The sequence below is a fragment of the Triticum urartu genome, chromosome 3, assembly GCF_003073215.2.
Source record: "Triticum urartu cultivar G1812 chromosome 3, Tu2.1, whole genome shotgun sequence".
In the NCBI taxonomy this organism is placed as follows: domain Eukaryota; kingdom Viridiplantae; phylum Streptophyta; class Magnoliopsida; order Poales; family Poaceae; genus Triticum; species Triticum urartu.
The window spans coordinates 281,215,327-281,287,415 of NC_053024.1; positions in this window are offsets into that span (position 1 = coordinate 281,215,327).

Consider the following 72,089-nt stretch of genomic DNA (forward strand, 5'->3'; position numbering starts at 1 on the left):
GAGTTTGACAATCATCAACAACATGGGCGTCATCATCCCCGACCCCAACACAATCAAGAGCAATGCTACGGCAAGCTAAAGTTCACCATGCCCAAGTTCAATGGAAGCAACTATCCCGAAGAGCATCTTTCATGGCCATCGAAGCTCGACAAAATCTTCCGTTTGCACAACTATGAAGAAGAGAAGAAGATCGCGATGGCATCCCTTGAGTTCCAAGACTATGTCGTCATTTGGTGGGAACAAGTCATCGAGCGCCGCGAGGCAAGAGGTGAACCACCCATCACTACTTGGTCGCAAATGAAGGATGTCATTAGAGCATGCTTTGTGCTTACCTACTACAACCGCGACCTCTTCAAGAAACTCCAACTACTTGAGCAAGGAACCAAGAGCGTTGAAGAGTACTACAAGGAGATGGAGATTGCCATGATGAGAGCCAACTTCGCGGAAGATGATGAGCAAACATTGGCACATTTCTTGAATGGACTCAACCATCCTATCAAGAAGATCGCCAACTTCCAACCATACTCGAACCTAATCGAGCTAGTGCATCAAGCTACCTAAGCGGAACGTCAAGTGCAAGACAATTACAAGTATGCCAAGTTCTCATCCAAGACATAGAGTTTCTCCAACAGCCAAGCCTCAACAACTCCAAGACCGTCTACCAAGCCTTCTACAAGCAACGTCGACAAGTCAAATTCCAAGAAAGCTTCATCAACTCCAAGTCATCCTTCTACACCGAGCAACTTCAAGACAAGAGCTTCATCATCATCAACCCCAACCGATGAGGTCGTCAAGACAAGTTCCTTCAAATGCTTCACACGTGGAGGCCGAGGCCACAAGTCCTATGAGTGCACCAACAAGCGGACCATGATCCTCAACGACGAAGGCGCCTATGACTCAATGAGTGAAGGAGAAATGGAATCCCTTGAGCAAGTGGCCATACACCGGCAACTGAACAATGAAGAGGAACAAGTCTTTTGCGATGAAGATTCATGTCCCGCTCTTGTTGTCTCCAAGGTCTTGACTCTTCAACATGACCAAGAAGAAGACCAAAGATGCCATATCTTTCATACCAAGGCCGACATCAATGGAAGATCTGTCAAGGTCATCATCGAGGGAGGGAGTTGTCATAACCTCGCATGTGAAGAACTTTTCTCCATGCTCCAATTGCCCAAGACGAAGCACCCACATCCCTACAAAGTTCAATGGCTTAGCGACTCCGGCACTATCCAAGTCGAGCATCGAGTACAAGTCTCCTTCAAAATTGGCGCCTACGAAGACACTTTGGAGTGTGACGTTGTTCCAATGACCGTTTGCCACCTTCTTCTTGGACGCCTATGGCAATTTGATAGAGGTGTCATCCACAATGGCCGAACGAACCACTACATCTCCAAGATGAAAGGAAAGGAGTACGTACTTCGCCCAATGTCTCCAAGCCAAGTGATCGCCGAAAAGCAAGCCACCCATCGCGGAGAGAATAGCAAGAGAGAGAACCGCAAAAAAGAGAGTGAGCGCCACAAGCCCAAATCGAGTGCCTCCATGATGAGCAAAAAGAAAAACTTAGTCCTATTTGCCACCAAAAGTGAGATAAGAGGAGTGTGTGAGAACCCATCTAGTGTCCTACACTATGTCCTTTTGTGCAAGGACAATGCAACACAAGCTAACACCTCTCACGCTCTACCTTTAGTGTTGTCTTCTCTTTTGCAGGAATTTCAAGATGTTTTCCCTGACGAGCTACCTCCGGGAGTACCTCTAGTATGAGGCATTGAGCGCCGCATCGACCTCATCCCCAGAGCACCTCTTTCGAACAAAGCTCCCTACTGTGTCAACCCTGAAGAAACCAAAGAAATACAAAGGCAAGTAAAGCATCAAATAGACCATGGACATGTGCGTGAAAGTTTGAGTCCATGTGTCGTTCCGGTCATTCTTGTGCTAAAACGAGACGGTAGCTTTTGCATGTGCTACGATTGTAGACCTATCAATGCTATCACCGTTCGTTATAGGTATCCCATTCCACGCCTTGATGATATGCTTGATGAACTTAGTGGTTCCACTATATTCTCCAAGATTGATCATAAAGTGGTTACTATCAAATCCGCATACAAGAGGGTGATGAATGGAAAACCGCTTTCAAAATCAAGTGTGGGTTATATGAGTGGTTAGTCATGCCTATGGGTCTATCGGAAGCACCGGGCACTTTTATGCGTCTTATGAATCATGTCTTTCGCCCTTACATTGGTGTATTTGTTGTGGTCTACTTCGATGATATCCTTGTTTATAGCAAATCTCTCCAAGATCATGTCACCCATGTGCGAACCGTTTTGCAAACTCTTTGAAACGAGCATCTCTTTGCTAATATGGAAAAGTGTCTTTTCGGCGTTGATGAGCTCGTTTTCCAGGGTTTTGTTGTTTCCTCTAAGGATGTTCATGTTGATGATTCCAAGATCAATGCTATTAAAACTTGGCCACAACCAACCAACCTGCATCAAGTGCGTAGCTTTCTTGGCCTTACGGGTTTCTATCGCCGCTTTGTGAAAGATTTTAGCACCATTGCTTCGCCTTTGCATGCTTTGAGCAAGAAAAATGCGCCTTTTGTTTGGGGACCATCCCAAGATACCGCTTTCAATGAGCTTAAGAATTTTCTTACTCATGCTCTCGTGCTTTCTTTACCCAACTTTGACAAGCCCTTTGAGATTCATTGCAAGGCTAGTGGTCATGGCATAGGAGGTGTGTTAACGCAAGAGAAGCGCCCCATAGCTTACTTTAGTAAGAAACTCTCCGGAGCACAACTCAAATACCCTATCTATGAGAAAGAGTTGTATGCTTTAGTGCGCATTTTGCACGAATGGGAACACTATCTTCACCCTCATGAATTCATCATTCATAGCGATCATGAAACGCTCAAGTACCTTAAGGGCCAAACCAAGTTGAACAAGCGTCATGCTAAATGGAGTCAATTTATTGAGTCTTTTCCTTATGTCATCAAGTACATTAAAGGTAAGGAAAACATTGTGGCGGATGCCCTTTCCCGCATATGCATGCTTGTTACTCAACTTGAATTGGATGTCATTGGCTTTGAGCACATAAAAGACTTTTATGAGCATGATCCTACTTTTGCTACTCCGCCAAATGCTTGACGCATACCTCTTGGGAATGCTATTTCATCAAAGATGGATATCTTATGAGAGCTAACAAGCTTTGCATCCCCGAGTCTTCTCTTTGTATGTTGCTTTTGCAGGAATCTCATGGCGGAGGACTAATGGGACACTTTGGATGCGACAAGACTTTCACTACGCTCTCCAAGAACTACTATTGGCCCAAGATGTTTCATGACGTCAACCGCTTCACCAACCGATGCTCTACATGTCGCAAAGCTAAGTCAAAAGCTCAATCCCATGGCCTTTACATGCCTCTCCCAATTCCATATCAACCATGGGAAAATATTAGCACGGATTTTGTACTTGGATTGCCTAGGACTAGAAATGGAAAGGATTTGGTATTTTATTGTTATGGACGGATTCTCTAAGATGGCACACTTCACATGTTGCCAATCTCTTTTGTAGGCAAATATTGCGTCTACATGGAGTGCCAAATACGATCATCTTGGACCATGACGTCAAGTTCCTAAGCTACTTTTGGAAGACCCTATGCGCCAAGCTCGGAATCAAACTACATTTCTCCACGGCGTGTCATCCGTAAACCGACGGCCAAACGAAGGTGACCGACCGCACACTCTCCGCTCTACTTCGAGTACTCATCAAGAAGAACATCAAGGAGTGGGAGGAGTGTCTACCTATCGCCAAGTTTGCCTACAACCGAGCAAAACACTCAACAACCGGCAAGTCCCCCTTCGAGGTCATCTACGGATTCAACCCATTGTCACCATTGGACATTCTTCCTCTACCACTCCAAGAGCGCATCAATTTGGACGCAAGTGCATGAGTGAATCATCTCAGTAAGGTGCATGAAGATACAAGGCGTACCATCGAACGCCAAGTACAATGACTTGCGACCAAGCTCAACATCAACAAGCACCCTATGGTATTCAACATTGGAGATCTTGTGTGGCTACACCTTCACAAGGACCACTTTCCCCAAGAACACAAGTCCAAACTTCTACCATGAGCGGATGGACCCTTCAAGGTGCTTGCACGCTACAACAACAATGCATACAAGATCGACATTCCACGCGACAAGTACTCCGTGAGCGACATCTTCAACATCAAAGATCTCTCTCCCTACCATTATGATGAAGAATTTGATCTGAGGACAGATCTTCCCCAATGGAGGGGAGATGATGCGGAGCATCCCAAGGTCATCCCCATGGACCTACCATCGTCTCACCAAGTGCCTAGCAGATCCATGACTCGAGCACATGCAAGAGCTCTCGAAACCGAGGTGATGTCTCTCCTCTCACATTTCCACTTCGATGCACATGAGACATGGATACTACATCAAATGGAGACATTGTGCATACTCAGGTATCAAGGAGTTGGCCATGGAGAAGCTAAGGAGCAAGGAGGACCAGAAGAGGAAGATGGACGTGAAGACAGAGAAGAAGGGGAGCCGCGGAAGAAGTCCCAGCCACTGGACGACCGGTCGGGATCGGACGTCCGGCGCCTGAAACCCCAACCGAGCTACAACGAGCGGACGTCCGGCCCGGACAGGACGACCGGTGCCCCTACACCCGAGCCAAACGAGTGGAAGTCCGACACCACTGAACGTCCAGTGATCGGATGACCGGTCTCTGCCGGAAATCCGCTACACCAGCATCTAAGCCAGAACGAGCGGACAACTGGCGCCCACCAGACGTCCGGCCACTCATGAGACACCGGATGCCCGACGCCCAGTGGACGTCCGGTACCTGGCTGTGTCCAGTTTCGGGCCCGAAGCCCATGTACCCCCTCCTTTCGCCCCCATTTTCTCTAAGACTATAAATAGACGTCCTATTCATCCTAGCTAGGGATAGCATTGGTTTAGCTCATATTTAGAGATAGAGCATTGCTCATCGACATCGGATCTACTCCACGAGAGAGAAACCGCGGCCCCTCTTCGGAGAAGATCCCTTTGGATTCAAGACCCCTCTAAGGGAAGATCCTCTTGTGGATTCAAGACCTCCTCATAGAGAAGACCGGCTACCTTTGTATCGTCCTTAGTTGTCCGTGGATCATGTGATCTCTTATGTACTCGAGGATCTAGCATATGTGTGACTATCTCTTGTTGGTTTAGTGATTTTCTCGTGTTTCCTCTCGTGCTTCCCCTCGTGTTTTCCCTCGCGTTCTTCGTGTTCTTCATGGGATCCGCTCCTTTCGTGAAAGATCGGCCATATAGGGTTCCACCCTACATCATTAGTCCTCCTCCATGAGATTCCTGCAGAAGCAACAAACGAAGAGAAGACTTGGGGATGCAAAGCTTGTTAGCTCTCATAAGATATCCATCTTTGATGTAATAGCGTTCCCAAGAGGTATGCGTCAAACATTTGGCATAAGGAGTAGCAAAATTAGGATCGTGCTCAAAAGAGTCTTTTATGTTCTCGAAGCCAATGACATCCAATTCAAGTTGAGTAACAAGCATGCATATGCGGGAAAGGGCATCCACCACAATATTTTCCTTACCTTTATTGTACTTGATGACATAAGGAAAAGACTCTATAAATTCACTCCATTTAGCGTGACACTTGTTCAACTTGGTTTGGCCCTTAAGGTACTTGAGCGTTTCATGATCGGTATGATTGACGAATTCATGAGGGCAAAGATAGTGTTCCCATTCATGAAAAACTCGCACTAAAGCATATAGCTATTTGTCATAGATGGGGTAATTGAGTTGCGCTCTGGAGAGTTTCTCACTAAAGTAAGCTATGGGGCGCTTCTCTTGCGTTAGCACACCTCCTATGCCATTACCACTGGCATCGCAATGAATATCAAAGGGTTTGTCAAAGTTGGGTAAAGCAAGCACGGGAGCATGAGTAAGAAAATTATTAAGCTCATTGAAAGCGGTATCTTGGGATGGTCCCTAAAGAAAAGGCACATTTTTCTTGCTCAAAGCATGCAAAGGAGAAGCGATGGTGTTAAAATCCTTCACAAATATACGGTAGAAACCGGCTAAACCAAGGAAACTACGCACTTGTTGCAAGTTGGTTGGTTGGTGCCAAGTTTTAATAGCATTGATCTTGGACTCTTCTACATGAACACCCTTAGAAGGTACAACAAAACCCAAGAAAACACCCTTAGAAGATACAACACTGAAAAGGCACTTTTCCATGTTAGCAAAGAGATGCTCGTTTCGAAGAGTTTGCAAAATGGTTCGAACATGGGTGACATGATCTTGAAGAGATTTTCTATAAACAAGGATATCATCGAAGTAGACCACAACAAACACACCAATGTAAGGGCGAAAGACATGATTCATAAGACGCACAAAGGTACCCGGTGCTTCCGATAGACCCATAGGCATGACTAACCACTCATACAACCCAAACTTGGTTTTGAAAGCGGTTTTCCATTCATCACCCTCTTGTATGCGGATTTTATAGTAACCACTCTTAAGATCAATTTTTGAAAATATAGTGGCACCACTAAGTTCATCAAGCATATCATCAAGGTGTGGAATGGGATACCTATAGCAGACGGTGATAGAATTGATATGTCTACAATCCGAGCACGTGCAAAAGCTACTGTCTCATTTTGGCACAAGAATGACCGGGACGGCACAAGGGCTCAAATTTTCATGCACATGTCCACGGTCTATGAGATGTTTTACTTGCCTTTGGATTTCTTTGGTTTCTTTGGGGTTGACGCGGTAGGGAGCTTTGTTCGGAAGAGGTGCTCCGGGTATGAGGTCGATGCGGTGCTCGATGCCTCGTAGTGGAGGTAGTCCCGGAGGTAGCTCGTTGGGGAAAACATCTTGAAATTCCGGCAAAAGAGAAGACAACACTAAAGGTAGAGCGTGAGAGGTGTTAGCTTGTGTTGCATTGTCCTTGCACAAAAGGACATAGTGTAGGACACTAGATGGGTTCTCACACACTCCTCTTATCTCACTTTTGGTGGAAAATAGGACTAAGTTCTTCTTGTCGCTCGTCATGGAAGCACTCGATTTTGGCTTGTGGCGCTCACTCTCTTTTTGGTGGCTCGCTCTCTCACTATTCTCTCCACGATGGGTGGCTTGCTTGTCGGCGATCACTTGGCTTGGAGACATGGGGCGAAGTATGTACTCCTTTCCTTTCATCTTGAAGCTGTAGTGGTTCGTTCGGCCGTTGTGGATGACACCTCTATCAAATTGCCATGGGTGTCCAAGAAGAAGGTGGCAAACGGTCATTGGAACGATGTTGCACTCCAAAGTGTCTTCATAGGCACCAATTCTGAAGGAGACTTGTACTCGATGATCGACTTGGATAGTGCCGGAGTCACTAAGACATTGAACTTTGTAGGGATGTGGGTTCTTCGCTTGGGCAATTGGAGCTTGGAGCAAAGTTCTTCACTTGCGAGGTTATGACAACTCCCTCCATCGATGATGACCTTGACGGATCGTCCATTGATGCCGGCCTCGGTATGAAATATATGGCATCTTTGGCTTCTTGGTGATGTTGAAGTGTCAAGACCTTGGAGACAATGAGAGCGGGACTTGAGTCTTCATCACAAAAGACTTGTTCCGTGTCTTCTTTGTTCACTTGCCGGTGTATGGCCACTTGCTCAAGTGTCGTTGTCATTGAGGATCATGGTCCGCTTGTTGGTACACTCATAGGACTTGTGGCCTCAGCCTCCGCATGTGAAGCATTTTAAGGAACTCATCTTGATGGTCTCATCGGTCGGGGTAGATGATGATGAAGCTCTCGGCTTGAAGTTGCTCGTTGTTGGAGGATGACTTGTGGTTGACGAAGATTTCTTGTGGCCCGACTTGTCGACGTTCGTTGTAGAAGGCTTGGTAGACGGTGTTGGAGTCGTTGAAGCTTGGGTGTTGGAGAAGCCGTATGACTTGGATGAGGACTTGGCATACTTGTAATCATCTTGCACTTGATGTTCCGCTTTGGTAGCTTGATGCAGTAGCTCGATGAGGTTCGAGTATGGTTGGAAGTCGGCGATCTTCTTGATGGGATGATTGAGTCCATTCAAGAAACGTGCCATAGTTTGCTAATCATCTTCCGTGACATTGGCTCTTATCATGGCAGTCTCCATCTCCTTGTAGTACTCTTCAACGCTCTTGGTGAAGGAAATATGCCCTAGAAGCAATAATAAAGTTATTATTTATTTCCTTATATCATGATAAATGTTTATTTTTCATTCTAGAATTGTATTAACCGGAAACATAATACATGTGTGAATACATAGACAAACAGGTTGTCACTAGTATGCCTCTACTTGACTAGCTCGTTGATCAAAGATGGTTATGTTTCCTAACCATGGACATAAGTTGTCATTTTATTAACGAGGTCACATCATTAGGAGAATGATTTGATTGACATGACCCATTCTGTTAGCTTAGCACCCGATCGTTTAGTATGTTGCTATTGCTTTCTTCATGACTTATACATGTTCCTTTGACTATGAGATTATGCAACTCCCGTTTACTGGAGGAACACTTTGTGTGCTACCAAACGTCACAACGTAACTGGGTGATTATAAAGGTGCCCTACAGGTGTCTCCAAAGGTACTTGCTGGGTTGGCGTATTTTGAGATTAGGATTTGTCACTCCGATTGTCGGAGAGGTATCTCTGGGCCCTCTCGGTAATGCACATCACTTAAGCCTTGCAAGCATTGCAACTAATGAGTTAGTTGCGGGATTATGTATTACGGAACGAGTAAAGAGACTTGCCGGTAACGAGATTGAACTAGGTATTGAGATACCGACGATCGAATCTCGGGCAAGTAACATACCGATGACAAAGGGAACAACGTATGTTGTTATGCGGTTTGACCGATAAAAATCTTCATAGAATATGTAGGAGCCAATACGAGCATCCAGGTTCCGCTATTGGTTATTGACCGGAGACATGTCTCGGTCATGTCTACATAGTTCTCGAACCCGTAGGGTCCGCACGCTTAACGTTACGATGACAGTTACATTATGAGTTTATATGTTTTGATGTGCCAAAGGTTGTTCGGAGTCCCAGATGTCATCACGGACATGACGAGGAGTCTCGAAATGGTCGAGACATGAAGATTGATATATTGGAAGCCTATGTTTGGATATCGGAAGTGTTCCGGGTGAAATCGGGATTTTACTGGAGTATCGGGAGGTTACCGGAACCCCCCGGGAGGTAAATGGGCCTTAGTGGGCCTTTACGGAGAAGAGGAGAGGCGGCCAGGGCTGTGCCGCGTGCCCCCCCTAGTCCGAATAGGACAAGGAGAGGGGGGCGGTGCCCCCCCTTTCCTTCTCTCCCTCCTCTTTCCCCCTCCCGAATCCTGTTCCGACTAGGAAAAGGGGGGGAGTCCTACTCCCGGTGGGAGTAGGGCTCCTCCTGGCGCGCCCTCTCCCTGGCCGGCCGCACCCCCCCCCCTTGCTCCTTTATATATGGGGGCAAGGGGGCACCCCATAGACACAACAATTGATCAAGTTGATCTTTTAGCCGTGTGCGGTGCCCGCCTCCACCATAGTCCACCTCGATAATACTATAGCGGTGCTTAGGCGAAGCCCTGCGTCGGTAGAACATCAACATCGTCACCATGCCGTCGTGCTGACGAAACTCTCCCTCAACACTCGACTGGATCGGAGTTCGAGGGACGTCATCAGGCTGAACGTGTGCTGAACTTGGAGGTGCCGTGCATTCGGTACTTGATTGGTCGGATCGTGAAGACGTACGACTACATCAATCACATTGTGCTAACGGTTCCGCTTTCGGTCTACGAGGGTACGTAGACAACACTCTCTCCTCTCATTGCTGTGCATCACCATGATCTTGCGTGTGCGTAGGAAATTTTATGAAATTACTACGTTCCCCAACACTTGGTTCCTTGCTTGAGTAGTTGGAGTTTCTTGAAGAAGTCGCGGTTGTAGTAGGTAGGCACAAAGCGTACTCGCATGACATCCTACATTTGCGTCCAAGTAGTGATGGGTGGTTCACCTCTTGCCTCACGGCGCTCGATGACTTGTTCCCACCAAATGAGTACATAGTCTTGGAACTCAAGGGATGCCATCGCGATCTTCTTCTCTTCTTCATAGTTGTGCAAGCGTAAGATTTTGTCGACCTTCAATGCCCATGAAAGGTACTCTTTGGAGTCGTTGCTTCCATTGAAATTCGGCATAGTGAACTTTAGCTTTCCGTAACGTTGCTCTTCATTGTGTTGGGGTCAGGGATGATGACGCCCATGTTGTTGATGATTATCAAGCTCGTGTTGCTCTTGGCGAGGAGGGTTGTTAACCTCGTGTTGCTCTTGTTGTGGAGGATTCCCATTGTCTTCATGCTCTTGGCGAGCTTGTGGAGGTACTTGTCGAGCTTGACGTTGCACGCGAGCTTGAAATCTTCGTTCGTGAGCTTCTTCGCGAAGTGCTTCTTCATGTTCACGAGGTTGTCGCCCTTGGTTGGCACGGCTCGACTTGAATCTCGGAGGGAACGTTGCGACTCAAGTGCTTGAGCTTCACCGAGTTGTTGTTCTTGGTGTTGTGCCTCGGTATCTTGTGCATCTTGGTGTAGACGCGCTCGCTCTTCCTCTTCATGTTGGCGTTGTCATTGCCGTTCTCGTGCTAGCGCAAAAGCCGCTTGGGTTTGACGTTGTCGGTGCTCTTGAGAGTCGGTGTCGCGTAGAGGATTGAGGCTTGCTTGATGATCATTGCGCACGGCACGTCGAAGAGTGTTCGATGTCGGTGTACTTGAGCCGGAGAGGGTGAAGTCGGAGTGTCGACTTGAGCGGCTCCATCTTGATGAGGACGAAGTGGAAGAAGAGAGGTTGAGCAACAAAGCACGAATCTCGTCCATTCTTGAGTCATTCTCTTGCTTGTGATCATCGAGCTTGTGGTTGAAGTAGTCCCTTGTACGTTGCTCGAAGAGTTGCAAGTCGGCGGCAAGCTTGTCGATGTGTTCACTCATTGCTTGTTGCTCTTGATGCAAAGCACGTTGTGCACCAAAGAGGTGGCTCTTTGTTACATAGGAGTTCATGTCGTCATCGTGCTCAATGAAGAGTGGGTTGGTAGATGTACTTGGCCTATCCATCATTCCAAGAGAAAAATTTGAGTGCTAGAAAGAGAAGAACATATACCAAATGTACCTTGACCGAAGTTGAAAGTGGATCAATGACCACTCCAATGTGGACAAGGAAATAGCACAATTGGTACCAATTCTTGTCGGTTTCTCACACCTACACAAGTAAAAGCTTATGGTGGAGCTTGGTTAGGATGGTGGCACAAAATTTGATGCAATTGTAAGTGAGCATCAATAATGTTGGAAAAGATTCGCAAGTTTGCAATGCAACAAGTAGACCAAGCAATATACGGTACACAGAAAGACACACACAAAAAGATAAGTGGGGTCGTGCAACCAAGGCTGAGCCAAAATGTGGAATCCACAAAAATGCTCTTGTTGCACAACACTAGAGAGACTCTAGCACGATTGCACAATATGCGGATTCGAAGACTTGTGCACGACCTACTAAGCAAAAATGGAACGACTTCTATCCCAAGTATAATCTATGCAAGGTGTTTCGATGATATGATCCAAGATGATCTAGTATGACAATCTAAATGTTGTATGATGCTATGGTTCTTGCTTAAAAGCTCTTTGCTTATCTTTCCCTTTTGATTAAAAGCTTGTTTGGCTCTTTGTTGGTTGAGCTCTTTTCTCATGCAATGCTTAACGAACCAAGATAGCAATTGTGTATGTGATGGCAACCTTGTGACACAAGAGATGATATCAAGATATGCACCAATGATGTATGTATGATATGGGAAGTATGATCACTAATGTGCACAAGTCACGTTGCCGGCAATACTCAAAGGCTAGTCTTGATGGGTAAGCGACGCAAAAGAGTAAGACTATGATGGCTATCAATGTAATGGCAAGAATAATATGTCCAATACCAAGGTGAGGTTACCGCGTCTTGCATACGGTATGGTGTCAAAATGGTGGCACAAATACCAAGATGTAGTCGAGGTGGTCGTTATTGATGACGCGTCCATGGCGAAGATGAGCGACGGTGATGCTGATGTCGAACCATATCTAAATTGCCGAAACACAAATAGGACACATAACCGCAACTCAAATTCTCAAAGTGAAACGGGACAAAATTGTCGGAGTTGGTAGCGGTAAGCGATGGCTGTGTATGTGGTACATGGTAGTGCTATGAGGAAGCGGTGGTGGTATGCGGAAGTATATGTGGACACTGGAACAAAATTTGGCGAAATATGGATGGAAAACGGGGCGGTGGATGGAGATGTTGCTGCTAGGGGCCGGATGTCGGGGTTTGATGGCCGGATGTCTGGGCTATTGGGCCGGATGTTCGGGCTCTAGATCCGAACGAACTCCACGTGGAAGGTGGAAAATCTGGGAAAATTCGGAGGCATTTGTGGATGGAAAATGGGGAAAAGTGGATGGGAAGCTAGATCTACCTGCAACACACGAAATCCGCGGATCAAATCCAACACAAATTTATCACACCAACAAATACAAAAAAAATTGGGGCTATTTTTGTGGGGAAATTTTGAATTAGGGACAAAATCAACAAAAAAAAGGCTAGAAACACAATGGGGAGGCTCCGAAATCGTGATCAACGTGGCTCTTGATACCAAGATGATGTAGGGTAGAACCCTAATCGCCCGATCTTTCACGAAAGGAGCCGATCCCGCGATGAACACGAAGAATGTGAGGGAGATCATGAGGGGAAACACGAGAGAAACACTAAACCAACAAGAAATAGTCAAACATATGCTAGATCCTCGAGTACAAAAGATATTACACGATCCACGGACAACTAGGGATGATACAAAGGTAGCCGGTCTTCTCCGTGAGGAGGTCTTGATGGTCTTCTCCACAAGGAGGTGATAGAGGCAAAGGTGTCGTGATGTTTCGATGAGATGGTGGCTATCGTTTCTGTGGGAGTCAACCTTGACGATCCGACTACGAACGTGCGAGACGTCGCGCCTTAGCAATCGCTAAACCAACTTCTGCGGGGATATTGACCACGTCGGAGCACGATCAACCTAACCTCAAGGGTCTATTTCCTGCGAGCAAACGAAGAACAAGCAAGAAACTGAGATTGCAATCTGGATATTGCGAATATAAGATGTAAGCTTTATTGATCAAGGTGGGGTTCTATGATGTCTTGGTCTGGTCGTTGGACACAAACGAAGTACGCGAAGTTGCAGCTATGGTGAACTTTTAATCTAAACAAAACCCAAAGTATAAATCATGCCCTAAGGGCTGTATATATGGAGGAGAGAGGGGGAATTTCGTGGCCCTTGGTGGAGGGGTCCGAAACCAACCCTAACTCTTGTTTCCCCACACATGCGGACTCTAAAAACAGCCTATACTTAAGTACTTCAAAAATACATGGGCCTGGCCCAATAATAAGGTGACGCGGCACCTAGAATAGCCTCTGGACGAAATTTATGAAGTGGCATCTTGTATATTTCGTCCCATGCTTCATGCACTCATTATGGTGGCTTCAGAGTCCTGGAATCATCACTTGTAACTCCGTTCTTGTTCCCCTTGCGCATGCCATTATCTGCATGCTTGAACTTGCTCCAACGTTCATCTTTCTTGTCCAAGCTAGGCCCTTTATTTGTAAGCAAAACAAATGTATCCAATTTAGGCAGCATCATATTCTCATAAACATTAGAATTGTTACCAAGAAACGAAAGTACCTGATAATTCAATTGGCGTGTGCGAGCTCCAGTAATTGGTCCAGTATGTATAGCAGCAGGGGTTGTGGGTGTAACAATGGTATTGATGTCCTCATCATCCTCCCCTTCTAGAAATGAAGTCGTCCTCGACGAAAGTTCATCGTCCTCACCCAAATAAGGCTTCAAATCTGCAATTTTAAAAGTGGGACTAACCCCAAAATCTGCAGGCAGCTCAAATTTATATGCATTATCATTTATTTTCTCTAACACCTTAAAAGGACCATCAACACGTGGCATTAGCTTTGATTTGCGCAAATTAGGAAATCTATCCTTACGCAAATGTAACCAAACAAGATCTCCAGGTGCAAACACAACATGTTTTCTACCCTTATCTCTAGCAAGTTTATATTTAGCATTCATTCGCTCAATGTTTTGCTTAGTTAACTCATGCATTTTTAAAATCAATTCAGCACATTCTGTAGCATCAAAATTAACCTTCTCCGAAGATGGAAGAGGCAACAAATCAATAGGTGCACGAGGTAGGAAACCATACATAATTTCAAAAGGGCACATCTTAGTAGTAGAATGCAATGAACGATTATAAGCAAATTCAATATGAGGCAAGCATTCTTCCCACATTTTCTTGTTATTCTTCAAAACAGCCCTAAGCATAGTAGACAATGTTCTATTGACTACTTCAGTTTGTCCATCAGTTTGGGGGTGACAAGTAGTCCTAAAAAGCAGTTTAGTCCCCAAATTAGCCCATAAACATCTCCAAAAGTGGCTAAGAAATTTAGTATCACGATCTGAAACAATAGTATTTGGCACACCATGCAAGCGAATAATTTCACGAAAGAACAAATCAACAACATTAACAGCATCATCGCTTTTATGACATGGTATAAAGTGTGCCATTTTCGAGAACCTATCCACGACAACAAATATGCTATCCCTCCCCTTCTTTGTTCGAGGTAAACCTAAAACAAAGTCCATAGATATATCCTCCCAAGGAACACTAGGTACAGGCAAAGGCATATATAAACCATGAGGATTGAGTCGTGACTTAGCTTTTTGACATGTAGTGCAGCGAGCAACAAAACGCTCTACATCCCGTCTCATCTTTGGCCAAAAGAAATGTGTGGCAAGTATATCCTCCGTCTTCTTGATGCCAAAGTGTCACATTAATCCTCCTCCTTGCGCCTCCTGCAACAACAAAAGGAGAACGGAGCTAGCTGGAATGCATAGCTTGTTAGCACGAAACAAAAATCCATCGTTAAGAACGAACTTGTTCCATGTTCTCCCTTCCTTACAATTCTGCAATACATCTTTAAATTCAGCATCATGCACATATTGATCTTTGATGGTCACCAAACCAAATATTTTAAAGTCAAGTTGTGAAAGCATAGTATAACAATGAGACAATGCATCAGCAATAACATTTTCTTTACCCTTCTTGTGTTTAATGACATAAGGGAAAGTCTCAATGAATTCAACCCATTTAGCATGTCTACGGTTCAGTTTTTCTTGACTTTTAATGTGTTTCAAAGATTCATGATCAGAATGTATAACAAATTCCTTTGGCCATAAATAATGTTGCCATGTTTCTAAGGTCCGAACAAGAGCATATAAATCTTTATCATAAGTAAAATAGTTCAGACTAGGCCCACTAGATTTTTCAGAAAAGTATGCAATAAGTTTGCCATCTTGTAATAACACACCTCCTAATCCAATTCCACTAGCATCACATTCAACCTCAAAAGTCTTATTAAAACCGGGAAGTTGGAGTAAAGGAGCATGTGTCAACTTGTCTTTCAATACCTTGAAGGCTTCTTCCTGTGCGGTACCCCAAACAAAAGGCACATCCTTCTTTGTAAGCTCGTTGAGAGGTGCAGCAATGGTGCTGAATTCTCTCACAAAACGCCTATAAAAACCAGCGAGGCCAAGGAAACTCCTCACTTGTGTGACCGTTTTAGGCTGCGGCCAACTCTCAATAGCTTCAATCTTGGCTTTATCAACTTCAATTCCGTGTGGCGTAACAATAGAGCCAACAAAAGATACTCGCTCGGTGCAAAAGGTGCATTTTCCAAGGTTACCAAACAAACATGCATCACGTAGAGCAATAAAAAAAGCACGTAAATGTTCCAAATGTTCCTCCAAAGATTTGCTATAAATCAATATGTCATCAAAGTAAACTACCACAAAACGTCCGATGAAAGCACGTAAAACTTCGTTCATTAACCTTATGAAAGTACTCGGTGCATTAGTTAACCCAAAAGGCATGACTAACCACTCATATAATTCAAACTTAGTTTAAATGAAGTTTTCCATTCATCTCCCAATTTCATACGAATTTGATGGTATCCACTACGCAAATCAACTTTGGAGAATATTGTAGAGCCACTCAATTCATCAAGCATATCATCTAGCCTAGGAATAGGATGACGATAATGAATAGTAATATTATTAATGCCTCTACAATCAACGCACATACACGACGTACCATCCTTTTTCGGCACTAAAATGATAGGAACAGCACAAGGACTAAGGGATTCGCGTATATAACCTTTGTCGAGCAGTTCTTGTACATGACGCATAATCTCCTTCGTCTCCTCTGGATTGGTACGGTATGGTGCACGGTTGGGTAATGATGCACCGAGAATTAAGTAAATTTGATGCTCAATCCCTCGAATAGGTGGTAATCCCGGTGGCATGTCTTGTGGAAAGACATCAGCGAACTCCTGCAAAATGTTAGTGATAGCAGGAGGCAAAGAGGAAGGCACGTCCTCGAATGAAAAATAATGCCTCTTTGCACAAAAAAGCATAGCAAACAGATTTGCTAAAATCTAGATCATCAATATCAGATTTGGTGGCAAGTAAACATGCACTTTTCAATTTAATTTCAGAAGCAACAGTAGATGGTATATTATTAGGCTTCATTCGTTGCTCAAATTCTTTTGCCACAATCTGATTTTCACTCTTATTTTTCTCATGTTTTGCTTTATTAGCTCTATTAATATCATCTTTCAAAATGGAATGAGGAGTCATAGGAAGCAAAGTAATATTTTCATCCTTATGAACAAGAGTATATTGATTGTTTCTACCATGGTGTATGGATTTTTTATCAAATTGCCATGGTCTACCAAGTAATAAGGAACATGCTTGCATAGGTAACACATCACAATCAACATAATCAGCATATGTAGAGATACTAAAATGCACACGAACTGTACGTGTTACCTTAACCTTGCCACTTTTGTTGAACCATTCGATGTAGTAAGGATATGGATGTGGTCTTGTGGTGAGAGATAGCTTCTCCACCATCTCCAAGCTAGCCAAGTTATTGCAGCTCCCTCCATCTATGATGACACGAACAGAACGTTCCTTCACAACTCCCTTTGTATGGAACAAATTATGCCTCTGATTTTGCTCAGCTTGTGTAACCTGCACACTCAAAACACGTTGAGCAACTAAACATTCATACCTGTCAGCATCTTCAGCAGCCATGTATTGCGTCTCATGATCAGAATCCTCTCTTCCGTGTTCTTCATGTGTAATAAGAGCCAAAGTCTCCTCATCATAGTCACTAGCGGACTCATACCCACCATCCTCGGTAACAATCATCACACGCTGAGATTGGCATTCTCTCGCAAAATGTCCTCTTCCCTTACAACGACAACAAATAATATCACTTGTGTGCCCTGTTGATGCCATGGAAGAAGAAGAGCTCTGCGCAGGTGCTCTTGGCAGATAGTGGTGGTTGTGTCTGCTTTCTTGTATCATGGCTGGAGGTGGCACCTGATGGAGGTGCTGGTGGAGTGGAAGTAGAGGATGCCCGTGGTGTCCATGATGAAGATCGACCTGCAGAAAAGTTAGTTCTCGTTAATGCCTGTCAATCCTGCACTTCACGTTCAGCTTTATAAGCAAGATGGAATAAACGAGTGAAATTAGTATACTCCTTATACTCTAGAATGGTCTGAATCTCTCTATTTAATCCACCCATAAAACGTGTAAGCATAGCTTAATTCTCCTCAACAATACCACATCTAATCATGCCAGTTTGTAATTCCTGATAATATTCTTCTACAGAATTGTTTCCTTGTCTTAAACGCTGCAATTTTTGAAGTAATTCACGTTGATAATATGGTGGAACCCAACGAGTATGCATATCAGTTTTCAAAGCAGCCCAAGTAGCTGGAATAGGATATAATCTACAATGTTCAGACCACCAAACACATGCAAAGCTAGTGAAAGCAGAAACAGCAGCAGGAACACGTCTCTCCTCAGGATATTGCAAACATGTAAATCGTTGTTCAGTTTCTAACTCCCAAGTAAGATATATATCAGGAACATATCTACCCTCAAATGGTGAAATATTCAATTTTAGTTTAGGAAGATGGTCATGTACCTCAGGTGGTGGTGCAGCCCTACCGTTGCGATGATATGCATGAGGACGACCTGGTGGTGCTGGTGGTGGTGGTTGCACGTAGTTCTGATTTTGGTCAACCTCATCCTCGTAATGGTCCTCCACCTTCGCAGTAGCAGTAGGAGTGACAGAAGCACCAACAGTAGGTACAGCAGCACCAGAATTTTGACCAGGCTCAATGCGAACGTGTTGTGCTCATCCCACTTGATTTGGAAGACGATGTTGTTGTTGTGGAGGTGCGATAGGTGCAGCGGGCTGTGGAAGGCGCGCGAGCAATTCATTAAACTTGTGATCGAGCTTTGTTTCGAACACCTTCTCAATGCCATCTATCTTCTCCATGGCCTCTTCAAATCTATTTAGCACATCTTCCACCTGTCCAATCATCATTTGCTGAAACTTATCATGTAACTCTTTGTTTGTCATGTTCTCCCAGTCCGTCTCATCGGCTTGTGATCCTGCCATGGTTAGCAGCAATAGAAACACACAATAATATGATCCTACAGACTACTAGTAAGTGGTGGACAATCACAAATCTGTCAAGCAAATCTCAAATTCTTACCAGTTCTTACCCAGCGGCAGGCGGTGAGCGGCAACCGTCGTAGTCAAAACACTCAAAGCTTGGATACAGCGATTACCAGGGAGAGTCAAACGCATGACGTAGATGTATGTGGAGCTAGGAAGGCTTATAATATGGTAGCAAAAGGGTCAGCAATAATCAATTCAGAGATGCAAAGTTGAAAAAACGCTCAACGACGGTACTGTGCTGGTCCTAGGCTAGACCGTGCTAGAGACGCAAGCCTAGAACACTAACAAAATCACGACGCTGCACGTAAACAAGGGAGGAGCACGCTCTGAATTTTTTTGTTCTTTTTTTTTCACTTTTTTGCACTTTTTTCCTCTTTTTTTTGCTCTGCAACAATTTTTTTTCAAAAAAGTCTACAAATGGTCTAAAAACTGCCTAGCCAGATTTTTTTTTGAATTTGGAACTATTTTTCTTCTGCGGGTAGGACAGAATCTTATGAGTCCTATTCTATCGCGACTCGAAGTATCGTGTGATCCGGAAATCGAAAACAATGCAACAATTACTAGACTCGGACTGGTGGCGGAGATGAATCTGGTGGAAATCGGACTGGTGGCGGATATATGTTGCAGGTGGACTCGGATTGGCGTGATGGCGGCGGATATGTGGTGGCGTATATGGACTCGGATTGATGGTGAATATGTGGTGGTGAATATGGCACCGACGATGAAGTTGGTGTGGTGGTGCTATATGGCAATAGCGATGATGATGATGCGGTGGTGATATATGGCAGCGGCGACGTGACAACCTGTGAACAGAACTCGAAACTCTAAAGGACTAGACGCTAAGACCAGCAACTTGACACGACGATGCAACCGCAAATTCAACAAAGCAAATACAGAAAAGATTATGCAAAGGCTCAGATTGGTTCGGATAGGATGAACTAACCCTCATTTTGTTTTTGGCTTTTTCGTGGACTATAGGTACGAAGAACATACTCGATCTAAACTACGAAAAACTATAAAATCTCATCGAGCAACCTGGAAATCTGATACCACTTGATAGAGGCAAAGGTGTCCCGATGTTTCGATGAGATGGTGGCTATCGTTTCTGTGGGAGTCGACCTTGATGATCCGATTACGAACGTGCGAGACGTCGCGCCTTAGCAATCACTAAACCAACTTCCGAGGGGTTATTGACCACGCCGGAGCACGATCAACCTGACCACGAGGGTCTGTTTCCTGCGAGCAAACGAAGAACAAGCAAGAAACTGAGATTGCAATCTGGATATTGTGAATATAAGATGAAAGCTTTATTGATCAAGGTGGGGTTCTGTGACGTCTTGGTCTGGTCGTTGGACACAAACGAAGTACGCGAAGTTGCAGCTATAGCAAACTTTTAATCCAAAAAAATCCAAAGTCTAAACGATGCCCTAAGGGCTGTATATATGATGGAGAGAGGAGGAATTTCGTGGCCCTTGGTGGAGGGGTCCGAAACCAACCCTAACTCTTGTTTCCCCACACATACGGACTCTAAAAATAGCCTATACTTAAGTAGTTCGAAAATACATGGGCCTGGCCCAATAATAAGGTGACGCGGCACCTAGAATAGCCTCTGGACGAAATTTATGAAGTGGCATCTTGTATATTTCATCCCATGCTTCATGCACTCATTATGGTGGCTTCAGAGTCCTGGAATCATCACTTTGTAACTCCGTTCTTGTTCCCCTTGCGCATGCCATCATCTGCATGCTTGAACTTGCTCCAAGGTTCATCTTTCTTGTCCAAGCTAGGCCCTTCATTTGTAAGCAAAACAAATGTATCCAATTTAGGTAGCATCATATTCTCATGAACATTAGAATCGTTACAAAGAAACGAAAGTACCTGATAATTCAATTGGCGTGTGCGAGCTCTAGTAATTGGTCCAGTATGTATAACAGCAGGGGCTGTGGGTGTAACAATGGTATTGATGTCCTCATCAGGTGGTCTTGAATCCAAAAGGATCTTCTCCGAAGAGGGGCCACGGTCTCTCTCGTGGAGTAGATCCGATGTGGATGAGCAATGCTCTATCTCTAATATGAGCTAAACCAATGCTAACCCTAAAACGTAGGTAGGAGAAGAGTATATATAGTCTAGGTGGGCGAAGGGGTACACGGGCCTCGGGCCCTTACACTGTGCGCAGACAGGGGATGCCGGACGTCCGGGCGTTCGTGGAAGGCCGGATGTCCGGGCTGAAGGGGCCAGATGTCCGGGCTGGCGGGGGTTTCCTTCTGTTCCCTGTCGCAGCTTGTCCGGATATCCAGGCGAGAGGCCGGATTTCCGGGTCGGGGCCAGATGTCCGGGGCATGTAGATCTCCAGCGGCTGGGAGGTTGCTATAGTGGATGCCTCCAGCGGCCGGATGTCCGGGCTCGGGGCCGGATGCCCGGGTCCTGGAGATGCCTTCTTCTCCTTTCGGCGTTCCTCTTCATCCATGGACTTAGCGGCTTGTACGTCTTCACATGCATCTTCGGGAGGGTCCTCTTGGTACCTGATCATGCACAACATCTCAGACTTAGGTAGTAGCCATGTCTCGAGGGGATCATAAGCAATATCACTAAGGAGAGAAGTCACCTCGGTCTCGAGAGCTCTAGCTCTAGATCAAGTAATAGGTCCTCTTGGCACTTCGTGAGACGATGGTAGATCCATGGGGATGACCATAGGATGCTCCGCATCACGAGAGGTTATTGACCACGCCGGAGCACAATCAACCTGACCATGAAGGTCTGTTTCCTGCAAGCAAATGAAGAACAAGCAAGAAAGTGAGATTGCAATTTGGATATTGTGAATATAAGAGGAAAGTTTTATTGATCAAGGTGGGGTTCTGTGACGCCTTTGTCTGGTCGTTGAACACAAACGAAGTACGCGAAGTTGCAGCTATGGCGAACTTTAATCTAAACAAAACCCAAAGTCTAAATGATGCCCTAAGGGCTGTATATATGGAGGAGAGAGGGGGGAATTTCGTGGTCCTTTGAGGAGGGTTCGGAAACCATCCCTAACTCTTGTTTCCCCACACATACGGACTCTGAAAACAGCATATACTTATGTATTTCGAATATACATGGGCCTGGCCCAATAATAAGGTGACACAGCACCTAGAATAGCCCCAGGGCGAAATTTATGAAGTGGCATATTGTATATTTTGTCCAAGGCTTCATGCACTCCTTATGGTAGCTTCAAAGTCCTAAAATCATAACTTGTAACTCCATTCTTGATCCCCTTGCGCATGCCATCATCTCCATGCTTGGTCTTGCTCCAGTGTTCATCCCTCTTATCCATGCCAGGCCCTTCATTTGTAAGCAAAACAAATGTATCCAATTTAGGCAGCATCATATTCTCATGAAAGTAACTGATAATTTAATTGGCCTGCGCGAGCTCTAGTAATTGGTCTACTATGTATAGCAGCAGGGGCTGTGGGTGTAACAATGGTATTGATGTCCTCATCAATCGTGGAGACTTGGACATATGACTTGTGATGCATGGTTGTTTGAATGAGCTTATTGTCTTTGGTTGTTCCCGCATCATATGCCTCCATACTGTGAAATGCTCCCTTGTCCTTTCTTATGATGAGCATGATGCATACACTTGTTGGGTATCTTACCACATGAATGATATGTTTTGCACTTCTGCTAACCTCATTTGTTATTCCGAGTGTTTGTCATGTTCTTTCATTTTGGAGGACTCACAAGACGATACCGTCACGAGACAACTTGGTCATGTAAATGGTGCGCGACACCAACATTTTCGACATTTTCATAAAGGTGAACTCCTTCCCTTTGAGCCATCCTCAAATACGCATATTGGATGGGTCATTCTTTCATTGTTGTTTCCTTCTTCTTGTCTACATGATACAAATATTGGAGGGAGGACCGACATTGGAGATGGACCCTATGGACCTTCACCTTGAGGAGTGCCACAACATCGAGCTTTGGTACAGCACCACATATAACAAATTTGCATCTTATGCATGGATTGATTCACATTATAATTGCCTTGTTGCATCTTGTATTCCCATGTCATCCATGATATATGAGCTTGTGCATTTCCTTAGCAAATTTGTTGTGATCTTCCTTGATGGCGTATTCATACATCATGATCATATTGCCTACAATCAATTGCATGATAACATAACCATATTGAGGATCCATTGCCATATTCATGCTATTGATAAACCGTCTCACTATGACATCATTTTGCACCATGGTTGCATTGGTCATATTCACAATACATTTGTGTGCACAATGAATGCTTTTTCTTGCATGAATGCTATACATCTCATTCAATATCATCTTGCTAAGCTTCATGTGCTTTGTCAAGAACAATCTTGCCTCACAAACTCATACTTCCTTGATGGACACTTTTTGTGTGCTAACCATTTTATTTCCAAGTGTTGCTTGTGTTTGCTCTTTTTGCATGTATACCACAGCGGAGACACCTTGGAGTACTTGGATTACGCCATGTCTTCAACTTCGTCCAACTACAAGTCCGTCCAGGACAACCGTTTCCATGGTGATGAGGATCACGATCCGAGGTCGGATCTTTCCCAAGGGGGGGGGAGATGATGTGGAGCATCCTATGGTCATCCCCATGTACACTATGACAAGACCTCGAACATACGCCATTGGACACAAGGTGAACTCGCTCCTCTCTGAACTATCACTTTTCACATGTGAGACATGGATACCACCTCAAACGTATATGCTTTGCATGATCAAGAACCAAGAGGGACACCATGAAGCAGCTAGGAGCATCCGAGGAGAAGGCGAGGAAGCAGAGCAAGAGAGGGAGCTGATCGAAAGCTTCAGCCACCGGATGACCGGACGACGCCGGACATCCAACACCTGGACACTCATCCAGCAAGAAGGGCCAGCCGACGGAAGCTGTAGCGGCCAGACGACCGATAAGTACCAGACGTCCGACACACTCCAACGACTGGGCGCCCGACCATCTCCGAAAATCCGGCGCCACTTCAACCGAGCCAAAACGCCGGACGTCCGACAAGTACCGAATGACCGGACCCTCGTGAGCCACCGGACGTCCGGTACCTATCGGACGACCGACGCCTGTCTGTGTGCAGAGTATCGGGCCGAGGCCCATGTATCCCACACTTACCCCTTCGTGGCCATAGACTATATATACTCCTCCACCTCCTCCATTTGAGGGTTAGCAAAGGATTAGCTCATTTAGAGATAGAGCTTTGCTCATCCATACGGATCTACTCCACGAGATAGACCGCGCGCATCTACGGAGAAGATCCACCTTGGATTCAAGACCTCCTCACGGAGAAGACCTCAAGACCTCCTCACGGAGAAGAACCGGTTAACCTTTGTATCATCCTTTGTTGATCGTGGATCTTGTATCTCCTCTCGTGTTTCGAGGATCTAGCATATGTGCGACTAAAACTTGTTGGTTTGAGTGTTTCTCTCGTGTTTTCGAGGATCTAGCATATGTGTGACTACATCTCGTTGGTTTGAGTGTTTCTCTCGTGTTTTCCCTCGGGTTTCCCCTCGTGTTCTTCGTGTTCCTCATTGGGGTCCGCTCCTTACGTGAAAGATCGGCCATATAGGGTTCCACCCTACATCAAGTTTCCTTGGCCTCGCTGGTTTCTACAGGCGTTTTGTGAGAGATTTTAGCACCATTGCTGCACCTCTCAATGAGCTTACAAAGGAGGATGTGCCTTTTGTTTGGGGTACTGCACAGGAAGAAGCCTTCACTGTTTTGAAAGATAAGTTGACACATACTCCTTTACTCCAACTTCCTGATTTTAATAAGACTTTTGAACTTGAATGTGATGCTAGTGGAATTGGATTAGAAGGTGTGTTATTACAAGATGGCAAACCTATTGCATACTTTTCTCAAAAGTTGAGTGGGCCTAGTATGAACTATTCTACTTATGATAATGAATTATATGCTCTTGTTCGGACCTTAGAAACATGGCAACAATATTTATGGCTCAAGGAATTTGTTATACATTCTGATCATGAATCTTTGAAACGCATTAAAAGTCAAGCAAAACTAAACCGTAGACATGCTAAATGGGTTGAATTCATTGAGACTTTCCCTTATGTCATTAAACACAAGAAGGTTAAAGAAAATGTTATTGTTGATGCATTGCCTCGTCGTTATACTATGCTTTCACAACTTGACTTTAAAATATTTGGTTGGAGACTATAAAAGATCAATATGTGCATGATGCTGAATTTAAAGATGAATTGCAGAATTGTAAGGATGGGAGAACTTGGAACAAGTTCATTGTTAACGATGGATTTGTGTTTCGTGCTAACAAGCTATGCATTCCAGCTAGCTCCGTTCGTCTTTTGTTGTTGCAGGAGGCGCATGGAGGAGGATTAATGGGACACTTTGGCGTGAAGAAGACGGAGGATATACTTGCGACACATTTCTTTTGGCCAAAGATGAGACGGGATGTTGAGCGTTTTGTTGCTCGCTGCACTACATGTCAAAAAGCTAAGTCATGACTCAATCCTCATGGTTTATATATGCCTTCGCCTATACCTAGTGTTCCTTGGGAGGATATATCTATGGACTTTGTTTTAGGTTTACCTCGAACAAAGAAGGGGGGTGATAGCATATTTGTTGTCGTGGATACGTTCTCAAAAATGGCACACTTTATACCATGTCATAAAAGCGATGATGCTATTAATGTTGTTGATTTGTTCTTTTGTGAAATTATTCTCTTGCATGGTGTGCCATATACTATTGTTTCAGATCGTGATACTAAATTTCTTAGCCACTTTTCGAGATGTCTATGGGCTAAGTTGGGGACTAAACTGCTTTTTAGTACTACATGTCATCCCCAAACTAAGGGACAAACTGAAGTAGTGAATAGAACATTGTCTACCATGCTTAGGGCTGTTTTGAAGAATAACAAGAAAATGTGGGAAGAATGCTTGCCTCATATTGGATTTGCTTATAATCGGTAGCTGCATTCTACTACTAAGATGATGTAGGGTGGAACCCTATACGTCCGATCTTTCACGAAAGGAGTGGATCCCGCAAAGAACACGAAGAACACGAGGGGGAAAACGAGGGGAATCACAAGGGGAAACATGAGAGAAACACTAAAACCAACAAGATATGGTCACACATATGGTAGATCCTCGAAACACAAAGAGATACAAGATTTGAATCCAACAAAGGACGATACATAGGGTAACTTGTTCTTCTCCGTGAGGAGGTCTTGATGGTCTTCTCCACGAGGAGGTCTTGAATCCAAGAGGATCTTCTCCGAAGAGGGGCCGCGGTCTCTCTCGTGGAGTAGACCCATATGGATGAGTGAAGCTCTATCTCTCAAATGAGCTATCACAACGCTAAACCTTATTAGGACGAGGTGGAGGAGTATATATAGTCTAGGTACCTAAGGGGTAAGTGGGGGATACATGGGCCTCGGGCCCGATCTATGTGCACAGACAGGCGCCGGTCGCCCAACAGGTACCAGACATCCGGTGGCTCGCGAGGGTCCGGTCGTCCGATACTTGTCGGACGTCCGGCGTTTTGGCTCGGTTGAGGTGTCACCGGATTTCCGGAGACGGTCAGACATCTTGTCACTGGAGTGTGTCGGACGTCCGGTACTTGTCGGTCATCTGGCCACTGTAGCTTCCGTTGGCTGGACTTCTTGCTGGATGAGTGCCCAGGAGTCGGACGTCTGGTCGTCCGGTGGCTGAAGCTTCCGAGCAGCTCCTTCTCTTGCTCCTCGCACTTGGTGTCCTTGTCGTCTTGTCCATGGGCTTCATCTTGGTTCCTAGTCAGGCATAGCACACATGTTTGAGGTAGTAGCCATGTCTCACATGTGGAAAGTGACGATTCGGAGAGGTGCGAGTTCACCTTGTGTCTAATGGTGTATACTTGAGGTCTCATCTTATGTTCTCTTGGGGCTTGGAGAGTAGTCGGAGTGTACATGGGGATGAACGTGGGATGCTTCGCATCATCTCCCCCCTGGGAAAGATCCGACCTCGAATCGTGATCCTCAGCACCATGGAAACGGTTGTCGTGGACGGACTTGTAGTTGGACGGAGTTGAAGGCATGGCGCAATCCAAGTACTCCAAGGTGTCACCGGAGTGGTATACATGCAAGAAAATCAAACACAAATGGCACTTGGAAATACAATGGTTAGCGCACACAAAGTGTCCATCAAGTAAGAATGAGTCCGTGAGGCAAGATTGTTCGTGACAAAGCACATGAAGCTTAGCAAGATGATATGGAATGAGATGTAAAGCATTCATGGGAGCAAAAGCATTCATTGTGCACACAAATGTATTGTGAATGTGATCAATGCAACCATTTTGCAAAATAATGTCATAATGGGACGGTTTATCAAACATGGTAATTTGTGCTCAATGTGACTATGTGATCATGCACTTGATGGTGGGCAATAAGATCATGATGTAAGAATACGCCATCAAGGAAGATGACAACAAATTTGCTAAGAAAATGCACAAGCTCATATATCATGGATGACATGGGGATACAAGATGCAACAAGGCAATCATAATGTGAGTCAATCCATGCATAAGATGCAAATTTGTCATGTGTATGATATGTCCATCGAGCATGACATGTGTGAGCACAATCAACAAAAATGGAGGTGTTGGTGTACCAATGCTCGATGTCGTGGCAGGAGTGGAGGTTCGAAGGTGAATCCAATAAGTCCGAGTGCTCCTCAACTTGAAGGTCCATAGAGCCAATCTCCCATGTCGCTCCTCCATTCACGAGATGTATCATGTAGACAACAAGAAGGAGACAACACCGAAAGAGTGACCCATCCAATATGCATAATTGAGGATGGCTCAAAGGGAAGGAGTTCGCCTTTAGGAGATTCTCACAAATGTTGGTGTTGCACATCGTGTATGCCTTCACATGACCAAATTGTATCATGACGGTATCGCCTTGTGAATCCTTCAGAATGAAAGAACATGACAAACACTCGAAAAAACAAACGAGGCTAGCGGAGATGCAAAACCTATCATTCGTGTGGTAAAATATCCAACAATTGTATGCATCATGCTCATCATAAGAAAGGACAAGGGAGCATTTCATAGTACGGAGGCAGATGAGAGAACAACCAAATGCAATAGGCTCGATGAAACAAGCATGCATCACAAGTAAGATGTCCAAGTCTCCACGATCAATAAGAATAGATGCAACAATTGGAGGCAAGCAACAATGATCAAGACAAATCAAGTGAGAGGCATGAACATATATGTCATCAACCCAAGAAAGCAAGTAAGAATGGAACATGGGTGATGCAACAAAGCAAGTAATCAAAGTGATCAAGTGGTGCAAGCTAGTAGTGCAAAGATGCAACATACTAGAGGTAATCATGTCAAGCATGTCATGGGTGCAAATAGTGTGCATGAATAATACACATGACATAGCGCAAGCAGGAAAGCAAGCTATGAGCAAAATATCATCAATGTATTGGTGAGAGGCCATATGTAAATAGCAAAGGGACATCATGACTCTCCCAACACAACAAGCAACAATAGCATGAGGCACATGGTAAACATGGCAATAGCAACAAGGATCTCCACCAAGCATGCAAATACACATAGGAGTAGCATAATGGTGAATCATGGGTAGATGCAAGCAAGGGTCACAATTGCATGGAAAATACATAGAAATAGGCATAACATGCAAAGTGAACATGGTATGATGGGCATAAATGAACAAGTAGTATATAGCCCATAGCCGTGTGAGAACCAAGTAGAAGAGATGCGCGTAGCCCTTGCGCAAAAGGAATGCTGGTAAGGATAGTCCACGGGATCCCAAGTCATATTTTCTCTCAAGAGCTCATTTCGTCAAATCTTGGGATTGAGAGGTTGACGAGCATACGTGAGTACCTACACATAACAAATACGAAGGGAAAATTGTGTGTGCATGGTATATGTACACATCATCCATCATGATGCGCACGTGCATGTGTTGGTTAGCACAAAATATCCAATGCTCAAATAAATGAGATGCGTGATATAGAAACATGTCATCCATTATAAGAGGATTGTTATTATGTATAGCATAATGTAGACTCAAATTATGTAATGCATCACAAGAAATATTGATAGAGGCGAGGGTCCCGATCTTTCGATGAGATGATAACTATCGATTTGGTGGAGACGACTTTGATGATCCGACTACAAACGTGCACGATGTTGCGCCTTAGCAATCGCTAAACCAATCTCATGAGGTTACTGACGATGCTGGAAGCACGGTCAGCCTGACCACGAAGGTCTATTCCTACAAGCAATCGAAGAACGAACAAGAATATGATAAAGCAATCTGAATATCACAAATATATATGAAGTATTGATAATGGTGGGGATCCGGAAGCGGTCTTGGTCTGGTCGTTGGACACAAACGAAGTACACGAAGTTGCAATGGCTAACTTTTAACTAAACAAATCCCAAGGAAAAAGCTACTAGATGGATCTACTTATATAGGAGCACGGGGTGGCGTCCAAGGAGGTGGGAGGACGTCCCAAGGCAGCCTAAAACTAACCCTAGGTCGTACAAGGCTCATGGGCCCAAGTGGAGGTGATGCAACACCTTTGGGCTTGTAGTTTGACTCGGATTCTGCTGCAACGTCAGATTGTTTCGTCCGTAACTCAACGCTTCGGGCGAATTTGAAGGTGAATCCAATTGGGTTGGAAAGAGCACGAAATCTAGTTTCCAAAAAAAAGAATCACCCAATTCGGAGTCCGTATGAAAATGTTGTTGGCGTTTTGAGTCAGGTATGTCTGTGCAGTCCGAATCTGAATTGAGAACGTGAGAGACTTGGACTCTATCTTCTCTTGGCCCAAAAGTGACGTGCGAGGACTTTTTGAACACAACCTAAACTTCTCCTTTTCCCTTATCTTCATATGTGGATTGTACAAATTTCCCATACACCTGCAATTAGACAAAACACAAAAGTGTGTGAAGTATTTTTGTTCTGGATAACATAAATAGATTATGGAATAGTTTGCATTAGAAATCACCTGACAAATATGCATGTATGCAATATTTTTGGTCATATCCAAGGTATTCATGTCCTCATCATCCTCCCCTTTTTGAAAACAAAGCCGTCCTCGGCGTTGCTTAATCTGAAATGTGGCTAACAAAAGAGACAAGGTGTACATGTTGTATATGTATATGTCATCCAGTTTAACTTCCCTTGATTTTTGCACGTATGACACATGTATACATGAGTAACTTTCATAGTTCATAAAAACTAAAGCCAAAAAATTATCACAAGAAGTAGAAGGAATGAAAATATTAGAACTCAGTTTGCACATATAAGTGAAGCTCTTATTCATTTCAAAAGATTCGCAATGTTCATCATTAAACCTTCCCAACTTTGGTGAATAAACCTTACTTGCATCAAATTTACATGCTACAACATGCTTAAATAAGCAAACATGCAATAAGTCATTGGACACAGAATCATCATCAAGATTGGAGGCCATATCAAAATGATTAAACATTAGTTCTTTTGCATCAACAGTTAATTCAATGGGTGCACTCAAAATTGTTGATATTTCAGTTGTTTGATCACATGACGGATTCATGACAGTAACAAGATTCTCTAAAATAGGTGGTGTGCTCAAATCAACAGGTAACTCAACACATGATGCATTCAAGTTAACTAGGCATGCTTCATTCTCATGTGAAGTTATATCATAAATACCTTTACTGTTACCTTGCAGAGATGTAGCTGATGTAGGTACGAACGTTGACAATGTAGCATACTCTTGAGATGATATCACGCTCACAATCCGAGGTGGGGCTGCTCTAGTAGGTGCAATAGTGGAGTAACCAACCGGCGGTGGTGAGCATGAACTGGAATAGTAGTAGTTGTAGTTACCCAATGCATCCTCCTGTATCTGTCTCTCAAAGGTACAAGCACGTACATACATACCAGTAATGCAACGAGGAATATACTGAAATCTTGCCTGAATATCATGGTTCAAACCACCAAAAAATCTATTCATTGTATCATCCTCAGATTCTTCTATGTCACAATGATGCATATAAGATTTGAACTCTTGGTAGTAAGCATGAGCAGTGTTACTACCTTGTTTTAATTGCTCCAATTTGCGACGCAATCCACGACGATAGTAAAGAGGAAAAAATTGTTGTCTCATTACAGCTTTCAAAACTTTCCAAGTTGTGGGTTGGTTATCAATGTTTTTCTTACAATGTACACTCCACCAAACAGAAGCAAAACCAGTAAATGCTCTAATGGTAGCTCGTACTCTCTCAAGTTCAGAAAAATCATGGTGACTAAAAACTTGTTCTACTTCAAGCTCCCAAGCTAGATAAATAGCAGGATTAAATCTACCCTCAAATGATGGTAAAGAGATAACCTGACCATATGCTTGTGTGTGTTGTCCCAACTCTCGTGATGGTGAAGATGTGTCCGTCATCCAAGAACTTCTATCTCTGGAACCTGTCATGATTAGTAGAAACAAGAACCAAAATTCGAGAATAATGTTCCTATGAACTACTAGGATGTGGTTGTAAAGTGCTCACAGTAAAGCAAATATCAATATCTTACAAGTTCTTACCATGCGGCAGGTGGTGACAAGCAACCAACGGTGTCAAATAACTCCGAAGATTGTGCAAAGCGATTGCCAGGGGAACGTGCGTATACACGGTGTAGAAATATGTGGAGCTGGGTTGGCTATATATGGTAGCAAAAGATTAGCAATAATCAATTCAGAGATGCAATGTTGAATAAACGCTCAACGACGGTACTGTGCTGGTCCTACGCTAGACCGAACTAGAGACGCGAGCCTAGAACACTAATGAGGTCACGTCGTAGCACAACTAGCATCAATGAAGGATACTAAGTAGCTCTGGACAGCAAGATATAAGTGAAGATCACAACGGCAGTAAAGATAATGATGTGAAACAACAGCCAAGCAGGATATATCAACAACTTTGTCTCCAACTTTCCTCTGAAAAAGTTTGTGCCGATTTTTTGATTTTTTTTTCAAGAATGGTATTGACTCAAGCTTTTAAACACAAAAGGAATCACTCAATTCCGAGTTGATATGAGGAGTCAAAAAATTTGAAAACTGGCCTGAAAAACTGGAATAAGCTGTGTTCATGAACTTCGGAGGGCAAAAAGACCTATTTAGAAGCCGATTTTGAGGTGCCAAATATTGAACTATCTTCTTCAACTATTTAGATGCGACTCGTCGCTAGCTTTCGTTTGAGTACTCGTATGAGGAAGTTATGCCTGTTTTACTGAACAGTGCACAAAACAGATTCCAATCCGAATTCAACTACGAGATTGAGTCTAAAAAGATCTGAATTTTGTTTTTTTTATTCTCTCTTTTTTGTCCTCACACTTTTTTTTCTTTCTCTCCTTTTTTTCTCTGACTTTTTTTTCTTTTTTTCTCTCGTTTTTTCTCTCTTTTTTTCTCCCTCTTTCCAAAACAAACTAGATAAGATGCGGATTGGATCAAGCGAAGATGTGAACGATCTCAACTATTATTATGACAATGAATGGTGGGTAGCACGTGGTGGAAATTGATGGATGGGTGGTGGACAGCGGAAGAGATAATGATGCAGCGGTGGCGTGACTAATGTGAACAGAACTCGAAACTCTAAACGAACTAGACACTAAGACCAGCAACTCGACACGATGATGCAACCGATAATTCAACTATGCAAGCAATGAAAAGAAAATTGCAAAGGCTCAGACTAGCATGGACCAAGGATGAATAGATCTAACTCTTTTTTGTGGCTTTTTCTTGGACAATAGGTAAGAAAATAAATCTAATCTAGCAAAACTGGAAATTCTCACCGAGCAACCTGAAAACTGATACCACTTGATAGAGGCGAGGGTCCCGATCTTTCGATGAGATGATAACTATCGATTTGGTGGAGACGACTTTGACGATCCGACTACAAACGTGCACGACGTTGCGCCTTAGCAATCGCTAAACCAATCTCCTGAGGTTACTGACGATGCTGAAAGCACGGTCAGCCTGACCACGAAGGTCTATTCCTGCAAGAAATCGAAGAACGAACAAGAATATGATAAAGAAATCTGAATATCACAAATATATATGAAGTATTGATAATGGTGGGGATCCGGAAGCGGTCTTGGTCTGGTCGTTGGACACAAACGAAGTACATGAAGTTGCAATGGCTAACTTTTAACTAAACAAATCCCAAGGAAAAAGCTACTAGATGGATCTACTTATATAGGAGTAAGGGGTGGCGACCAAGGAGGTGGGAGGACGTCCCAAGGCAGCCTAAAACTAACCCTAGGTCGTAAAAGGCTCATGGGCCCAAGTGGAGGTGATGCAACACCTTTGGGCTTGTAGTTTGACTCAGATTCTGCTGCAACGTCAGATTGTTTCGTCCGTAACTCAACCCTCCGGACGAATTTGAAGGTCAATCCAATTGGGTTGGAAAGATCACGAAATCTAGTTTCCAACAAAAAAAGAATCACCCAATTCGGAGTCCATATGAAAATGTTGTTGGCGTTTTGAGTCAGGTATGTCTGTGCAGTCCGAATCTGAATTGAGAACGTGAGAGACTTGGACTCTATCTTCTCTTGGCCCAAAAGTGACGTGCGAGGACTTTTTGAACACAACCTAAACTTCTCCTTTTCCCTTATCTTCATATGTGGATTGTACAAATGTCCCATACACCTGCAATTAGACAAAACACAAAAGTGTGTGAAGTATTTTTGTTCTGGATAGCATAAATAGATTATGGAATAGTTTGCATTAGAAATCACCTGACAAATATGAATGTATGCAATATTTTTGGTCATATCCAAGGTATTCATGTCCTCATCAAATATGTAGAGCATTGTTATTCATGGAATGCATACGGTGCAAGCAATTATGAGAATCATGCAATGTATGGAATGCATCAAAATCTCCTAATATGTATGAGGAAACTATGGGGGTCTCCTCATGAGCATTAATGGAAACATCACACGGAGAATATTGACAACATCCAAAACAATGCATATTTGGAACATTGTGATCATGGCATGGCATAGTAGATGAATTGCGCAAATCATGTAAAGGAAGTATAGCAATATCATCACATGAAAAACAAAAGCCAATGACCATCATTTTGTCATCTATGCCATAAGTGCAAATGGGATTTATTTTAATGGGGCATGCATAGTTACTATTTTGATATTAAAATGATGCAATATGGGAGATCTCACTCATAGCATATGACAATTTTAATGGATTGTCAAACATGATGTGACCAAAAGAATTTTCACATGATATCCTATGGAGCATAGCATCACAACTAGGAAAATCAACATGCTCATCATCATATTCATCATAAATTGGTAAGTCATGACATGAAGAATTCACACTAGCATGAAGCATGGGAATAGGTGGATCAACATCATTGAAGCAATCATTGGTGAGATAGTCCACTAGTGGGACAAGAGAAGAACCATCACCTATGTTACCTTTGGAGCATCCCTCATGTGTTGTAGGTGAGGTGTCGAAGACCGAGTCGTGGTCATCTTCATCTTGATGGAACCATGTGGGGGTGCATCATCGTCCACCATGGCCATCGCCGTCTCCATTGAAGGTATGGACTCGTCGAAGATAGGCGTGTCATCATGTAGGAGACCTAGCACCAAAGAAGAAAACACACTAGGAGTAGACGTTTAGTCATTAGAAATCAAAGTGGCCTCGCATGCCGTTTCACCTACCTCACTCACTAAGTGTTGTGGCTCACTCACTCCCTCTTGAATGCTCTCACTCATATGGTTGGTGGAGTCACTCAAATGTCTCTCAACCTCACATAGGATGTGTGGCATGCTCTCAAGTGTGGGGCTAGTGGTGGTCACACTCATCCTCTCATAGGAAATGCTCTCAATGTCATGTATGGTGGAGTCACTCATGTCACTCATGTGGTGGTGGCTCTCCTCACATGGCAATTGGGACATCTCATCATATGTGGGTGTCAGAGAGATGTAGGTGCAAATGTCTCCATGCTCAATCATGTCGTAGTCGTAGCCGTGGATGAAGGCCGAAGATGGCACATCATCACTCTCCTCTAAGACCAAAGATAAGGGCTCATGTGCGGTCTCATAGCTGGACTCGGATTATGAGTCCAATAGGGGTGCCATCTTCATATTGTTTAAGAGGTTCGTCTCCATGACCTAAGGGAATGTCCCATGCTCGGGCAACTTCCTTGGGGAGCTTCCGCAGATAGAAGTGCCGCCCTCGCTCGTAGGTGGTCGCATTGTACTTGCTGATGTCGATGTAGGCTAACTCATGGGAAGTAGAAGAAGATGTCGTATGTCCAAAGGCGAAGATGCCTTGATAGAACTTGGCGAAGATGCCGAAGTGGTTGTTATAGCCGTAGCTCCGTCTTGGTGGTGCTCGTCTTGCAGTCTTCTCTTATGCTCATGAAGGTTGGCCTTGGTGTGAAGTAGGACTTGTTGGGACTTGTGCATTTGTGCTTGGTGAGCATCGTCATGATGATGTTGGCATTGTCGCACTTTAGCTCGTAGTAGATGTCGTTCATCTTCGTCGTGCACATGTTGCTTGGAGGTGACTTGCCCTTCATGACGATGTGTATCACGAACGTGATGGTGGTCGCCATGGAGATGTGGACGTGGACGAATTGCGCTTGTATCATTTTTGCGCTCTGAAGACTTGTGACTTGAATGTCGCCGCCTTGAGGATGATGAAGGGGAAGAATGGTTGATCAACAAGGCTCGAATCTCCTCCATCCTTGCATCTTACTCCTCCTTTTGTGCGGAAAGCTTGCTCCCGATGTAGTCCCTTTTCCTTGCTTCGGAGTGACGAATGTCGATGGAGAGGTTCTCGATGCACTCTCGCAATCTTGATTGTGCGCCTTGCATTTGTCATTGTAGATCGAAGATTGACGCTTTGGTGATGTAGTTGTTCACGCCGTCGTTGTTGTCGAAGACCGGAGAGAAAATGCCTTGCCTATCCATCACAATACTCGAGCAAATATGAGTGGAGAAAGGAGAAGAACTATACCAAATGTACCTTGACCAATGTTGAAGATGGATCAATGATCACTCAATGATGTAACAAGGAAATATCACAATTGGTACTAATTCTTGTCGGTTTCTCACACCTATACAATAAGGCTTATGGTGGAGCTCGGTGAGGATAGTGGCACAAAAATTTAATGCAAAATGTTAGCAAGAGTCAATAATGTTGAAAGAGATTCACAAATTCGCAACTGAAACAAGTAGACCAATAGCAATGCATGGCACACAAAAACGCACATACGGATAGATAAATGGGGTCGTGCAACCAAGGATGGGCACAAAATGTGGAATCCACGAAAAACGCTCATGTTGCACAACTCAAGAGAGATGCTAGCACGATTGCTCTATAGGCAGATACGACACTTGTGCACAACCTATAAGATGCAAAATGTATCAACTTCCTATGCCAAGTATGTTATGTATGATGTTCCGGTGGTATGATCCAAGATGATAGGATATGACAATCTTATATGCAATGTGGTATGATGCTATGGCACTTGCTTACAAGCTCTTTGTTCACTCTTTTTTTGCTTAAAAGCTTTATTCCTTTTTTGTATATGGCCACAATGAGAAATGCACAAACCAAGATAGCAATTGGGTATATACGGGAACAAACTTGTGGCACAAGGGATGATATGATACCAATATGATGTGGTATGGTATGTATGGAATGGAAGGTGCAGACCACTAATGTGCACAAGTAACGTTGCCGGCAATACTCAAAGGCTAGTCTCGATAGGCAAGTGACGCAAAATGGGTTAGGGGTTATCAATGCAATGGCAAGGGAATATACAATGGAGGGATACCACGATACCAAGATGATATGGAGCTTACCGTCCGTGTAGATGATTAGTGGTGGTGATCTTGATGGAGATACCAAGATGACAGAGACTCATCCCTAAGTTGCCGAAACACCTTAGGAAATGGAAAAACCGCGAACTCAAAATATCAAATGTCAAATGGTGGTAGCGGGATGAGGTGGTGGTTGAGGAAGCTCAATGGGATTGCGGAAATGGAGGGTAGGGTGTTGGACTATACACGGTGTCGGAGTTGGAAGCATGGTCCCTAAGTAGCCGAAACACCTTAGGAGACACAACTCACAACACAAACAAAATTGGGTTAAATTGGTGTGGCGGAAGTGTATGGTGGGTAAGTCTATGCGATAGTGGTGGTGGTGGTTGATGAAGAAGCAACCATCTCTAAGTAGCCTAAACACCTTAGGAGACTCAAATCACAACTCAAACAACCATTAAAGGAAGGGGAACAAAATTGGTTAGGTTGTGAAAGTTGGTGGTCGTGTAGCGGATGTGTGGTGGAAGCCTTAGGCAAAGATGCCAAAGTTCCAAAACTTTGATGGAGTCAAATGATGTTGGTGGTATTTTTGTGGGCAGGGGGATGTCAAGAGCTTCAAAACAAGCTAAAGAATGTCAAAATCGGAGTTCGGATGAATTAGTTATGGCCGAAACAAGAATCAACTGAAGTCTGTAACTCTAGGTTACAGACGTCCGTAAAAGGACGGATGTCCGGTCGTCGGACGTCCGGTCGAGCTGGGAAATCCGTAAATTCTGTTCTGTTGGCTGGTTCCGGTCGTCCGGTAAGTTGCGGACATCCGGTCGTTCGGGAGGCTCCGGACGTCCGTAAAAACGCCGGTCGTCCGGTGGGCCGCGGTCAACGCGAAATTTCAGACCCGGGACGTGATTTTGGGCGGAAATTGAGGATTTTGGGGTCAAAATTGATGGGATTTCATGGATGAAAGATGCGGAAACATGGGGAAATGTTAGATCTACTCGAAACCAAGCAAATCCATGGATCAAAATCAACAAAATATCATCAAACAAACAAATCATAAAAAATTGGGGTTATTTTTAGTGGGGATTTTTGAAATTGGGGAAGAACACAACAAAATTAGGCTAGAAAACAACGAGAGGAGGCTCCGAAATCGTGATCAACGTGGCTCATGATATCAAGATGATGTAGGGTGGAACCCTATACGGCCAATCTTTCACGAAAGGAGCGGATCCCGCGAAGAACACGAGGGGGGAAACGAGGGGAATCACGAGGGGAAACACGAGAGAAACACTAAAACCAACAAGATATGGTCACACATATGCTAGATCCTCGAAACACAAAGAGATACAAGATCCGAATCCAACAAAGGACGATACATAGGGTAACCGGTTATTCTCCGTGAGGAGGTCTTGATGGTCTTCTCCACGAGGAGGTCTTGAATCCAAGAGGATCTTCTCCGAAGAGGGGCTGCGGTCTCTCTCGTGGAGTAGATTCGTATGGATGAGCGATGTCTGAGGTAGTAGCCGTATGGATGGGATTCCTGGTCATGCATAGCACACATGTTTGAGGTAGTAGCCATGTCTCACATGTGGAAAGTGACGATTCAGAGAGGAGCAAGTTCACCTCATGTCTAATGGTGTATACTTGAGGTCTCGTCTTATGTTCTCTTGGGGCTTGGAGAGTAGTCAGTGTGTACATGGGGATGAACGTGGGATGCTCCGCATCATAAGATGTGCCCTTTTGAAATTGTGTATGGTTTTCTACCTCGTGCACCTATTGATTTGTTGCCTCTTCCATCTTCAGAGAAGGTTAATTTTGATGATAAACAACGTGCTGAATTGTTCTTAAAAATGCATGAGTTAACTAAGGAAAATATTGAGCGCATGAACGCAAAATATAAACTTGTTGGAGGTAAGGGTAGAAAACGTGTTGTCTTGGCACCTAGAGATCTTGTTTGGTTACATTTGCGTAAGGATAGGTTTCCTAATTTGCGCAAATCAAAACTAATGCCACGTGCTGATGGTCCTTTTAAGGTGTTAGAGAAAATAAATGATAATGCATATAAACTTGAGCTGCCTGCGGATTTTGGGGTTAGTCCCACTTTTCACATTGAAGATTTGAAGCCTTACTTGGGTGAGGAAGATGAGCTTCCGTTGAGGACGACTTCAATTCAAGAAGGGGAGGATGATGAGGACATCACTAACAAAGTTACATCCACATCCCCTGCTGATACATATACAGGACCAATTACTAGAGCTTGCACATGCCAATTAAATTACCACGTACTTTGGTTTCTTGGTAATGATTCTAATGTTCATGAGAATATGATGCTGCCTAAATTGGATACATTTGTCTTGCTTACAAATGAAGGGCCTAGCTTGGACAAGAAGGATGATCATTGGAGCAAGATCAAGCATGGAGATGATGGCATGCGCAAGGGGAACAAGAACGGAGTTACAAGTGATGATTTTTGGACTTTGAAGCAACCATAATCAGTGCGTGAAGCCTTGGACGAAATATACAAGATGCCACTTCATAAATTTCGTCCAGAGGTTATATAGGTGTTGAGTCACCTTATTATTGGGTCAGCCCCATGTAATTTTGAAATACTTGAGTATAGGCTGTTTTTAGAGTCCGTATGTGTGGGGAAACAAGAGTTAGGGTTGGTTTCGGACACCTCCTCCAAGGGCCACGAAAGCCCCCCCTCTTCCTCCATATATACAGCCCTTAGGGCGTCATTTAGACTTTGGGTTTTGTTTAGATTAAAGTTCGCCATAGTTGCAACTTCGCATACTTTGTTTGTGTTCAACGACCAAACAAAGGCGTCACAGAACCCCACCCTGATCAACAAAGCTTTCCTCTTATATTCACAATATCTAGATAGCAATCTTAGTTTCTTGCTTGTTCTTCGTTAGCCTATAGGAAACAGACCTTCATGATCAGGTTGATCATGCTCCGGCGTGGTCAATAACCTCTCGGAGTTGGTTTAGCGATTGCTAAGGCGCGACATCCTCGCACGTTCGTAGTCGGATCGTCAAAGTCGACTTCCTCCAAAACGATAGCCACCATCTCATCGAAAGACGGGACACCTTTGCCTCTATCATATTCTCAGAAGATTTTTCTACCTCACATTCACTAGAAGCATGCAAAATCTTATCATTTTTTATTTTTATTTTTAGACGGACTAGGTGCATCAAAATTAACTCTTTGGGAGTCTGGTTCAATTCTTTTAGGGTGACCTTTAGGATAAAGTGGCTCCTGAGTCATTTTACCTCCTCTAGTCATTACTCTAACAGCATGATCATTCATATTACTATGCATTTCATTTGGCAGATCCTTTTGTGACTTAGCTACTTCGTCTATTTGAGTGTGGAGCATAGGAGCATGTTTACCAACACCTTTTACATCATTTGCGATTCTAAACAACAAGTCACTCAAGCGATCAATCGTATATGCATTACGTTTCAATTTCTTCATAACATAAGCAATTAAAGTGATCTTGCTTGATAATGTAGTTGTCAAATTCATACAAGCATTGACTAGGGAATTTATCATAAGGAATATCACCTTCATCAAATTTTATAATAGAATTTACCTCTACTACCTATGTCGGTTGTGTCAAGTCCATCTATTTCTTCAATAGGCGGTAAATTCTTAACATCTTCATCTTTAATACATTTTTCTTCCATAGATTTCTTTGCCTCTTTCATATCTTTAGGACTGAGAAATAGAATACCCCTACTCTTCAGAGTTGTTTTAGGTGGTGGTTCAGGAAATGTCCAATCATTATCATTCCTCAATATATTATTCAATAGATCTTCAGCTTGTTCAGTAGTTCATTCCATGAAAACACAACCAACACAACTATCTAGGTAGCCCTAGAAGCATCAGTTAGTCCACCATAAAAGATATCACACTACAGGAATCAGGCACTTTGATGCAGAGCATCCCAAGGTCATCCCCATGGACCTATCTATGTCTCCTACGACATCACTTGGACCAATGACAAGGGCCCGAGCAAAGGCTACCGAAGAGAAGGTGAACTCGCTCCTCTCCGAAATACCACTTTCTATACATGAGACGAGGCTACTACCTCAAGCGGAAACACTATGTGTGATCAGGTACTTGGAGGAAGGCCACGGAGCAGCTACATCCAACGGACAAGGCGGAGAGGACACCAAGGTGGATGGACAAGAAATAGAGCTTCCAAAGAAGCTCCAGCAACCGGATGACCGGTCGGGACCGGACGTCCGACACCTGAAGCCCAAGCCTACCCAAGTCCCAGCCAACACAAGCAACAACGAGCGGACGTCTGTCCTGGACCGGACGACCGGCCACACCTCCCAGCGAGCAGACAACCGGCACCACCACACCCGAGCCAAACCAGCGGATGTCCGAAGCGACCGGGTGACCGACCGTCTCCAGAAATCCAGTGCCACCTCCACCGAGCCAAGCTAGCGGAAGTTCGGCAACTTCTGGACGTCCGGACGCCCGTGAGCCATCGGACGACCGGTACCCAGCGGATGTCGGTACCTGTCTGCGCACAGTTTCGGGCCCGAGGCCTATGTACCCCTTCACTTCTCCCCCATTTACACTAAGACTATAAATAGACCTCCTCCTCCTAGTTAGGGTTAGCATTGTATTAGCTCATATGTGAGATAGAGCTTCGCTCATCCATCTGGATCTACTCCACGAGAGAGACCGTCACCTCTTCGGAGAAGATCCACTTCGATTCAAGACCCCTAACGGGAAGACCTTCAAGACCGCCTCATGGAGAAGAATGTGCTACTTTTATCGTCCCTTGTTGATCGTGGATCGTGTATCTCTTTTGTGTTCCGAGGATCTAGCATATGTGTGACCGAATCTTGTTGGTTTGAGTGTTTTCTCATGTGTTTTCCCTCGTTCCACTCTCGTGGTGTTCGTAGAATCCGCTCCAATCATGAAATATCAGCCCGAGGGTTTCCACCCTACATCATCTTGGTATCATGAGCCACGTTGATCACGGATTTGGAGCCCCTTCTCCTTGTTTTCTAGCTTGATTTTGTTGTGTTATTTCCCAATTTCGTAAATCCCCACCAAAAAAGCTCCAATTTTTTTGTGATTTGTTGGTGTGATGAAATTTTGTTGGATTTGATCCATGGATTTGCTTTGCCGCGAGTGGATCTAGCTTTCCCACACCATCTCCACCATTTCCATCCACAAAATTGCTCGGATTTGACCAATTTTGCCACCTCCACCACGAACCCTAGCTGTTCATCACGTGCCCGAAATCGCCCAGGCATCGGACGTCCGCCAGCCACCAGACGTCCGACCACCGGTTGTCCAACATCCACCGGACGTCCGAGCTTACCTAACGAAACTGAAAAATTTCAGTTCAGCCACCACCACCTCTCCACCTCCACCCCCGCATACGCACTCCAATACTCATTCCACTTCTAGATACGTACCCGGATACCACCACCACTTTCCGCAACCACCATTGCTTACTCGCTTCGCACTCCGACACAATTTTGACACATTTTGCTTTGAGAATTTGAGTTGCGGTTTCCGTTTCCTAACGTGTTTCGGCTACTTAGGGATGGTTCGACATCAACATCACCGCCGATCATCTTCGCCACGGATTCCTCATCGACAACAACCACTCCACCATTTTGACACCATACCGTATGCAAGAACGGTAACCACCTCTTGGTATCATGATATCCCATCATTATACATTCTTGCCATTACATTGATAACCACCATAGCCCAATTTTGCGTATATTACCTACTGAGACTAGCCTTTGAGTATTGTCGGCAACGTTACTTGTGCACATTAGTGGTCATACTTTCTATAGCATAAATACCATATCATCGGGGTGCATATCTTCGTATCATCTCTTGTTTCACAAGGTTGTCATCGCATAAACAATTGCTATCTTGGTTCATCAAACATTGCATGAGAAAAGAGCTCAAAAGAAAAAGGAGCCAAACAAGCTTTTAAGCAAAAGGGAAAGATAAGCAAAGAGCTTTTAAGCAAGAACCATAGCATCATATTACATTAAGATTGTCATACTCGATCTTCTCGGATCATATCATCGGAATACCATACATAGAGCATACTTGGGATAGAAGTCGCTACATTTTCTTCTTAGTAGGTTGTGCACAAGTCTTCATATCCGCTTAGTGTATAATTGTGCTAGCGTCTCTCTAGTGTTGTGCAACAAGAGCATTTTCCGTGGATTCCACATTTTGGCTCATTCTTTGGTAGCATGACCCATTTATCTTTATGTGTGTGCTTTTCCGTGTACCATATCTTGCTATTGGTCTACTTGTTGCATTTGCAAATTTTTGAATCTTTTCCAACACTATTGAGGCTCACTAACAATTGCATCAAATTTTGTGCCACCATCCTAACCGAGCTCCACTATAAGCTTTTACTTGTGTAGGTGTGAGAAACTGACAAGAATTGGTAGCAATTGTGCTATTTCCCTGTTCCACATTTTAGTGATCATTGCTCCATCTTCAACATCGACCAAGGTACATTTGGTATATGTTCTTCCCTTTCTCTCACTCACATATTTGCTTGGAATGATGGATGGACCAAGTACTTCTACCAACCCACTCTTCATCGAGCAAGACAACGACATGTCCTCCTACGTTACAAAGTGCCACCTCTTTGGTGCACAACGAGCTATGCATCAAGAGCATCAAGCAATGGGCGAACACATTGACATCGTCAAAACCAAGATACTTTTGTGCAAGCACAAGAACGGCAACGCCAACGCCAACAAGAAGAGGAAGAGCGAGCGCGACAACACCAAGATGCACAAGACACAGAGGCACAACGGCAAGAACAACAACGGCGAGAAGCTCGAGCACTTTAGGCACAAAATGCACTCCACGACACAAATCGCGTCGTTGCCTCACGCAACCGCCTTAGGCGCGAACAAGATGAAGCACTTTACGATGAAGTTCAAGAGAGGATTTATCAATCACGAGTGCATCGTCAAGTTCCTCAAGCTCCTCCACAAGCTCGACAACCTCCTCCACAAGCTTGATAAGGACCTCAAGTTCACCAAGAGCATGAAGACAATGGAAATCCTCCAAGACAAGAGCAAGTTGAGGGAGACAATCCTCCGCGTCAAGCACGTCATCACCCCCGACCCCAACACAATGAAGAGCAATGCTACAGCAAGCTAAAGTTCACCATGCCCAAGTTCAAAGGAAGCAATGTTCCCGAAGAATACCTTTCATGGGCATTGAAGGTTGAAAAAAATCTTCCGCTTGCACAACTATGAGGAAGAGAAGAAGGTCGTGATGGCATCCCTTGAGTTCCAAGACTATGTCCTCATTTGGTGGGACAAGTCATTGAGTGATGAGAGGAAAGAGGTGAACCAACCATCACAACTTAGGCGCAAATGAAGGATGTCATGAGAGCATGTTTTGTGCCAACCTACTACAACCGCGACCTCTTCAAGAAACTCCTACTTCTCAAACAAGGAACCAAGAGCATTGAAGAATACTACAAGGAAATGGAGATTGCCATGGTAAGAGCCAATGTCATGGAAGATGCTGAGCAAACTATGGCATGTTTCTTGAATGGACTCAATCACCCTATCAAGAAGATCGCCGACTTCCAACCATACTCGAACCTCATTGAGCTAGTGCATCAAGTACCAAGGTGGAACGTCAAGTGCAAGATGACTTCAAGTATGCCAAGTTCTCATCCAAGTCCTATGGTTTCTCCAAAACCCAAGCTTCAACGACTCCAACACCTTCTACCTCAACCAAGCCATCTACAAGCAACGGTGACAAGTCAAGTTACAAGAAAACTTCGACAACCTCCAGTCATCCTCCGACTACAAGCAACTTCAAGGTGAAAGCTTCTTCATCATCTACCCCAAACGATGAGACCATCAAGACAAGTTCCTTCTAATGCTTTACATGCGGCGGCCGAGGCCACAAGTCCTTCGAGTGTACAAACAAGCGCACCATGATCTTCAACGACGATGGTACATACGACTCCATGAGTGAAGGAGAAATGGAAGCCCTTGAGCAAGTGGCCATGCACTGGCAAGTGAACGAAGATGACGATGATCAAGTCTTTTGTGATGAAGATCTGAGCCCCGCTCTTGTTGTCTCCAAGGTCTTGACACTTCAACATCAACAAGAAGAAGACCAAAGATGCCATATCTTCCACACTAAGGCCGGCTTCAATGGAAGGTCCGTCAAGGTCATCATCGATGGAGGGAGTTGTCATAACTTGGCAAGTGAAGAACTTTTCTCCAAACTCCAATTGCTCAAGATGAAGCACCCACATACCTACAAGGTTCAATTGCTAAGAGACTCCGGCACTATCCATGTCAAGCATATGGTACAAGTTTCCTTCAAGATTGGAGCATAGGAAGACACTTTAGAGTGTGATCTCGTTCCTATGTCCATTTGCCACCTCCTCCTTGGACGACCATGGAAATTTGACCGAGGTGTCTTTCACGATGGGCGTACAAATCATAATAGCTTCAAGATGAAAGGAAAGGAGTACGTTCTACGACCTATGTCTCCAAGCCAAGTGATCGTCGACAAGCAAGACACCAATCGTGGAGAGAATAGCGAGAGAGAGAACCACCAAAAAGAGAGTGAGCGCCACAAGCCCAAAATGAGTGCTTCCAAGATGAGCGACAAGAAAAACCTAGTCCTATTTGCCACCAAACATGAGATGAGAGAAGTGTGTGAGAACCCATCAAGTGTCATGCACTATGTCCTTTTGTGCAAGGATGAGGCACCAAAAACTAACAATTCTCACAATCTACCTTCAGTGTTATCTTCTCTTTTGCAGGAATTGCAAGATGTATTCGCCGATGAGCTACCTCCGGGTCTACCTCCTCTATGAGGCATCGAGCACCGAATCGGCCTCATCCCCGGAGCACCACTTCCTAACAAGGCTCCCTACCGCGTCAACCTTGAGGAAACCAAGGAGTTACAATGGCAAGTACAACAACTCATCGACAACGGCCATGTACGAGGAAGCTTGAGCCCTTATGCCGTACCGGTAATCCTTGTTCCCAAGAAAGATGGTACATTTCGCATGTGTTCCGATTGTCGTCCTACCAATGCTATTAATGTGCGTTATCGTTACCCTATTCCACGCCTAGATGATATGCTAAATGAGCTTAGCGGAGCCACCATTTTCTCTAAGATTGATCTTAAGAGTGGCTACTATCAAATACGCATCCAAGAAGGCGATGAATGGAAAACCGCATTTAAGACCAAATTTGGCTTATATGAATGGCTTGTTATGCCAATGGGTTTATCCGAAGCACCCGGTACTTTCATGCGAGTCATCCATTTTGTTCTTTGACCCTATATTGGTGTATTTGTTGTGGTGTATTTTGACGATATCTTGTTTTTAGCAAGTCTCTGAAAGATTATGTCACCCATCTTAAAACCATGTTGCAAACTCTTAGAAAAGACTGCCTTTATGCTAATATGGACAAATTCCTTTTTGGTGTGGATAAGCTTGTTTTCTTGGGTTTCGTTGTGTCCTCTAAGGGTGTTCATGTAGATGAATCTAAGATCAATGCTATTAAAACTTTTCCCCGACCAACCAACTTCCAACAAGTGCGTAGTTTTCTTGGTTTAGCCGGTTTCTATCGTAGATTTGTGAAGGATTTTAGCACCATTGCTTCACCTTTGCATGCTTCGAGTAATAAGAATGCGTCATTTGTTTGGGGACCATCCCAAGATACTGCATTCGATGAGCTTAAGGATTTGTTTAGACATGCTCCTTTTCTTGCTTTACCCAACTTCGATAAACCATTTGAGATTCATTGCGATGCTAGCGGTCATGGCATAGGAGGTGTTTTAATGCAAGAGAAGCTCCCTATAGCTTTCTTTAGTGAAAAACTCTCCGGAGCGCAACTCAATTATCCCATCTATGACAAAGAGCTATATGCTTTAGTGAGAGTCTTGCATGTTTGGGAGCATTATCTCCGTCCTCATGAGTTCATTCTTCACACCGACCATGAAACACTTAAGTATCTTAAGGGTCAAACTAAGGTGAACAAGCGTCATGCTAAATGGAGTGAATTCATTGAGTCATTTCCTTATGTCATCAAGTATATTAAATGTAAGGAAAATGTTCTAGCGGATGCTCTTTCCCGTAGATGCATGCTTGTTACCCAACTTGAATTGAATGTCATAGGCTTTGAGCACATAAAAGACTTGTATGCGCATGATCCTACTTTTGCTACTCCTTACGCTAATGTTTGACGCATACGTCTTGGGAATTCTATTACATCAAAGATGATTATCTTATGAGAGCTAAAAAACTTTGCATCCCCGAGTCTTCTCTTTGTTTGTTACTTTTGCAAGAATCTCATGGAGGAGGATTAATGGGACACTTTGGATGCGAAAATACATTTGCTACGCTCTCCAAGAACTATTTTTGGCCCAAGATGTTCCGCGACGTCTCATGCTTCACCAACCGATGCTCTACATGTTGCAAAGCTAAGTCTAAAGCCTAGTCCCATGGCCTTTATATGCCCCTTCCAATTCCATATCACCCTTGGGAGGATATTAGCATGGATTTTGTGCTTGGTTTACCTATAACTAGAAGTGGAAAGGATTCTGTGTTTGTTGTTGTGGACCAATTCTCTAAAATGGCACATTTCATACCATGCAGCAAGATAAGGGATGCTTCACATGTTGCAAATCGTTTTTGTAGAGAAATCCTGCGCCTACATGGAGTGCCAAAGACGATTGTCTCGGACCGCGACGTCAAGTTCTTAAGTTACTTTTGGAAGACCTTATGCGCCAAGCTCGGAATAAAGCTCTTGTTCTCTTCGGCATACCATCCCCAAACCGACGGCCAAACGGAAGTGACGAACCGAACACTCTCCACTCTACTCCGCATATTGATCAAGAGGAACATCAAGGAGTGGGAATAATGCGGAGCATCCCAAAGTCATCCCCATGGATCTACCTACATATCCTACGACACCACGTGGACCAATGACAAGGGCCCGAGCAAAGGCTATCGAAGATAAAGTGAACTCACTCCTCTCCTAACTACCACTTCCTATACATGAGACATGGCTACTACCTCAAGCGGAAACACTATGTTTGATCAGGTACTTGAAGGAAGGCCATGGAGCAGCTACATCCAACGGACAAGACGGCGAGGACATCAAGGTTGATGGACAAGAAATAGAGCTGCCAAAGAAGCTCCAGCCAACGGACTACCGGTCGGGACCGGACGACCGACTCCACCTCCCAGCGAGCAGATGTTCGGCCTACACCGGACGACCGGCACCACCACACCTGAACCAAACTAGCGGATGTCGGAAGCGACTGGACGACCGGCCGTCTTCGGAAATCTGGTGCCACCTCCACCGAGCCAAGTTAGCAGAAGTCCGGCAACTTCCGGACGTCCGGACGCCCGTGAGCCACCGGACGACCGGTACCCAACGGACGTCTGGTACCTGTCTGTGCACAGTTTCGGGCCCGAGGCCCATGCACCCCTTCACTTCGCACCCATTTGCACTAAGACTACAAATAGACCTCCTCCTCCTAGTTAGGGTTAGGGTTGTGTTAGCTCATATGTGAAATAGAGCTTCACTTATCCATCCGGATCTACTCCACGAGGGAGACTGTCACCTCTTCGGAGAATATCCACTTGGATTTAAGACCCCTAATGGTAAGACCTTCATGACCTCCTCACGGAGAAGAACGTGCTACTTGTATCGTCCCTTTGTCGGTGTACAAAAAGAGGGGTACACCTTTTGTACCCCTATAACTGTGCGCGGACAGTCTGAGCCACGGGCACCACCACACTGGGCAAGGCAAGGGAGGTGAGCCAAGGTAAGGCCGAAGCTCAGGAGAAGCAGAACGACGCCAAGATCAAGACCACAAAGAGCAAAGGGGACGAAGCGGACCCCCCCCCCGGCAAGATCCTTGCCGGGAGGCGGTTTTAGCAAACCCGGCAAGACACTTACCGTGGCAGCTCGCCACACGCCTATGGAGTGAGTCACCCTTGAGTCCACTGCTCCCATGGGGCAAGGATTCGGGAGACATCCCCGTGGTGGCATGCAGATCTTTGTGAAGGCATTCAAGATCAGATACACCATTTGGAAGATGATGATCCTTGGCGAGATCCCAGCCAAGGAAGACCACAAGGCCCCCGGCAAGAGCCTTGTCGGGGATGATAGCAGGCGCCACGGCAAGACCCTTGCCGGGGCCCCGGCAAGGCCCTTTCCGAGAACACCCATAGGGCCACCATCAAGCCCGCGCCAGTCAAACCTCCACCACCGTTCGCATGCAGCTGCCGACCCAACCAGCTGTGCAGACACCTGCGTGGCGGCATGCAGATCTTCGTGGAGACCCAGCACCGTGCCACCTCAGCTGCGTGCCTGCCTACATGGCACCGCGGGCGCCGCTGGCCAGGGCGCGTGTCGACGCGAGAGGGAGCGGCGACAGACGAGACAGGGCTCTCCCCCATCCCCGATAAAGCGAGGATGCCTGGGCAAGACGCATTAAATGCGCCTTGTCATGTAATGCGAGGGATAACCTCGCATCACTGTTCCCTTTCCACCTCCTGGTGCTACTGTGGCAACCCCTTTCCTATAAAAGGAGGCCCGAGGCGACCAGGAGGAGGATTCGGCTTTTTGGAGCTCCTCACGCCCCATAGCTAGCTCAAGAACACAGATATACAATCCACCAAAGCAGGAGTAGGGTTTTACGCATCCTCGCGGCCCGAACCTGGATAAACGAACCGTGTGCTATCTGTTTGATCCGCTCTTCTCACGACCCCCGCGCCCCGCAACCGTAGTAGGGATTCTTGTGATCCCATAGGTGTCGTTCATCACCGACATCTTTGGCGCACCAGGTAGGGGGCGCAGTTGTGTGAATCGGCTTTAGCAGTTAGCTCGACGCTTCTTCATCGTCATGGCGCCCAAGAAGAAGACGACGGTGGCGGTTGGCCCGCCGGAAGCCGGACATCCCGTCCCGACGCGGGCGAGCAGCGGACCAGCGTAGAAAGGACCTGGGGCGCCGTTCGCGAACACCAACACCGTCCCAGCAGCCGGAGTTTGGGAGGCGGCGATGTTCGTGCGCCTGGTAACGGGCCGCACGCCGCCAAATCCAAAGACGGAGCCAAGCCCTCCGCGGGTGGCGCGGGGCCTTCTAAGATCGCTACCGCCCCGCCCGAAGGCAATGCGAGGGCCTCCAAGACTCCCACGCCGGCGCCGACGGCGCGGTCCTCTCAAACGGCGCATGACGAACGGCGCAATCACGCCGAAGACCCCGAGCGTCGCCGTGGGAAGAGCCCCGAGCGCCACTCCCGGGAGGTAGAAGACCTGCCCGCTTGCCGAGGCGCTGGTGAAGATGGTACGCGACCGCGGGGTCGTGATAGAGCTCCTTCTGACATGGTCAGAAGTCGAAGCGCGTCGCGATCCGTGCAGGTTTCGCTGCCACCAACGCCAGCAGAAGCCCTGGCGCGCGCGTAGTTGCTCCTCGATTTTCCTCCCACTACGGGGAAACTCGACGAATGGAGAGCCACTATCCGAAGCCTTATTGCGGTGCCAACAAAGACGAACCAAGTCCGGTGGAGCCCCCGGGTCGACACTCCAACGGAGTCCCACGCACCAGTGGCAGGAAAGCCGGCGGCGCCGCGACCACGGTGCACTCGCCTCCTCCTCGCCCGGTACCGCAGACGCCAGCCCGCCGCGACGTTGCGGGCGACGAAATCTCCATAGCGTCGTCCGACCCGCGGACCCACCGCGACCAGCGCCAAGTCCTTCGGGAACGAGAACATGAAGACACTCGAACCACTATCGAGCGCCGGCGCGGAGCGCGCCACCAGTCAGACAGGAGAGCAGGGCCCGCTGTGAACCACCCGGCACCGGAGAGCCCTGGAGACCTACCTTACGAGGTAGGCTGTCCGGCTTTTACCCGTGAGCTGCGGCAGTTCCAGTGGCCCACTCACCGCACCTTCAAACCTGACGTGGGCGAAAAGTACGGCGGCAAGACCCACCCGTCCGAGTTCCTCAGCATTTACACCATTGCGATGCAAGCTGCCGGAGCCCGCGACGATAAGGTGCTTGCGAATTACTTTCCATTGGCTCTTAAACCCAACGCCATGTCATGGTTGATGCACTTGCCGGTAGGCTCTATTTCCTCCTGGTCAGATTTGTGCCATGAGTTTGTGGGCACCTTTACTGGAGGCCACCAAGCCCATGGCCAAGCGAGCGACCTGCACGTCATTCCCCAGAAGGGAGGCGAGAGTCTCCGCAAGTATATACAGAGGTTCAGCCGGATACAGTACAATATCCCTGATGTTCACCCTGCCGCCATCATCAGCGCGTTCCATCAGAACATGCGTAACCGCAAGATGCGTGAAGAGCTGGCAATGAACAAGGTGAAAGATGTAGCAGAACTCTATGTTCTTGCTGACTGATGTGCCCAGGCTGAAGAGGGAAGGAAGTACCCCGGCGAAGACGCCGGCGTGGAAACCGACTCCTCAGATGAAGATACTGCCGCCCCGGCGAAGAAGGGCCGGCGCCGCAACAGGAAGCGCAAAGGTAAAGCTATGCTTGCCGTCAAGGGATCTGATGACACCGGCTCCACCAAGAAAACCAAGGCAGATGACCCCGGCAAGGAAATTGCAGGATGTGTCGCCTGCCGGGCCTTGGCGGTTGCCGAGAAGCCAGGAAACTCCGACAAGCGATACTGCAAGATCCATCGCACCAAAGGCCACGTTCTTGAAGACTGCCGACAGGTTGAGCTCCTCGCTGAGAAGCAGAGGGCTGAATATGAGAGGCGGGACAAGGAGAAGGGCCAAGACGGTGTTGAGGGGTCCGGCAAGAAGCGTGACGGCCAGGCGGGCCGTCGTGGCAAGGATAAACAACAGGAGAGGCCCGCCCGGGGCCGTGACAAAATGCCAGAAGACGACGATCAAGAAGAGGACGACGAATCCGGCGACCAAGAGTTTCAGAAAGCTACAGAGGCCATGTGCGTCGACGGCGGCGCCTCGCTGCATACTTCTCACCGCCAGCTTAAACAGTGGGCGCGGGAGATTACAGTGGCAGAGCCGTCGTTTGATGCCCAAATGCCACTGAAGTGGTCCAGCACACCTATCATTTTTGACACTGAGGATCACCCTGATTGCACTACTGCGGTCGGGTGCTTGCCATTGTTGGTTTCACCAACAATACGCAACCTCAAGGTGACAAAGATGCTAGTCGATGGCGGGGCCGGTCTGAACTTGATCTCGCCTACCGTGATCGAGAAACTGCAGATTCCTGATGGGGACCTCGAAGAGACGGGCACGTTTCAGGGGGTCAACCCAGGAAGAAGCCAACCTGAGGGAAAGGTCACGCTGCCCGTGACTTTTGGAAGCGATCTGAACTACAGGACGGAGAGGATCATGTTTGATGTTGCCAAGATCCCCTTGCCCTACAACGGGATCCTTGGCCGCCCAGCGCTGGCCAAGTTCATGGCGGCGTCACACTACACCTACAACATCCCGAAGATGCCAGGACCTGTGACGATCGTCACCATCCCCTCCGATAAGAAAGATGCGCTGATTTGCGCTGACCAACTATACCAGCAAGCAGTTGCAGCAGCTGCCGCCACTAGGGCACTTGCTCCTGCCGCTAGGACCCCGGGAGGGAAGAAGAAGAAGACCGGTGAGACCTCGGACACCCACTCCGGCAAGCGCACCTCTTCGGAGTGTAGCGCTCCCGTCGAGGACGTGCCAGAGAGCTCCACCGGCGGAAACAAGAAGCCCAGGGCCATACCGCCGGGAACCAAGAAGGTTTCTGTCAATGATGACGGCACGGGAGGAGCTTTCACCATAAGCTCCACCCTTGACGACAAATAGGAAAACGCGCTCGTCACCTTCCTGCAGGCGAATGTCGATGTGTTTGCATGGCAAGCTTCCGACATCCCCGGCGTTCCCAGGGAGGTGATTGAGCACCACCTTGCTGTCTGTCCTCATGCGCGGCCCGTCAAGCAGAAGGTCAGAAAGCAAGCTTTGGAACGACAAGAGTTCATCACAGAGGAGATCCGGAAACTGGAAGCAGCGGGTTTGGTAAGAGGAGTGCTCCATCCAACGTGGTTGGCCAATCCGGTCGTAGTGCGCAAGGCTAATGGGAAGTGGAGGCTGTGTATTGATTACACAGATATCAATAAGGCTTGTCCTAAGGACCCCTTCCCGTTGCCGCGCATCGACCAGATTGTTGACTCCATAGCTGGGTGTGATCTGTTGTCATTCCTCGATGCCTACTCCGGCTACCACTAGATCTTCATGACAAGAGAAGACGAAGAGAAGATAGCATTCATCACCCCATGTGGTACGTATTGTTTCATACGGATGCCTTTCAGGCTGAAGAGTGCTGGTTCGACGTTTGCGAGGGCGGTCCAGATTGGTTTTGAACCCCAGTTCCATAGAAATAAGGAAGCTTATATGGATGACATAGTGGTCAAAACCAAGGACGGGGCAACCCTCATACCGGACATGCAAGAAACATTTGCAAACCTGCGCAAGATCATCCTCAAGCTGAACCCTGAAGTGCGTCTTTGGCGTCCCGTCCGGCAAGCTTCTCAGGTTCTTTGTGTCACAGCGTGGGATAGAGGCCAATCTAGACAAGATCAAGGCTATAGAGGAGATTGAAGCACCCAAGCGAATCAAGGATGTGCGTCGGCTTGCTGGTTGCGTTGCCACCATGGGCAGATTCATTTCCAAGTCTGCCGAGTGCGCCCTTCCCTTTTTCAAGATCCTGAAAAAGGCGGTCCCGATGGAGTGGACGCCAGAAGCCGAAGCAGCATTACAAGATTTGAAGAAGTACCTCTCCTCCGCGCCGATACTGGTTGCGCCTAGGCCACAGGAGCCGTTGCTGCTATACCTGGCGGCAACGAACCAGGTGCTCAGTGCCGCACTAGTGGCGCAGAGAGAGGTTGGCGACGAGGTAATGGCAGCGACAGAGCCCAACACCCGGTCTACTTTGTTAGTTCCCTCCTGCAGGGAGCTAGATCAAGGTACTCCGGCATGCAGAAACTACTCTTCGGCCTTCTTATGGCCTCGAGGAAGCTGTGTCACTACTTCCAGGCACACGAGATCACTGTCGTCACTCGCCTCCCTCTGCAACGGATATTGCACAATCCAGATGCAACAGGAAGAGTTGTGGAATGGGCACTGGAGCTGTCCAGCTTTGGCCTCAAGTTTGAAAGTACTTCGACGATTTAGAGCCGAGTCCTGGCGGAGTTCATTGCAGAATGCACCGCAACACCTGACGAAGAAGCCCAAGAGACTGCTCTCCCCGGCAAGGAGGCAAGTTGCAGTTGGATCATGTATTTTGATGGAGCTTTCTCCTTACACGGCGCCGGGGCTGGCGTACTGCTTGTCGCGCCCACCGGAGAGCACCTCAAGTACGTGATCCAGATGCACTTCCCCAGGGAGGTGTCAACAAACAATACGGCAGAGTACGAAGGGCTGCTTTCCGGTCTTAGGATCGCAGCGGACCTCGGAATCAAGAAGCTCATCGTCAGGGGTGACTCGCAGCTCGTCGTCAAGCAAGTCAACAAGGACTACCAGAGCCCGTTGATGAAGGCCTACGTCGATGAAGTGAGAAAGCTGGAAGAGCGTTTCGACGGTATACAGGCTGAATACGTTCCCCGAGCGGAGAACGATATCGCCGATTACCTGTCAAAACGCACTGCCCTCAAGCTACCTGTGGAACCAGGTACCTTTGTGCTCCAGCTAACTCAGCCATCCGTTGATCCATCAACAGAGCAGCACAAGAGGAGGAAATCAGGACCCGGCAAGTACTTTCCCGCCGAGCTCCCCGGAGCCGCCGGCAAGGATGTTGCCAGGGACACTAAGCCCGCCACGGGACGGCTAGCTCCGGCAGAGCGTCAAGCTCTTACCGTCGAGACAACCGTTCCTATAGAGGAGGAAATGCCTTTAGTCATCGCCGTCGAGCCCCAGGCTCCAGCGTGGGCACAACATACCGTCCGATTCCTCCAAACAGGGGAACTTCCTGAAGAGGAGGAAGAAGCGGAAAAAGTAGCCCGTCGCTCTACCATGTACCAGTTCGTCGAGGACGTCCTATACAGAAAGAGGACGAACGGTGTGAAATTGAAGTGTATCCCTCGGGAGGAAGGACTGGAGCTGTTGGCGGAGATACACGGAGGCATATGTGGATCCCACATCGGGTCAAGGGCCCTTGCCGGCAAGGCATTCTGGCAAGGCTTCTTCTGGCCCACCGCCCTCCAGGATGCAACGACACTAGTCACTAGGTGTGAAGCATGTCAGTTCCATTCAAAGAAGCTTCATCAGCCAGCTCAAGCCCTTCAAACCATTCCTCTCTCCTGGCCCTTCTCGGTCTGGGGGCTCGACATACTGGGCCCTTTCCCCCGCGCTGTCGGGGGCTTTGAGTACTTGTACGTTGCAATCGACAAGTTCACAAAGTGGCCGGAGGTGGAGGCAGTGAGGAAGGTCACAGCTCAGTCATCCATCAAGTTCTTCAAGGGATTAGTGTGCCGTTTTGGTGTACCAAACAGGGTCATCACTGACAACGGTACACAGTTCACAAGCCGCACCTTCATGCAATATATCCAAGACCTCGGCAGCAAAGTATGTTTCGCTTCCGTTGCTCACCCACGGAGCAATGGTCAAGCTGAGAGCGCAAACGCTAAAGTACTGCGAGGATTAAGGACCAAGACCTTTGATAGGCTGCACAAGAGTGGAAGGCGCTGGATTGATGAGTTGCCGACGGTTCTTTGGTCGATCAGGACGACGCCAAATCGAGCCACCGGCCAGACACCCTTTGCCCTGGTATACGGGGCAGAAGCAGTTCTCCCCACTGAACTCATATACGGGTCACCTCGAGTGCTCGCTTATGATGAGCTTGAGCAAGAGCAACTGCGGCAACATGACACAATGCTCCTTGAGGAAGATCGTCTTCGGGCGGCTGTGAGAGCAGCACGCTACCAGCAAGCCTTGCGCTGCTACCATAGCCGCAAGGTTCATGCCCGAAGCCTTGAGGAAGGCGACCTTGTTCTTCGGCGCATTCAATCATCCAAGAATTCCAACATGTTGACGCCAAAGTGGGAAGGCCCTTATCGGGTAAGACGAGTCACCAGGCCCGGCGCAGTCCGCCTGGAGACCGAAGATGCCGTTCCGGTGAGTAACTCCTGGAACATTGAGCATCTTCGCAAGTTTTACTCATGAGGCGCGGCTTGCCGGGCCCCTCGGCAAGCCACCTTTTGTACAAGCATTGCCGATGATGCATGTAACCCTTTGTACAAAGCCAGGCGCAGACCCTGAGCACAAATAAATGAAGCGCTGGCGCCCTAAGTTATAGCATGCATGCTAGGTCGAGTCTTGTCCTTGGTTAGGGTTGATAGTGCTTAGCGGTGACTAACCCCTAGCTTAGAGGTCGGGTGTGCGTCTCTTTGTCTTTCTTTTGTCTTCTTTGGTTCACAGGACACACGGATATCCATGCTGAACCACTTGGGGAGGAAAGAGAAGAGGGACAGGCCAGCATCTAGACCACGGCAAGCCAGTATTGCCGGGGGCTGCAAGAGCAAAGATTCACCCACGGCAAACCAGAGTTGCCGGGGGCTACAGCTTCAGATAAGTTCTTCATCCCTTATCATGCATTCCCTTATGGACTGAGGTATGTGAAACCTCGTTTTTCCTAAAGCTACCGTGCTCCCCTAACTCTAGGCCCTAGGGCTCGTTCCTGGGGCCAGGTTTGGTCGTAGTAGCGGCAGCGAGAGGATGAAACAAGGAGCCTAAACCCACCTCATCCCTACCTCTGCCAAAGGTGTGAGAAAGGTCGAGCGAAGTGGGGAGACAGCAAGGCCTGTTGCCGGGCAAGGAAATGTTTGTCTTAAAGATATCAAGGATTTACTCCTTGTCGTGGGTTCTACCCACAAACAAATGACCTGGCAAACATCCATTTTTCATTAAAAACATTCCACTCAGGTACAGTCCATAGGGAATGAAAAACATGAATAATGGGATTACAAGTTTTAAATTCAGCTAAGGCCCGAAGGCTTACAAACTAAAAAGAGATAAGGTGCCCGTAATCCCTTTCTTGTCCCTCTCCTCAGGAGGCAGGTTAAGGAGATGAAAAGGGCAAAAGGGGCGCCTAGGCGAGCTACGGGCGGCAGAAGACACCAAGAGAACATCTCGGTGGCCGTCTGAGGGCTGGATGGTGATGGCGGCGCCGGAAGCAGAGCTCGAAGACGAGGCGGCAGGATGTCAGCACGCGTCGAAGGCGTCGGCACCCGCGTACTCCGACTTGACGGCCTTGCCGCCCGCCCTCTTCCTCTTCCGTAGCATCCCAACGCCAGCTGCCCAAGGAGACAACCCCGAGAAGTTCAGGGAGCCGGCGACGCGGATGATGGGGTCACCGACCCGACGCCTAATCGGACCCGTCATCCTGCCGCCTACTACCCTCGTCGTCGCTGCCGCTGTCTTCCTCGTCACTCCCGCCCGAGGAGGAGTCTTCACTATCAGAAGAGCTCTCCACGCAGCACCTTGCACGGGTCCCAAAGCACCCGAAGACCTTGACGGAGAGAAGGCCACCCTCCATCAGCTTAAAATGGAGAGTGAGCCCCTCCGTCAAGTGGTGGATATGGGCGAATGTCTTCCATCCCCGACGAAGATACATCACGTGAGGGGCGGGGAAGTCGACGCGGGCCCGCGTGCCACTGATCCCGCAGCCCCTCATGCGCAGCCACAACGACTCAGGCGGATCTAGCTCCATCTCCCGCGTGAATGGAGTCGGGAGACGAAGGCGACGGCGAGGTGGCCGGCGCAGCCTGACGAAGAACTCGCAAGGGTCATCCCCAACGTGGCCCTCCATGGGGGGAGGAACTGCCAGCGGAGGCAAGGCCGGCGCGCCGTCCCATCCTCCTCTTCCCCGAGCGCCTTGGCCTCGCCCACAGCCTCACCTCCTCCCCCTTCCCCTCGCGGCTGGCTCTGCCGCCGCGGGTGCATGAGAAGGAGGGATGCGTTGTTGAGCGGCGACTCTCGCCGCCACCGTTGAAGGACCAGGATTCCCTCTCTCCATGACGGATGGAAGGGAGGGAGCAGAAGTTGAAGGAAGGAGGAGATGAAGGAATGCGGGACGCCATCCCCCCCGTTCTTTATAAAGGAACGGGGAGGGGGCTCGGCCGCCCCGCTCAGCCAATCAAGACGCGGAAGGCGCAGGGAACTGGAACCGACCCGCCGCCCCAGCCCGCGACGGCCCGGTTTCCCGCCTCCACCATTCGCCACCCCAGGCGCATGAGAGCCATGTGGCGGGCGTGCAGGACCGAGGCGACGGGTGAGGCGACCTCTCCCCACCCCATGATCGTGGGGAGTGGACGCCTTGAAGACCATGCCTCGGCCCCGTTCAGTAAATGGGCCGCGCCTCCATGCCTCCCTCCGTTTATGGGGAAGGTGCGAACCGCCCCCTTTACTACAACATGACGCATGCATGTAGAGCTCAGCCCCACGCATGCCGCCCACGTCACACACGCCTCCCCACGCCGCGCCACGCGCGAGAAGCATGGGAAGCGCAGCGCACAAAGAAACTTACCACGGTAAAAACCGCCCCGCCTGCCCGCGCACCGTTTTTGGGCCTAGCCCAACGACGCGATTGCGCTTACGTGTGGCCCAGGCCTGGGGGCTCCTGTCGGTGTACAAAAAGAGGGGTACACTTTTTGTACCCCTATAACTGTGCGCGGGCAGTCTGAGCCACGGGCACCACCACACTTGGCAAGGCAAGGGAGGTGAGCCAAGGTAAGGCCGAAGCTCAGGAGAAGCAGAACGACGCCAAGACCAAGACCACAAAGAGCAAAGGGGACGAAGCAGACCCCCCCGGCAAGATCCTTGCCGGGAGGCAGTTTTAGCAAACCCGGCAAGACCCTTGCCGTGGCAGCTCGCCACACGCCTACGGAGTGAGTCACCCTTGAGTCCACTGCCCTCATGGGGCAAGGATTCGGGAGACATCCCCGTGGTGGCTTGCAGATCTTTGTGAAGGCATTCAAGATCAGATACCGCCTTTAGAAGATGATGATCCTTGGCGGGATCCCAGCCAAGGAAGACCACAAGGCCCCTGGCAAGAGCCTTGCTGGGGATGACAGCAGGCGCCACGGCAAGACCCTTGCCAGGGCCCCGGCAAGGCCCTTGCCGAGAACACCCGTAGGGCCACCACCAAGCCCGCGCCAGTCAAACCTCCACCGCTGTTCGCATGCAGCTGCCGACCCAACCAGCTGGGCAGGCACCTGCGTGGTGGCATGCAGATCTTCGTGGAGACCCAGCACTGCACCACCTCACGTGCGTGCCTGCCTACATGGCACCGCTGGCGCCGCTGGCCAGGGCGCGTGTCGACGCGAGAGGGAGCGGCGACGGACGAGACAGGGCTCTCCCCCGTCCCCGATAAAGCGAGGACACCTGGGCAAGACGCATTAAATGCACCTTGTCATGTAATGCGAGGGATAACCTCGCATCACTATTCCCTTTCCACCTCCTAGTGCTACTATGGCAACCCCTTTCCTATAAAAGGAGGCCCGAGGCGACCAGGAGGAGGATTCGGCCTTTTGGAGCTCCTCACGCCCCATAGCTAGCTCAAGAACACAGATATACAATCCACCAAAGCAGGAGTAGGGTTTTACGCATCCTCGCGGCCCGAACCTGGATAAACGAACCGTGTGCTATCTGTTTGATCCGCTCTTCTCACGACCCCGCACCCCGCAACCGTAGTAGGGATTCTTGTGATCCCATAGGTGTCGTTCTTCACCGACACCCTTGTTGATCATGGATCATGTATCTCTTTTGTGTTTCGAGGATCTAGCATATGTGTGACCAAATCTTATCGGTTTGAGTGATTTCTGTTGTGTTTTCCCTCCTTCCCTTCTCGTGTTCTTCGTATGATCCGCTCCAATCATGAAAGATCAGCCCGAGGGTTTCCACCCTACATCATCTTGGTATCATGAGCCACGTTGATCATGGATTTGGAGCCCCTACACCTTGTTTTCTAGCTTGATTTTGTTGTGTTCTTCCCCAATTTCGAAAATCCCCACCAAAATAGCCCCAAACTTTTTTTGTGATATGTTGGTGTGATAAATTTGGTTGGATTTAATCCATGGATTTACTTTGCCACTAGTGGATCTAGCTTTCCCCCATCATCTCCACCATTTCCATCCACAAAATAGGTCGGATTTGACCAATTTTACCACGTCCACCACGAACCCTAGTTGTTCATCCTGTGCCCGAAATCGCCCAAGCACCGGACGTCTTCCAGCCACCGGACGTCCGACCACCGGTCATCCGACATCCACCCAACGTCCGAGCTTACCTGACGAAACTGAAAAAGTTCAGTTCGGCCACCACCACCTCTCCACCTCCACCCCTACATACGCTCTCCAATACCCATTCCACTTCCACATACGCTGATGCGGAGCATCCCATGTTCTTCCCCATGTACACTCCGACTACTCTCCAAGCCTCCAGAGGACATATGACGAGACCTCGAACATACGCCATTGGACACAAGGTGAACTCGCTCCTCTCCGAACCTTAACTCTCTATGCATGATCAGGTACTTATAGGAAAGCCACGGAGCCACCACATCCAACGGACGAGCTAGAGATGATGCCAAGTACAAGGAACAAGAGAAGAAACTGCCCGAAGTTTACAGCCTCCGGACGACCGGACCTTGCCGGGCGTCCGACCCCTGGAACATAAACCAGCCTGAAGAGTCAGCCCGCGAATGCTACAGCGGCCGGACGACCGATGCGGACCGGACGTCCGACACTCCCCAGGCTCCAGACAACCGAGCACCACTGGACGACCGGTGCCACGGTGACAGAATGCTATTTATGGAAGTCTGAAGACTTCCTGACGTCCGGACCGTCCCAAGACTCCGGACGTCCGACGCCTGTCTGCGCACAGAGATCGGGCCCGAGGCCCATGTACCCCTTCGCCCCTCAATTAACCACTCGTGGCTCTAGACTATAAATAATCCTCCACCTCCAGCATTTGAGGGTTAGCGTTGTGTTAGCTCATTTGTGAGATAGAGCTTCGCTCATCCATCCTGATCTACTCCACAAGACAGACTGCGGCCCCTCTTCGGAGAAGATCCACTTGGATTCAAGACCTCCTCACGGAGAAGACCATCAAGACCTCCTCACGGAGAAGACCAGCTACCATTTGTATCGTCCTATGTTGACTTTGGATCTTGTATCTCCTCCCGTGTTCCGAGGATCTGGCACATGTGTGACTTAATATTGTTGGTTTGAGTGTTCCTCTTTGTGCCCCTTTGTGATTTCCCCTCGTGATTTCCCCTCGTGTTCTTCGTGTTCATCGTGGGATCCACTCCTTTCGTGAAAGATCGGCCATCTAGGGTTCCACCCTACATCATCTTGGTACCATGAGCCATGTTGATCACGATTTCAGAGCCTCCCCTCTTTGTTTTCTAGCTTGATTTTGTTGTGTTCTTCCCTAATTTCAAAAATCCCCACCAAAAATAGCCCCAATTTTTTGTGAATTATTGGTTTGACGAAGTTTTGTTGGATTTGATCCATGGATTTGCTTGGTTTCAAGTGGATCTAGCATCTCCCCAAGTTTCCCCATCTTTCATCCACGAAATCTCATCAATTTTGACCCCAAAATCCACATTTTCCGCCCAAAATCGCGCCCTGGATCTCGGATCTCGCGTTGACTCCGACCCATTGGATGAACGACCTTTTCCGGACATCCGGAACCCCTGACCCGAGCCAAATTTACGGATTTCTGAGCACTCTGGACGTCCGGCCCGTGGACATCCGTCCTTTTACGGACGTATGTAACCTGTAGTTTTAGACTTCGGCTGATTCTTGTTTCGGCCGTAACTAATTCATCCGAACTCCAATTTTGACGTTCTTTAGCTCGTTTTGAACACGAAGAACACGAGGGGAATCACGAGAGAATCACTAAACCAACAACAAATAGTCACACGTATGCTATATCCTCGAGTACATAAGAGGTCACATGATCCACGGTCAATTAGGAACGATACAAAGGTAGCTGCTCTTCTTCGTCAGGAGGTCTTGACGTCTTCTCCACAAGGAGGTCTTGAATCCAAAGGGATCTTCTCCCAAGAGGGGTCGTAGTCTCTCTCGTGGAGTAGATCCAATGTTGATGACCAATGCTCTATCTCTAATATGAGCTAAACCAATGCTAACCCTAAAATGTATGTAGGAGAAGAGTATATATAGTTTAGGTGTGGGAAGGGGTACACGGGCCTCGGGCCCTTACACTATGCATAGACAGGGGAAGCCGGATGTCCAGGCGTTCACGGAGGGTCGGATGTCCGGGCTGGCGGTGCTGGCCTTGCTGCTCTCGAGTTCAGTGGTGTCCGGATTTCCGGGCTGGAGGCCAGATATCTGGGAGCTCGGGAAGGGCCGGATGTCCGGGCTGGCGGAGCCGGATGTTCGGGGCCTGTAGGTGCTTGGCACTTAAGTAGCTGTTGTGGATGACTCTCCAGGGGCCGGATGTCCGGGGTAATGGCCGGATGTCTGGGGCCTGGGAGGTGTTATTGTCTCCTTCCGTCGGGTCTCTTCATCCGTGGACTTGGCGGCTTGTCCGTCTTCACGTGCATCTTTGGGAGGGTCCTCTTGGTGCCTGATCATGCACAACATCTCGGACTTAGGTAGTAGCCATATCTCGAGGGGATCATATGCAATGCCACTAAGGAGAGAAGTCACCTCGGTCTCGAGAGCTCTAGCTCTAGCTCTAGTCATAGGTCCTCTTGGCACTTCGTGAGGTGATGGTAGGTCCATAGGGATGACCGTAGGATGCTCCGCATCATCTCCCCTCCCTTGGGGAAGATCAGACCTCGGATCAAAATCCTCATCACCATGGTAGGGCGAGAGATCCTTGACGTTGAAGATGCTGCTCATGGAATACTTGTCGCGCGGGAGGTTGATCTTGTAGGCATTGTTGTTTTAGCGTTCAAGCACCTTGAAGGGTCCATCCGCTCGTGGCCAAAGTTTGGTCTTGAGTTCGTGGGGGAAGCGGTCCTTGCGAAGGTGTAGCCACACAAGATCTCCAATGTTGAATACCATGGGGTGCTTGTTGATGTTGCGCAAGTTGTTGTACTTTGCGCTCGATGGTGTGCCTTGTATCTTCATGCACCTTCTTGAGATGGTTCACACGTGCACTTGTGTCCATATTGATGCGCTCTTGTAGTGGTAGAGGTAGAATGTCCAATGGGGACAAAGGGTTTGAATCCGTAGATGACCTCGAAGGGGGACTTGTCGGTTGTTGAGTGTCTTGCGCGGTTGTAGGCGAACTCGGCGATAGGTAGGCACTCCTCCCACACCTCGATGTTCTTCTTGATGAGCACTCTAAGTAGAGCGGAGAGTTTGTAGTTGGTCACCTCCGTTTGGCCGTCGGTTTGAGGATGGTAAGCCGTGGAGAAGAGTAGCTTGATTCCGAGCTTGGCGCATAGGGTCTTCCAAAAGTAGCTTAGGAACTTGACGTTGCAGTCCGAGATGATCATCTTTGGCACTCCGTGTAGACGTAATATTTCCCTACAAAAGAGATTCGCAACATGTGAAGCATCGTCTATCTTGTTGCAAAGATTGAAATGTGCCATCTTAGAGAAACGGTCCACAACGACAAATACCGAATCCTTTCGATTTCTAGTTCTTGGCAAACCAAGTACAAAATCCATGATAATATCTTCCCATGGTTTATAAGGAATAGGGAGAGGCATGTAAAGGCCATGGGATTGGGCTTTTGACTTAGCTTTGCGACATGTAGAGCATCGGTTGGTGAAGTGGTTGACGTCGCGAAACATCTTGGGCCAATAGTAGTTCTTGGAAAGCATAGTGAAAGTCTTCTCGTCCATAATGTCCCATTAGTCCTCCTCCATGATATTCCTACAAAACCAACAAACGAAGAGAAGACTCGGGGATGCAAAGCTTGTTAACTCTCATAAGATGTCCATTTTTTATGTAATAGCGTTCCCGAAAGGTATGCTTCAAACATTTGGCATGAGGAATAGAAAAAGTAGGATCATGCTCATACAAGTCTTTTATATTCTCAAAGCCAATGACATCCAATTCAAGTTGAGTAACAAGCATGCATATGCGGGAAAGAGCATCCACCACAATATTTTCCTTACCTTTAATGTACTTGATGACATAAGGAAAAGAATCAATAAATTCACTCCATTTAGCATGATGCTTGTTCAACTTGGTTTGGCCCTTAAGATACTTGAGCATTTCATGGTCGGTATGAATGATAAATTCATGAGGCGAAGATAGTGTTCACATTCGTGGAAAACTCACACTAAAGCATATAGCTCTTTGTCATAGATGGGGTAATTGAGTTGCGCTCCAGGAAGTTTGTCACTAAAGTAAGCTATGGGGCGCTTTTCTTGCATTAGCACACCTCCTATGCCATTACCACTAGCATCACAATGAATCTCAAAGGGCTTGTCAAAGTTGGGTAAAGCTAGCATGGGAGCATGAGTAAGCAAATTCTTAAGCTCATTAAAAGCGGTATCTTGGGATGGTCCCAAAACAAAAGGCACATTTTTTTTGCTCAAAGCATGCAAAGGTGAAGCAATGGTGCTAAAGTCCTTCACAAATCTATGGTAGAAACCGGCTAGACCAAGGAAGCTACGCACTTGATGCAAGTTGGTTGATTGTGGCCAAGTTTTAATAGCATTGATCTTAGTGTCATCAACATGAACACCATTAGAGGACACAACAAAACCCAAGAAAACGAGCTTATCAACGCCAAAAAGCCACTTGTCCATGTTAGCATAGAGATGCTCTTTTCGAAGAGTTTGCAAAACGATTCGAACATGGGTGACATGATCTTTAAGAATTTGCTATAAACAAGGATATCATCGAAGTAGACCACAACAAACACACCAATGTAAGGGCGAAAGACATGATTCATAAGATGCATGAAAGTACCCGGTGCTTCCGATAGATCCATAGGCATGACTAACCACTCATACAACCCAAACTTGGTTTTGAAAGCGGTTTTCCATTCATCACCCTCGTGTATGCGGATTTGATAGTAACCACTTTTAAGATCAATTTTGGAGAATATAGTGGCACCACTAAGTTCATAAAGCATATCATCAAGGGGTGGAATGGGATACCTATAGCGAACAATGATAACATTGATAGGTCTACAATCGGAGCACATGCGAAAGCTACCGTGTCATTTTGGCACAAGAATGACCGGAACGGCACAAAGACTCAAACTTTCATGCAGATGTCCATGGTCTATGAGACGCTTTACTTGCCTTTGTATTTCTTTAGTTTCTTTGGGTTTGACGCGGTAGGGAGCTCTATTCGGAAGAGGTGCTCCGGGGATGAGGTTGATGTGGTTCTTGATGCCTTGTAGTGGAGGTAGTCCAGGAGGTAGCTCGTCGGGGAAAACATCTTGAAATTCCTGCAAAAGAGAAGACAACACTAAAGGTAGAGCGTGAGAGGTGTTAGCTTGTGTTGCATTGTCCTTGCACAAAAGGACATAGTGTAGGACACTAGATGGGTTCTCACACACTCCTCTTATCTCACTTTTGGTGGCAAATAGAACTAAGTTCTTCTTGTCGCTCATCGTGGAGGCACTCGATTTGGGCTTGTGGCACTCACTCTCTTTTTGGTGGCTCGCTCTCTCACTATTATCTCCATAATGGGTGCTTGCTTGTCGGCGATCACTTGGCTTGGAGACCTGGGGCGAAGTACGTACTCCTTTAATTTCATCTTGAAGATGTAGTGGTTCGTTCGGCCGTTGTGTATGACACCTCTATCAAATTGCCATGGGCGTCCAAGAAGAAGGTGGCAAACGGTCATTGGAACGACGTTGCACTCCAAAGTGTCTTCGTAGGCACCAATTTTGAAGGAGACTTGTACTCGATGCTCGACTTGGATAGTGCCGGAGTCGCTAAGCCATTGAACTTTGTAGGGATGTGGATGCTTCATCTTGGGCAATTGGAGCTTGGAGCAAAGTTCTTCACTTGCGAGGTTATGACAACTACCTCCATCGATGATGACCTTGACGGATCTTCCATCTATGCCGGTCTTGGTGTGGAATATGTGGCATCTTTGGTCTTCTTCTTGTTGATGTTGAAGAGTCAAGACCTTGGAGACAACGAGAGCAGGACTTGAATCTTCATCACAAAAGACTTGTTATGTGTCTTCTTCGTTCACTTGCCGGTGTATGGCCACTTGCTGAAGGGCTTCCATTTCTCGTTCACACATTGAGTCATAAGTGTCGTCGTCGTTGAGGATCATGGTTCGCTTGTTGGAACACTCAAAGGACTTGTGGCCTCGGCCTCAGCATGTGAAGCATTTGAAGGAACTTGTCTTGATGGTCTCATCGGTTGGGGTAGATGATGATGAAGCTCTCGGCTTGAAGTTGCTCGTTGCAGGATGAATTGGTGCTAACAAAGTTTTCTTGGAACTCGACTTGTCGATGTTTCTTGTAGAAGGCTTTGTAGACAATGTTGGAGTCGTTGAAGCTTGGGTGTTGGAGAAGTCGTATGACTTGGATGAGAACTTGGCATACTTGTAATCGTCTTGCACTTCAGGTTCCGCTTTGGTAGGTTGATGCACTAGCTCGATGAGGTTCGAGTATGGTTGGAAGACGGCGATCTTCTTCATAGGATGGTTGAATCCATGCAAGAAACGTGCCATTGTTTGATCATCATGTACCTAGACATTGGCTCTTATCATGGCAATCTCCATCTCCTTGTAGTACTCTTCAACGCTCTTGGTTCTTTGCTTGAGTAGTTGGAGTTTCTTGAAGAGGTCGTGATTGTAGTATGTAGGCATGAAGCGTGCTCTCATGACATCCTTCATTTGCGCCCAAGTAGTGATGGGTGCTTCACCTCTTGCCTCACGGCGCTCAATGACTTGTTCCCACCAAATGAGGACATAGTCTTGGAACTCAAGGGATGCCATCGCAATCTTCTTCTCGTCTTCATAGTTGTGCAAGCGGAAGATTTTGTCGACCTTCAATGCCCATGAAAGGTACTCTTCAGAATCATTGCTTCTATTGAACTTGGGCATGGTGAACTTTAGCTTGCCGTAGCGTTGCTCTTCATTGTGTTGGGGTCGGGGATGATGACGCCCATGTTGTTGATGATTTTCAAATTCGTTGTGCTATTGACGAGGAGGGTTGTCAACCTCGTGTTGCTCTTGTCGTGGAGGATTCCCATTGTCTTCATGCTCTTGGAAAACGTCATGTTCTTGGCGAGCTTGTGGGGGTACTTGTCGAGCTTGACGTTGCACGCAAGCTTGATATCATCATTCATGAGCTTCTTCGTGAAGTGCTTCTTCATGTTCACGAACTTGTCGGCCTCGGTTGCCTATGGCTCGACTTGAATCTTGGAGGGGACGTTGTGCCTCAAGTTCTTGAGCTTCACAGAGTTGTTGTTCTTGGTGTTGTGCCTCGGCATCTTGTGCATCTTAGTGTAGACGCGCTCGCTCTTCCTCTTCATGTTGGCGTTGGCGTTGCCGATCTCGTGCTTGCGCAAAGGCCGCTTGGGTTTGACGTTGTCGGTGCTCTTGAGAGTCGGTGTCGCATAGAGGATTTAGGTTTGCTTGACGATCGTTGCGCGTGGCACGTCGAAGCGTGTTTGATGACTGTGTACTTGAGCCGAAGAGGGTGAAGTCAGAGTGTCGACTTGAGCGGCTCCTTCTTCAAGAGGATGAAGTGGAAGAACAGCGGTTGAGCAACAAAGCACGAATCTCATCCATTCTTGCATCGTTCTCTTGCTTGTGATCGTCAATCTTGTGGTCAAATTACTCCCTTGTACGTTGCTCGGAGAGTTGCGAGTCGGCGGCGAGGTTGTCGATGCGTTCACTCATTGCTTGTTGCTCTTGATGCAAAGCATGTTGTGCACCAAAGAGGTGGCTCTTGGTGACGTAGGAGTTCATGTCGTCATTGTTTTCAATGAAGAGTGGGTTGGTAGATGTGCTTGGCCTATCCATCATTCCAAGAGAAATATGTGAGTTGGAGAAAGAGAAGAACATATACCAAATGTACCTTGACCGAAGATGAAGGTGGAAATAGCACAATTGGTACCAATTCTTGTCGGTTTCTCACACCTACACAAGTAAAATCTTATGGTGGAGCTTGGTTAGGATGGTGGCACAAAATTGGATGCAATTGTTAGTGAGCTTCAATAATGTTGGAAAAGGTTCGCAAGTTTACAATGCAACAAGTAGACCAAGCAATATTAGGTACACGGAAACACACACGCAAAGAGATAAGTGGGGTCGTGCAACCAAGGGTGAGCCAAAATGTGAAATCCACAAAATTGCTCTTTTTGCAGAACAATAGAGAGACGCTAGCACGTTGCACAATAGGTGGATACGAAGACTTGTGCACAACCTACAAAGAAAAAATGCAACGACTTCTATCCCAAGTATGCTCTATGTAAGGTGTTTGTATCATATGATCCAAGATGATCTAGTATGACAATCTTAATGTTGTATGATGCTATGGTTCTTGCTTAAAAGCTCTTTGATTATCTTTCCCTTGTTCTTAAAAACTTGTTTGGCTCTTTGTTGTTTGAGCTCTTTTCTCATGCAATGCTTCACGAACCAAGATAGCAATTGTGTATGCGATGACAACCTTGTAACACTAGAGATGTTACCAATATATGCACCAATGATGTATGTATGATATGGTAAGTATGATCACTAATGTGCACAAGTCTCGTTGCCGGCAATACTCAAAAGCTAGTCTCGATGGGTAAGAAACGCAAAGGAGTAAGGCTATGATGGCTATCAATGTAATGGCAAGAATGATATGTCCAATACCAAGGTGACGTTACCGTTTGTTGCTTCCTTGTAAGCCAGAAACGGTTAATGGTGTCAAAATTGGTGAATTGGTTGTAGTCGATGACGCATCCGTGGCGAAGATGAGCGGCGGTGATGTTGATGTCGAATCATACCTAAATAGCCGAAACACAATAGGACACGGAACCGCAACTCAAATTCTCAAAGAGAAACGGGACAAAATTGTCGGAGCTGGTAGTGTTAAGCGATGGTGGTGTATGTGGTATATGGTCGTGCTATGCGGAAGTGGTCGTGGTATGCGGAAGTATATGTGGTCACCGGAACAAAATTTGGTGAAAAATGGACAGAAAACGAGGCGGTGGATGGAGATGTTGCTGCCAGGGGCCGGATGTCCGGGCTTGATGGCCGAATGGTCGGGGTGCCGGATGTCCGGGCTATCGGGCCAGATGTCCGGGCTCTGGATCCGGATGAACTCCGCATGGAAGGTGGCAAAATTCGGAGGAAATTGTGGATGGAAATTGGTGAAAAGTGGATGGAAAGCTAGATCTACTTGCAACACACAAAATCCACGGATCAAATTCAACAAAACTTCATCTCACCAACAAATCACGAAAAAATTTGGGGCTATTTTTGTGGGGAAATTTTCGAATTGGGACAAAATCAACAACAAAAAGGGTAGAAACACAACGGGGAGGCTCCGAAATCGTGATCAACGTGGCTCTAGATACCAAGATGATGTAGGCTAGAACCCTAATCGCCCGATCTTTGATGGATGGAGCAGATCCCGCAATGAACACGAAGAACACGGGGAAAAAATGAGGGGAAACATGAGAGAATCACTAAACCAACAAGAAATAGTCACACATATGCTAGATCCTCGAGTACATAAGAGGTCACACGATCCACAGTCATCTAGGGACGATACAAATCTAGCCGGTCTTCTCCGTGAGGAGGTCTTGAGGTCTTCTCCGCAAGGAGGTCCTGAATCCAAAGGGATCTTCTCCGAAGAGGGGCCGCGGTCTCTGTCATGGAGTAGATCCAATGTGGATGAGCAATGCTCTATCTCCAATATGAGCTAAACCAATGCTAACCCTAAAACGTAGGTAGGAGAAGAGTATGTATAGTCTAGGTGTGTGAAGGGGTACACGGGCCTCGGGCCCTTACACTGTGTGCAGACAGGGGAGGCCGGACGTCCGGGCGTTGTCGGAGGGCCGGATGTCTGGGCTGGAGAGGCCGGATGTCCGGGCTAGTGGTTCTGGCCTTGCTGCTCTCGGGTTCGGTGGTGTCCGGATTTCCGGGCTGGAGGCCAGATATCCGGGAGCTCAAGAAGTGCCATATGTCCGGGCTGGCGGGGCCGGATGTCCGGGGCCTTTAGGTTCTTGGCAGTTGAGCAGCTATTTTGGTTGACTCTCCAGGGGGCGGATGTCCGGGGTCATGGCAGGATGTCCGGGGCTTGGGAGGTGTTCTTGTCTCCTTCCGTCGGTTCTCTTCATCCATGGACTTGGCGGCTTATCCGTCTGCACGTGCATCTTCGGAGGGTCCTCTTCGGATACAACATCTCGGACTTAGGTAGTAGCCATGTCTCGAGGGGATCATATGCAATACCACTAAGGAGAGAAGTCACCTCGGTCTCGAGAGCTCTAGCTCTAGCTCTAGTCATAGGTCTACTTGGCACTTCGTGAGGCGATGGTAGGTCCATGGGGATGACCGTAGGATGCTCCACAGCAACATCCCCCTTCCCACAAAAATACCACCAACATCTTTTGACTCCATCAAATTTTGTGAACTTTGGCATCTTTGCCTAGGGCTTCCACCACATCATCCGCTACACCACCACCGACTTCCGCTACCTAACCCATATTGATCCATATATCATTAGTGGTTGTTTGAGTTGTGATTTGAGTCTCCTAAGGTGTTTCGGCTACTAGAGACGGTTGCTTCTTCTTCAACCACCACCACCACTACCACATTGGCTTGCCCACCATAAACTTCCGCCACCCCAACTTAACCAAATTTTGTTTGTGTTGTGAGTTGTGTCTCCTAAGGTGTTTTGGCTACTTAGGGACCGTGCTTCCAACTCCGACACCGTGTATAGTCCACCACCTTACTATCCATTTCCCCATTGCCTACTCGCAAAACCCATCATTGCATTTCCGCGATCCCACTGAGCTTCTGTCACCACCACCACATTCCCGCTACCACCATTTGACATTTGAGATTTTGAGTTCGCAATTTTTTCATTTCCTAAGGTGTTTCGGCTACTTAGGGATGAGTCTCCATCATCTTGGTATCTACATCAAGAACACCGCCACTCATCATCACCAAGGACGGTAACCTCCATATCATCTTGGTGTCGTGGTATCCCTCCATTGTATATTCCCTTGGCATTGCATTGATTACCCCTAGCCCATTTTACATCACTTGCCTATCGAGACTAGCCATTTGAGTATTGCCGGCAATGTTACCTGTGCACATTACTGATCTACACCATACATTGCACACATACCATACCATATCGGTATCATCTTGGTATCATATCATCCTTTGTGACACAAGCCTGTTCCCGCATATATACAATTGCTATCTTGGTTTGTGCATTGTGCAAAAGTGGCCATAAAAAATAATACAAAGAATAAGCTTTTAAGCAAAAGAGAAAGAGCAAAGAAGATTGTAAGCAAGAGCCATAGCATCATACCACATTGCATATAAGATTGTCATATCCGATGAACTTGGATCATACCACCAGAACATCATACATAGCATACTCGGGATAGAAAGTTGATACATTTTGCATATCATAGGTTGTGCACAAGTGTCGTATCCGCCTATAGAGCAATCATGCTAGCGTCTCTCTTGAGTTGTGCAACACGAGCGTTTTCCGTGGATTTCACATTTTGTGCTCATTCCTTGGTTGCACGACCCCATTTATCTATCTGTGTGTGTGTTTCCGTGTGCCATTCTTTGTTATTGGTCTACTTGTTACACTTGCGAATTTCTGAATCTCTTTCAACATTATTGACTATTGCTAACATTTTACATCAAATTTTTTGTTCCACTATCCTCACCGAGCTCCACCATAAGCCTTATTTTTGTAGGTGTGAGAAACCGACAAGAATTCGTACCAATTGTGCTATTTCCTTGTTACGTCATTGAGTGATCATTGATCCATCTTCAACATCGGTCAAGGTACATTTGGTATAGTTCTTCTCCTTTCTCCACTCATATTTGCTCGAGTATTGTGATGGATAGGGAAGGCATTTCATCTCTGGTCTTCCACAACTACGACAGTGTCAACAACTAGATCACCAAAGCGTCAATCTTCGATCTATAACGACAAACGCAAGGTGCAGAATCAAGATTGTGAGAGTGCATCGAGAACCTCTCCATCGACATTTGTCACTCCGAAGCAAGGAAAAGGGGCTACATCGACAACAAGCTTTCCGCACAAAAAGAGGAGCAAGATGCAAGGATGGAGGAGATTCGGACCTTGTTGATCAACCGTTCTTCCCCTTCGTCATCCTCAAGGCGGCGACGAGCAAGTCAATCATCTTCGGAGCGCCCAAGCGATGCAAGCGCAAGTCGTCCATGTCCACATCTCCATGGCGACCACCATCACGTTCGTGATACACATCGTCATGAAGGGCAAGTAACCTCCAAGCGACATGTGCACGACGATGACGAATGACATCTACTATGAGCGCAAGTGCGACTACGCCAACATCATCATGATGATGCTCCAC